This window comes from Amblyomma maculatum, chromosome 7 (genome assembly GCF_055883805.1).
Source record: "Amblyomma maculatum isolate TAMU_Amacu chromosome 7, ASM5588380v1, whole genome shotgun sequence".
NCBI lineage: Eukaryota > Metazoa > Arthropoda > Arachnida > Ixodida > Ixodidae > Amblyomma > Amblyomma maculatum.
The window spans coordinates 91,664,455-91,736,543 of record NC_139350.1 but is presented as its reverse complement, the minus strand read 5'-3'; the positions used below and the strand labels follow the sequence as shown (position 1 = coordinate 91,736,543).

At 43.7% G+C, this 72,089-nt stretch overlaps 2 protein-coding genes across 2 annotated transcripts; one reads left to right on the top strand and one right to left on the bottom strand.

Annotated features, from left to right (window-relative positions):
* Positions 1-16,882: 16,882 nt before the first annotated feature.
* LOC146183948 (defensin-like) lies at positions 16,883-26,796 on the top strand. The gene is made up of 4 exons (XM_084609257.1): positions 16,883-16,963; positions 21,865-21,941; positions 24,906-24,965; positions 26,400-26,796. Exons 1-4 carry the CDS (start codon positions 16,920-16,922, stop codon positions 26,519-26,521), a joined length of 303 nt encoding a protein of 100 aa, XP_084465383.1. The 5' UTR covers positions 16,883-16,919; the 3' UTR covers positions 26,522-26,796.
* Positions 26,797-40,838: 14,042 nt separating this feature from the next.
* On the bottom strand, positions 40,839-48,069 carry LOC146183947 (uncharacterized). Its single transcript, XM_084608775.1, has 4 exons — positions 48,018-48,069; positions 43,973-44,083; positions 42,585-42,692; positions 40,839-40,945 (listed from the first exon to the last, which is right to left on the bottom strand). Exons 1-4 carry the CDS (start codon positions 48,031-48,033, stop codon positions 40,839-40,841), a joined length of 342 nt encoding a protein of 113 aa, XP_084464901.1. The 5' UTR covers positions 48,034-48,069.
* Between the last annotated feature and the right edge of the window lie 24,020 nt (positions 48,070-72,089).

The following is a 72,089-nucleotide window of genomic DNA, read 5'->3' as shown; positions in this document are numbered from 1 at the left end:
GGCGCACCGAAAGAATTGATCAGTGACCGCGGACGTGCGTTTCTTTCCGACACTGTCGAAGCCCTCCTCAAACAGTGCCAGATCATTCACCGGAGCACTACAGCGTATCACCCCCAAACGAACGGCATGACTGAGCGATTTAATCGCACTCTTAGTGACATGCTAGCCATGAACGTTGATAGCGCTCACTCTAATTGGGACCAAGTGCTGCCTTTCGTAACGTACGCCTACAATACGGCTACGCAGACTACGACTGGGTTCTCCCCCTTCTTTCTTTTATATGGTCGTGAACCCACGTCCACCATGGATACTATCCTGCCCTACCACCCCGACGCTTCAGAGACCACTCTACTGTCTGAAGCGCACACATTTGCCGAAGAATGCCGACAATTTGCGCGCTCCTTCACAACGGAGAACCAGGCTCAACAAAAGCATAACCGGGACCCTACAAATCCAGCGCCTTCATATCCCTCAGGTGCCCTCGTTTGGCTCTGGATGCCTTCCTCTGCACCCGGCCTCTCATCCAAACTCTTATCGCGCTATCATGGACCTTACCGCGTTCTCGAACAATCTTCTCCCGTCAATTACGTAGTAGAGCCCTTGAACCCGTCTCCAGATCATCGCCGCCGCGGCCGAGAAACTGTACATGTCGACAAGCCGTATTATGATCCCCCTACCCTTTCCTCACCATGAGTCGCCAGGATGGCTCCTTTTCCGCCGGGGGGTATTGTAGTAATCCCGATCGCCATCAGCTCGCGCACCAGCCCGAAGAGGAAGACGAAGTGAAGCCGGAGCCTTGTTGGCACTGCACTGTTGATTCGAACGCTACCCCCGCCGCTTTGATTTGCGGACGTTGTTTACGGTCTTGGTACCCCAATAAACACCTTACAAGAGAAACAAACAGATACACCTGCGCGGAACCACCAGATTGTAAAAAAAAAACATTACTTTTGAAGTTTTATCAGGGTATAAAAATTCCCACTCTGCAAGGGAGACAGAAGGCTGGCTGATGCACCTATCACGTTGTTTCAAATACAGTAGGCCTCCTTAACTTCTCGCGCTCTATAATGAAAAATAATTCTAGTTTGTGAGAACAGCTAGTAGCAGCATTGTCTATCTTTATTACCTTTTTCATTTTTATTTCGTTGCATTTCCTGCAATGCACAGCCACGTGTGAATGAGTGTCGGATGAAATAGCCCCAAAATGCTCCTTCAGTCGTACATTTATACATCGGCCCGCCTGGCCAACGTACACCTCACCGCAAAATAAAGGTAACTCCTACACAACCGCGCACACGCAGGGGACATACCATGAAAAAAAAAAATAAAGAAGGTAATAGAGATAGACAAAGCTGCTACCTGCTGTTCTCACAAACTAGAATTCTTTTCCATAATAGAGATAAACTAACGCGAGAAGTTAAGGAGGCCTACTGTATCATGGAACAAGGTGATAGGTGCATCAGCCAGCCCTCTGTCTCCCTTGTAGAGTGCGAATTTTTATACCTTGATAAAACTTGGAACGTAATGGTTTTTTTTTTTTGACAATATGGCGATTGCGCGCAGGTGCATCTGTTTGCTTCTCTGTATATATATCTCGTCTGTTTGTTCGAACAAACTTAGTTGTGATTTGCGCTGGTCCTGTGTTCTTTAAGTGTTTCTTCGTCGTCTTTTTAAGCGCAGTGCATTTTTTCAATCATGCCATCAGCCTACTGGCTGCAGAATTCGCTTATGAATCTCATTAGCTGCCCGAACTGAACAAAGCATTTATCTCAACTGATTGAAACCTGTGTGCGGCTGCGGCATGGCTGCCGCCGACCACAAGAAAGCAGTGAACGATAGATGAAGGTGGATGACGACGGCGATGATAATTTTAGCCGGTGAGGTACGGTAACTGCCCTTTTGAGGCAGGAAACAACTAGGATGGATGGACGGAGATAGTCCGCCTTAGGTAGTATTGTTTCTCGCATGCGCACGCATTTAGCCGCTGGCAAGCGGCGCTGCTTCGGCGGTTCACAAACTGTATCACACTGCACGAGAGATTGCTTCCGCCATATTATCGTTACTGGGGAGAATACAGTAAAACTAGTACAGAACAATGCCGATTGCGACCTGTAGAACTTGTTCGCGTGTCAATGAATGGCAGGATTCACTCTGCTAAAGGCATTTTGCAAGGCTCTGTTGCCCTGGTTTTCATTACTTGTCGATTTACCTTTCTTCGCCCTGCGCAAAGGCTCCTGAGTTCGTATCCAGGGCCGGAGAATGATTAGGCAACTTGACAGCCGTAATTGCTGCCGTCTAACTAGACATCAATTTGTCAGTAACATCACCAGCTGAGTTCTACGCAACTGATTGTTTGTAATTGCATTTTTGAGAAGTTTTGCAATCAATTGTTTAGTTTTCAACCAGTAAAGTTTCGGATAATTGAAATATTTTACGGTAATTGAGTACGACTTAGCAATTACATCTGTGCAGTAAACGCAACGGGGGCGAAGCGTCTGTAACGATGTGACTGCGTCATATTGTCGGCCTGCATGACAGTGCGCGCATGGCTGCCTGCATTTTGCGCTCTCCGCTGTCTTCTTTCTTGATGTAGCTTTTGCTGGCATCTGTTAGGATTCCCCGATTTAAGGCTATTGGGTATACAGTGAACGATGACATCAGGAGCTCCAACAGCTTTTTGCCGAAGCAAAGATGTTCGACGCTTCTTAGTGAACTTTAATGTTCTTTCAAAGGTTTAAGAAACTAAGTAGCAGACAATGCAGGCACCTGGCGCCGTGTCGCGTAGATTGGCAGCTACCAGCAGGTGCAAACCAATGGAAATCGAAAACATGCATAAGCAAAATTGCGCAAATAAATGGGGAAGCTTGGTTTAGAAGTCTACAGGGATAAAACCAAGAGGATTCTACTTAGGTTGAGGACAACGCAGAGGGCTACGGAAAGAAAAATGGTAGGGGTAACATTAAGACATAGGAAGCGTGCAGAGTGAGTGCGAGAAATAACTCGTTACTGACATTCTAGTGGAAATGAAGAAGAAATGGGCATGGGCAGGACATGTAGTGCGAAGAGAGGATAACCGATGTTTACTTAGGGTAACAAACTGGATTCCAAGGGAAGGAAACCGTAGCAGGGGCTGCAGAAAGTTAGGTGGGCGGATGAGGTTAGAAGTTCGCAGGGGTCAAGTGGATGCAGCTAGCACAGAATCGGGTTAATTAGAGAAATATGGGAGAGGCCTTCGCCCTGCAGTGGGTATAGTAAGGATGATGATGATGATGATGATGATGAAGGATATCGCGTAGATATTGGCTGAGAATAAGTCCAGATATGCTGCTACTGATGATAATTTAAGAAGTGACCGTAACGTCCCTTGAGTAATGAAAAACAGTACCCTTTCGTGATCTTATGAAGCAACGTTCAATGTAATGTTGGTGCAAGGAAAAAGTGAAAAATTCTTTGTTGTGAAAATTACCAAATTTGCCAGAATGGGGGCAGATGGCGACATAAAAAAAAAAAAAAATTACTCTTAGCTCTCGTTCAAGCGCAATATATTAGCTCCGTGTTTCACTTCACGGACGTTAACAGTATTTGCGGGAAGGTTTGCAAGTGTTGTTTGTCCGTGTAGAAAGCCGACATGGCACCATTTTATCGTTATGTTTGTGAAGCAGGATAAAATTACATTCACCTCGAAAGATTGCTGTTACACGCAACTACTTCTACGTTGTTAGAAATTATTATTGTGGCTTTTCATACAATATCTTGAAAGCAATTTCTCACATTTGAACTGAGGTCGGTCTAGAGCCGCGAGCATTCTCTTTTTCGACGACAGGACGTTCATTGCTATCGCCTCTACCGATTCGTTCTGTCTATCGAGATGTAAGTCAGCCCAATAAAGAGCTAGTGTCGTTATGAAGCATTTGTCTTTACGATTCCCGGGATGCGGTCACCACACTATATAATAGAGCATCAAAACAGTTCTTGTATTTTTCTTCCACGGCCTATTATTCGGCGTACCACACGTAGAGAAGAAGGGAAGAGAAGATAAGATAGAATACCAAGTGAATTTATCTGGAAAATCCAGCATTCAAGTGATAGATAACAATCCATGAGACAAGAAAACATACATACACACAGAACATGAAGCCACTGATATAGGACGGGTGTAATAATTTCACTTCAAAGTGCAGTATTATTTATTTATTTATTTTTTATTTATACATACTACGCTCTTGTTCAAGACCTTAGCGGGGTGGGTACATAAATATACATGCATAAAGACAAAACAATATGAGTAAATTATTTCAGGTGCTCTTCAAATAATTTTAATGACTTCTGCGTGACTGGGTCGTTAGTAAGGATATTCCAGTCAACTATGGTTCGTGGGAAGTAAGAATACTAAAAGGAATTAACTCTTGAGGTTAGAGGTGTTACTGTTTTGTCGTGACGCTGTCTTGTTTTGTAACCTGTCGAGAAAGTTAAAATACCAGATGTGTCAATATTGTAATGTCCTGTAATCAACTGAAAAAAGAACTTCAACCTACATATGCGATGCCTCTCACTAACTGATGAAAACTCACATCGTTGAAGCAATTGGGTAATCGAGCAATGGCGGTATTTATTTAAGATAAATTATTAGTGATCCAGAGACCGAGGTATTTGAAATGTATTACTTCTGAAAGAGTGATGTTGTTAGTGTGTTACAGGAATAAAAGGGGACTTTTCTTCTGAGTCATTCGCATGAATACAGTCTTTTCGAAGTTAATTGTCATCTGCCATTCTTCACACCATGCTATTACTTTTGCAATCTCGTTATTTAATCTTATTTGGTTCTGGACAGTGTTAATAGTGCTATAGAGCACACAGTCATCTGCATAAAATTTAACATGAACAGAAATATTATCAACAATGTCATTTATAAAGAGTAGAGACAGTAGAGGGCCTAGTACCGACCCCTGGGGAAAGCCAGAATCAACAGGTATGGTGTCCGAAGATGTGTTAATTAGAGAAACGAGCTGATGTCTTTTTTTTTTCAGAAATACGATATCCCAGCTAGTAGTTTCTTATTATTTATTATGTGCTCCAATTTGTGAATTAGTTTATTGTAGGACACTTTATCAAAAGCCTTTGAAAAATCCATGAAAATTGCGTCTGTCTGTTTCCCTTCATTTATCGTTTTTGCAAAGTCATGTATAGTTTTAACTAACTGAGTAGTTGTAGAGTAACCGCTTCTAAACCCGTGCTGTGCTTTGGAAATCACGTTGTCTTTTTCGAGAAAAAACAATTAAATGCTTATGAATTATGTGTTCGAGAATTTTGCAAGATGTTGAAGTGAGAGAAATCGGCCGGTAGTTGTGAACGCGTGATTTGTCGCCTTTTTTGTGTATTTGTTTTATTCGGGAAGTTCCCCAGTCGTGCGGTATAGAAGAATTATTCAGAGACTTATATAAAGTACACACAAATATTTAGAACACCATTCCGCGTGGCGCTTCAAATAGGCATTGGGTATATCTCCTCAGGCTCAGGGGATTTTTTCACGTCAGGGTTCAGTTACAGGTTACAAACACCAGCCTCAGTAATCACCAGATCAGGAATTGAAGGTAAGGACATATGAAACTCTGGAAGATAGCCATTGTCTCTGGTAAAAACAGTTTTAAAATGATTATTTTAAAACTCTCTTTTTGCGCTTACTTTCCCCGTTATTCGTGAGTTGAAGCTTAGATTATTTATTATTAAAGACTTAGCTTGGCAAATACGGCCACATCGGACAGAGATTGGAAATTGTCCAAATTATTATCAGCGTTGGAGGTAGGTGTGCGTTCACTTGACTAACACGTTTGGCTTTCTAATTACTTCGTTCACTCGCGTTATGGAAAATAGAGACGACAGCTGGAGACTCCTGCGAGAGTCATGAGACCAACATATCTTTCGGAACAGTTTGCTTAGAACCCTGAGATATGGTCACAAGTGCATAAAGGTCACTACCTCAGTACGAACTGAGTACCTCCGTCAACTATCCATCCATCACGACAATCTATGTCTGAGTCACTGAGTTACATTTCATTGATGGTAGGTAAAGTCGGCATTTGAAAGACACATGCCCTCTTCTAGAGGGACTGCCTACTGACAGAGATGAGTAAAAAAAAAAAAAGATGGTGTTATACTGCCTTACTCTATGGCAGAAAGAAATAATGCAACGATGGTATATTCATTTTAAGTTAGCCTTGAAAGTGAGGGCGCACCGAACGATGACGCTGCACTTTGTCTGTTTTCTACTGATATGACAGGTAGGCTGTGTTGCATGGAGTGAAAAGATTCGCTCTTGTGAATAGGACCGCGCACAATACACCGAGTTATTTCTGTGAAAACAAACTTCAAGGCCTAAAATATGTTCTCTTGCAATTAGCCATGCTGCCTTCTAGGCTTAGTGATACATTTGTGAAAATATGTTGTGAAAACGAAGCTTGCAGTCTGCTGAAAGTAGGAATACTATTGGAAGTGACGCGATTCAGGTAGAACTAGTTTTGAAATGTTCCTCAACTCCAGACAAATGCGTTCAGTGACGAGGCACTTCGCGGTGCAGCCGAGGTGCTGCTTCCTTCAAGGAAACTCACCGACACGTGCGAAGCGGAAGCAGTTCGCTTCCATCAAAATCCCGAAGCGCGAGATAAGCGCGCGCGAAGGAAACGTGCACATCCTGGAAGCACTGTTGAAATAAGGATGCAAAATCACGCGACAGCAGAGGAGATGCAGAGCTTGCATTCAAATCAGTTTCCGGCACTCTGGCTGGAAGTTAAGTGGCATGTTGAATGACAAAAGATAAAAACAAAATTTTGTACGGAATCTTTAACGCTCCATTGAGACAAGGGCTATGAAGGGTGGAGTACGGAGGGCTCAGGACAAATTTTCACCTCTTGGAATTCTTTAATATTAACTGATACCGCGCAGTACGCGGAGGCCTTGTGTTTTGTTGGAATCCCCCCCCCCCCCCCCCCCTCCATCGTAGCCTGAATCAGTCCTGTAATATCCAGCACACCACCAGAGCGCCCTCAAAACTTAGCCACCTTGAGGATGTGATGGAAAAATTCTTGTTAGCAGCAATATAAAATGGTAACATTGAGACTTTCTTCAAGTTTAGGGGTTCACATTTGCGAAAAAAAAAAATGAACTGATTTCTTCGCAGTTTTGGCTTAAGTCGGTAATGGCTAAAAATCTTTGCAACTTCTAACTAGAGTCTGGTGGAGTAATCAATATCATAATTGCATGACGTCTCATGCATCACTTCGACATATGAGTCACATCATTTTGAAGATTTTTGAAGTTAGGGTCGTTGATGCCTGGTAAGTACAATAGCAGCAGTTGAATGGGCGTGCACCGGCGCTCTCTCAGTTTCTCATAAAAACAGTATCCATCATTGATATAATGTTGGACATTTCTGTCGTATCCTACACGTATTATCAGGCCGTATAGCCTGAGGCCGTATTGACACCCTTATGTTTAGTCCAAAATCTCTCAGCTGTCTTTGAAAAGGGACTTGCTTTATGAGCGGAATGCGTGAGCGCTTATTATTTGAAGTCGATGTGCTGAACTTCACGTTCTAGCACATGGTGCTTAGTTCGATTACGCAAGGAGAGCAGATGAATTGCTGCTTTACTAGAGAGCGCAGAAGCACTGGGATAAAATTAATCTTTTCTGCGGAAACCAGTTAAGCGTTTTGGCTACCTTACCTAAAGGCCTCAAACGTTATCCTTGAGTGGACAAAGTTAAGCGAGCTGCGGTGAAAGTTCATGGTATGCATTTATCGCCAGCTGCAACGTGCATTCCGCTCAGCCAGCGCTTTTTAGGGCTCCGGTTAAAGGAGGATGGCAAACCAGCCCTGTCAGAGGAAAATCGTCTGAAAAAAAAAGGGAGAGTCTCCAAACTGTCGCACAATATTTATGCAACATTCATGCAGAAAGCAAAGAAATGTGATGCTTGGATTTGCATCATGCCTTTGTAGTGGACGGCGCCTAAAGCTACATTATTTTGGTGCTGAACCTGTGGGTTGGAGCCCACACTCGGCAACCAAGCCGGAGACAGTTGGCGTTGTGCACACGCAACGAGTTCACTCGACTTTTTTATGCTATCAACACGAATGCTTCAAAGGCGCCGGTCTCTAGAAAAGCGGGTGTTTTCGGCATTGTTGCCGTCGCATTCGAAGCAAGAAATAGCGATCATGGCTCCGACAGTTAGCTGCTGAGAGATAGAAGGCCGTGAACTGCTCGATCGACTGATTTTGTGACGTCACCAAGTGGTTGCGTGACGTCACCACAAATGAAAATGATTTTTTGACGTCACCAAATGGTAGCGTGACGTCACCAGAGATGGAAATAGAACCTGCCTGAGCCTCTAGGTCCTGAGTCAGTGACGCTGTACTCCTTGTCAGTGCTGGTAGGTTCGTAGGGCTCGGTTAAATAAATAAGGGGTTTGTATTTATGTCGGCTGTTCTTTAATATGATGGCGTACCTTGTGATTGCTTGCTAATTATCATTTTTGAGAAAACAGAGGCAGAAATTAAAGGATGAACGGTTAGGCAGGCACAAAAGCGCATGTAAGCGAACTCGAGTCTGCATGCGGAGCTGCAGAGGAGCTATTAACGACGCGTCTTACGCTTAAATGCGGAGCCTAAGTGTGTGTGTGCGTGTGTGTGTGTGTGTGTGTGTGTGTGTGTGTGTGTGTGTGTGTGTGTGTGTGTGTGTGTGTGTGTGTGTGTGTGTGTGTGTGTGTGTGTGTGTGTGTGTGTGTGTGTGTGTGTGTGTGTGTGTGTGTGTGTGTGTGTGTGTGTGTGTGTGTGTGTGTGTGTGTGTGTGTGTGTGTGTGTGTGTGTGTGTGTGTGTGTGTGTGTGTGTGTGTGTGTGTGTGTGTGTGTGTGTGTGTGTTTGTGTGTGTGTGTGTGTGTGTCCCTCAATTTTTATCTCGCGTTATTTCCCGCTTCTCACTTTCATAACGAAATTTAAGTTCTCTTTCCGAATGGCGCATCGCTAATTCTCTGAACGTTTTACACTGAACTGTGGACTTTTGTTATTGCCTCTCAGTGGAGAGCTAGATAATGCTAATTAATACAACTTCATCAAGAAGCTACCATCTTCTTAGTATTAGCATTTTCTACTTAAGCATAGACTCGTTAAAATGCAGTTTTTCCTCCAGAAACCGCGGGTTGCTGAAATTCGGTTTGTGTAACAGCCGCGCCCTTGTAAACAACTAGTTTTTCATCATCATCATCATCATCATCAGCCTGAATATACCCACTGCAGGGTGAAGGCCTCTCTCATATATCTCCACTTAACCCGGTTCTGTGCTAGATGCATCCACTTGACCCCTGCGAACTTAATCTCATCCGCCCACCTAACTTTCTGCCGCCCCCTGCTACGCTTTCCTTCCCTTGAAATCCAGTTTGTTACCCTAAGTGACCATCGGTTATCCTCTATTTGCCCTACATGTCGTGCGCATGCCCATTTCTTCTTAATTTCCACTAGAATGACAGTAACTTGAGTTATTTCTCTCACCCACTCTGCACGTTTCCTATTTCTTAATGTTACCCCTACCATTTTTCGTTCCATAGCCCTCTGGGTTGTCCTCAACTTAAGTAGAACTCTCTTGGTTAGCCTCCACGTTTCAGCCCCATAGGTAAGTACAGGTAAGATGCAACTGTTGTATACTTTCCTCTTGAGCGATACCGGTAAGCTGCTAGTTATAATCTGCGAATGCTTGCCAAATGCGCTCCACCCCAATCTTATTCTTGTTATTTCCTTTTCATGGTACGGGTCTGCGGTTACTACCTGTCCTAAGTAGACATAATCGCCTACCACTTCCAGTACTTTGCTACCTAATGTAAACTGCTGTTCCTTCCCGAGGCTGTTGAGCATTACCTTTGTCTTCTGCATATTGATTTTCGAGCCTACCTTTCTACTTTTCCTGTCTAGGTCATCAATCATTATTTGCAGTTCATCCCCCGAGTTGCTTAGCAAGGCAATGTCATCAGCAAATCGCAGATTACTGAGGTATTCTCTAACCCTTATCCCTAACTGCTCCCATTCCAAGTCTCTGAATACTTCCTCTAAGCAAGCTGTGAATAGTACTGGGGAGATTATGTCTCCTTGCCTAACACCTTTCTTTATGGGAATTTTGTTACTTTCTTTATGCAGAACTATGGTTGCTGTGCAGCCACTATATATATCTTCCAGCACTTTCACGTACGGCTCGTCTACCCCCTGATTTCGCAATACCTGCATCACCGTCGATGTTTTAACTGGGTCAAATGCTTTTTCGTAATCAATGAATGCTATGTATAAGGGCTGGTTATATTTCGAGCATTTTTCTATCACCTGATTGATGGTATGGATATGATCGATAGTAGAGTACCGTTTCCGAAAACCTGCTTGATCCTTTTCTTGATTGCAGTCTAAAGTTGTCCTGATTCGATTAGCGATTACCTTAGTAAATACCTTATACGTAACAGACAGTAAGCTGATTGGTCTGTAATTTTTAAGGTCCTTAGAGTCCCCTTTCTTACTTGTTTTTAGTGTGCTTAAGTGGGGGGGAGGGGTACTATGTAGCATGCGCCCGCGCTGTAGCGCGTGCTTTTTGTATCTTTTTGCTTTTTTAGCCATGGTAACAGGTTCCTTATTCTAAAGTACCCATTTCTGCTATTGTCATTTAGGTTTGAATCAACAAACAATTAAATTAAGATCTTCAAGCGAAAAGGCTATACACAAGGAGTTCGCGCGTTAGGTGCTCTTTTCGCAGCATGCAGTCGCAACTGGAGAGAGGACGTGGCAGTTGCGTTGCTGTGGGATGCGTGCCCATAGGCGTGGCTGGCGCTTTTCAGTCCTCGCGGCATCGCTTTCGCCCGCGTGGGGCCCAGAAAATCGTCGCGCTGGAGCCTGACGAGAGTGATATTTTCAAAATTCTACTGATGAGAAAATAACTACGGCTGGCTAGAAGGTTCTCAGTAAAGAGCAACTGATCTTTGAAAAGGTAATTATTGGTCATTAGATAACCGTCCTTTTATTTTGCGCCTCTTAGCTTCGTTCTGAGGCAGCATACGAGTGATCCGGATAGTTCCAAGGCGTCAAAGGAAGCCCTCTTCTAACTCAAATTGAATCTTTCTAAGTGTGGCGGACAATGCACGGGAAGCACCGCCTTGGACTTCACTCGTATCTCATATGCGTAATATGCAGGCGCCGTTTCTTTATTTTATGATGTAGAAGTTCAGAATTGTGGCAGTGATTGTTATTTATCTCCACAACAACTTCATTTTGTAAATATGGGATGCTGGAAAGCGTGCTCGACAAACGTTCAAAATCTCATTTTTATCGCTAGATCTTTCAGGGATAAAAAAAAAAAGCAATTTATTAACTGGGCTTAGTATTTCTATTCCGGTCCCTCAATTTTACAGTGTAGTATTACCTCTGCAACCAATGATATAGGCAAATACATGAGTTAATTGTAGGCTGTGAGCTTGGGCAACCATGTACGTGATATTTGCTTGCTATACGATCTCCCTTCGCAGGTCGCATCGGCATACGTCTTCAAGACTTCAAAAAAAAAAAATATATATATATATATATATATATATATATATATATATATATATATATATATATATATATATATATATATATATATATATATATATTAGTGAGAGAAATATAGTAAACAGTTATGAAAACCACTGCAATTTTCACAAGGTAATCACTCTTTCCAAGCAATGGTGCACGATGAAGTAGTCTGTTAGGGACAGCAATCAATCGATTAGATGAAGACGCGAAGGTCCGTTATTCCAGAATGAAAGTAGGCGCTGTTTTATCAGGTGTGTTTCTAGCTTTCGTGAGGTTGTTCAACTTGACACTGTTTACTTTGTGTTTAATAATAATAAAAACTTCGTGGAGCCCTGGATAGCTCACCTGAACTTAACGTTGAAATGTTGGATAAGAAAGCGCGTGTTGTTTATTGTGCCCTTCTGGTATATTGGTAGTTGCAGTATTATTTTCACCAATCAAAAAGCTCCAAAAGGGTTTACCTCCAGTCGTCGAGGGTTATGGTGTTAATGTTAGTTGTTTATGTGTTCATAGTTCTTTTCGTGTTCATGGGGACAGCAATCAGACAAATGTACACAAAATTGAAATTGGAAGGCTATGCGGTTTCCACGCTATTTTTAGAACTTTTTAATGCAATCCCTTAAGATGTTGCAGCAATGTTTTTTATTTAGATTTTAGGGCGAAAAATAGCAATTGCCCTGCAAACTTGCTCAAGCCAATGGTGTTCACAGACAACAGTGTGAAAATCTATGGAGAGACGTCAATGTCTTAGGCTATGAGACACTTTTTAATTGCAGTGGTTACGGCGCTCGACTACTGTGCCCAAAGATGCGGGATCCAATCCCGGCCGCGGCGGCCGCTTTTCGATGGAGGCTAAAAGCAAGGCACCCGTGTGCTGCGCGATGTCAGTGCATGTTAAAGGACTCGAGATGGTCGGAATTTCCGGAGCCCTCAACTACGAAGTCTTTCATAGCCTGAGTTGCTTTGGGACGTTAGCCCCCCCCCCCCCCCCCCCCCCTCTCTTTCCCGAAATTGTGAGGCAAATGTGAAAATATATAATGTACTGATATGCACCTGCGGATGAAAACGGTCGAAGCGCCCGATGCAGCGCGAAAATGTTTAATTTTTGCCCGTTCGCGCCGAGTAGTTAAATTTACAATAGGAAACCTCTGAGCTGAGTCTAGAAATAAATTCTGAGGAAACTTCGTTCAGTTTTTGTTTCTTAAAGGCCCTCATTTAGAGGGTGTTTTATTACACCCCATGAAATGGAGGCCTAATTTTTTAGATGATTTTAATATTGGTATTTTCGTAAATGTGCAACAATTATGACGCGCATGGAAATTTTGCTTTAGGAGTTCGTGCTGTGCTCACAATGCATAAATAATTTTCCATAGAACTTCAGTAAGTTGCATTTTACAGCAAATGTGTGAAACCTGTGGCATATTCTAAGCTACTTTTATGAACTTATTGGCTGAAAAGGTCCAGGCTTCCGAAGCCCACTAAAATTCTGGATGTGAAGTCCGTCCTGCTCTAAAACGAAAAAAAAAGGTCACACAGCCATCGAATACCAGTGAGGTGCGCTCTCAAAAATTAATAGAAAAAATTTGAATCCTGCCGGGGGAATAGCTGCAGATGCTGTGATCTTATTGTGATCTTTATTGTGATCTTAACATTATATGAGAAAAAGTACGTTGAATACTTTAAAACGACCAAATTTCTGAGTGAAAAATTGAGACATTATAGCCAAGGCGAAATTATAACTGTGGATACGCCATGAATCAGGGTGGACAAAAGCCAAATAAATGGTTGAGGACAACAGCCAGATAATACAAAGCACTTTCTAAGTTCCGTTTCTTCTTGTGTGCGTTCTTGCGGTGCTGCAAACATATAGATCTGTAACAACTCGCCCATATATATCCACCCTTGCGTTGACATCTGAGAGAAGCTACTTGAAATGCCAAGTCAACGCTCATATTCTTAGAGAGTTTTATTTATAGCAGTCTAGAAACTCCAGATCTGCAACCTTTTAAAAATGGATAAAATTGAGGTTTAAATCTCAGTTTAACCTGGGAAAGGACGAGGATAAAATCTCCAATAGAGGCTTCAGAGTTCTGTCGAGCCCCAGAGTCCAAGGCTGCAGATGGAAAAACTGAGAAATAAAGACGCGATGCACCAAAAATATTATCAGAAAAGAAGTAATTAAAAATGCACTACCTACAGAGAAAGCAATTTTGAGATGGTTTGCTCAGAGTTTTAGCAACCTTCACGTCAAATTTGTTTAATGTTCAAGAAATAAGTCTATGTGCTTCAAATACTCTGTGCTCTCATAGAGCACATGTTTCAAGTATATTTCATGATGCCTCCTGCGTAATGAAAAATTAGTAAGTGTAATTGTGATAATTTAATTAATGACGAAGGTTGCTGTTGTTTATGAGACGTATTATTTCCGATTTAGCCAAGCAGCTTTAGGTAGTAAATTTGAGCAAAGTCAACGATTCTACACTGGTCGAAAACCTCAGCTGTGTGTACGATGTAACTGTGCTCACATGCAGCACGCAAAGTTTTTCGCGAGTCTTATAAATCCTGTGTTTATTAAATGCAACGGCTGTTCCCTTTCCCAAATCGTCTCAAGAGGTAAAGGAAGGTAGACTTATAAAGAAGCAGTAGTTTACACGGATGTCGGCGCATAATCCGAACTTGTAATGCCTGTTTGGGAGGAAAGCTTTGTAATTACGCGATGTCATAGCCTATTCAACCGAAAAACCACTGGCCTAACCCAAATTGAGAAAAGTGATGCCGGAGAAAACACGCAGGTGATTAGTGTCTACATTGTAATGGAATCGTACTGTATGTATTATTCAGGATGACGTCATACCATTTAGCTTCCCATTTAGCATCCATATTGTCGTTAATTTGGAGGTAAATTTCCGTCAGCTCAATCTGCAGTGGACGTGTGCACTCGTTAGATGTGCATATATTGTTGGAACCAACTATATATGCACATCTGACGAGTGTAGACGTCCATTTCAGATTGAGATATTGCGCTTTCCTTTTCCCCAAAACAAGCTTCAAAAAAAAAAAATTCAGCAAAACACACCTGCCGCACCACGGTGGTGCAGCGGTAAGACGCCCGACTGCCGGAGTACCCGGGCTCGATCCCGAACGCCGGCAGCTGGGTTTCGATGGGGGAGAAACGAAAAGGCGTCCGTGTGCTGTGCACAACACAGAGATATGAGCTAGTTGGTTCTTCTTTGATATTTTATAGGCGCTGCGATAGGGGATGAGGAACAAGAAGAGACGACCGAGCGCTTGTCTTGTTCTTGTTCCTCGTCCCCTGTCGCAGCGCCGGTAAAATATCGAAGTGTGCTGTGCGATGTCGGTGCACGTTGAAGAATACCACGTGGTCGAAATTACTCCGTAGCCCCCAACTACGGCTCCTCTTTCTCTCATTCAAATTTCACTGCGTACGTCCTCCCTTCACTTACAGCGCGGTTCAGGTACCCACAAAACAAGTGTGACCGATACTGCGCCTTTTCTTTCCAGTGTATTATTTATTATTATTATTAACAAAAAAATACAGAAGTGTTTGCCTGCTGAGAAGGCAGTGTTAAAGGCTCTTCGCACCTACATTTAAAGCGAAGCTTGAGCTCCCGCCCTATTTTTTATCGTTTCGTTTATAGGTTCGTCTCAATTCAATTAATCATTAGAATATGCCCGAGCACACCAATCATTCCTTCGAAATTCCCCACTTTCTCAGCCGAAATTCAGTCTGGCACCCCATTAAACATTTTTCAGGCAAAAATCGTATTTTTTTAGTGACGTTATTATTAATTTCATTAGGTGACCAAATTTGCAATTTCGGTTAAAGAAATATTTGCGTTGTTAGTAATTTAATGCGCTTAACATGCACTAAAAAAAATCTTGTTATAAATTTGTGCAGATTTTTCGAAGTGGCTATAAAATTCGCGCGTCCCTGCAGCGTTTCATGAAGACCTAAGTGCAGACAATCAGCGCTCTTCTCCATCTGCGTCATTAAGTGTCAGATATCGAGAAAACATCTTGACCAGCGCAAGGGAGCAAAATTAACAACCAGAGGAGATGAATACGCAGGGCTCCTTGTGTCCTGGCCACTTAGAAAAGGAAGCCTATAATGTCTCCGTTAATTGCATGATTAACAATATCATAACGGGTATATTGGATGCGCACTTCAAAATAAATGCGCTTCATTGAGCGACGCTTTGCTTTGGATGGTAGTTTTACAGCGAGAAGCTGTGTAAAGACGTCAGCCGCGGTAACATTCAGAGTTTCGCTTTATCAATAGAAGAGCAAAGAGGAGCGGGGAGGTCACATTACGATATACCTTTGGATTCAAAACTGGCGCTCGTGCGTATTATTGAAGAAAAGGCGAGAAGCAACTTGAATACACTATCAGTATATGCATTACTCTCTCCACAGTCGAAGCCCAGCCGCCATGGCTGAGTGATCAGGGAAGCCGTCTGCTTATCCCAGGAAGGAGAGATCGATTCCGGCCACCGTGGCCGTTTTTAGATTCAGACGAAAAGCACGCTACTCGTACGATATCAGTGCACGTTAAAGAGCTTCAGGTGGTCGAAATTTCGGCGTCCTTTACTGTGGTTTCCGACATAGCCCGAGTCGCTTTTGGGACACGGTAAATCACCTCGGTATATCAAGGCTTATCAACCATCCATAATTAAGCAAACAGAAAGCAGGTATCTGTAAAAAAAATATCACTGAATTAACTACCCTTGGCCAGCGGCTGGTTGATATTTTGTTGTCTTGCGTTCTTGCGGTGCTCTTCAGAACAAGTGAAACTAGGACGCCCTCTTTCGAGCCAATGGTTCGCGCTTTGTGCGAATGGCAGCGGGTGCTGCTGACCGCGAATAGGCCTTTCGCAGTCTGATTTACCGAGGCTAATCAGCCATCTTTGATTGCGTTTCGTGATTCAGGTCATTTGTAATTCCAATGGCTTTCCGTTGTTCTAAATGACGCTTTTGTATTATTTTCCGCGTTCTATGCTGGACGTTGTCTGAAGGGAAGACTCAAATTTTAGCTCGACGTTCTACTTGCTTCTGCGGTTCACATTTGTTCCGACATCTTGACATCATTAGTGATTGGTTGGATAATGTTTACATCCGCGTAACGTGACACTGAAAGGCGGTTGAGCGTACGTTATTTCGAAATGTTTGCGGAAGCATTTCCAGGATGTCAAACTTCCCGGCGTCCATGCCTGCATCTGCGTCGGAGATTTCACCGCCAAGGTTTTCCGTTCGCTTACGTAACATAAAGATAGCCTCGTCTTTAAAAGCGGCCACCGCTGGCCAGACATTCATGAGAACTGCTCGTGAGGCAGAGAGAGGGAGCACATTTCACTGGTGAGTTTCCTCAACAGCGTGCAGGACGTTTTCATGCCAACTGTTTTGGTATATTATAATGACTGATCGGAAGATGAAACTGCCGCATTGCTCAGGAAACTAAACTTGTTCTTCAAATCTGCATCGACTGAACCTAAAACATTTGAGCATTGTAATGTTAAGATTTTATTTTTTTTACTACAAGTTGCAGGGCTTGTCATTGTTGTTTGGCTTATTTTCTGTAAAATTGATCATATTTCCCCTAGAGTTTACACATTTTTACGTTGAATAGTGATATAAAGGGAGGAGGATGGTCAAGAACAAAACGAAGACGTTGGCGTAGAAAGTCGAACTGAAGGCAATGCAATCACCCCATCACCGACGGAGATATCATTTGAAGAATCAACTGGTTGGCGAGCTGGTGCTTGATTTCGTGAATTTGAAGCGCATGAACTCATGTTCGTGTGCTTGAAATTGCATAAAATTACAGTAACCACCCGGGTCTGTTATGCAGCCGTCGTTGTTTTGATTTCTGCGCTTCAAATACTAGAAAATAATATTCGCATGATTAGTGAGTGTTTTGAACAACACGTGCCACCTACCTAAGTGCGATCTCAGCGTGTATAGGAAAATAACGGCCTCGTGACCGGCTTGAGGGTCGGTGCTCAAGAGCGTGACTTTCTCGCGATTGAGGCATTTCTTGGTATCGTGTGCTTTCAATGAAGAATTGTTGGTGCTTTGCTTGTGAGAAAGATAGGAAGCTCTTCCAGCTTCACCGGCGGCTCGCCTTCTTGTCAACATGCTCCCACGTGAACGGCATACAGTTTAAATAAAAAGACAAGCAGAGCGAGATACTTTCACATTCTGTGGTGCAGCAGGACGTTTCCTGAATAATGCAACAAAGTTACGAGTCCGAGGGCTTTCTTCAGAAGACGTGTGGCATGTCTCCCTTGGGGCACATGTGGAAGTTCTAACATTATTAAGGGATGACAACCAAAATTCCCCTCACCTTCAAGAGTTATCCGGCGCTGACGATGCATAACAAAGCTATAAGGTTCACCTTGAAGATACGTATTTGCCAGTACACTTTTGATAAAGGATGTCCGTGCAATAGTCTTCTTTTAGTCATTGCGGTTTGAAATCTACCAGCTGATCCTTTCTTTATGCACTTGCAATTCAAATCATCGACAGTTATCTCGGTTCTTTTGATGTAACTGCATGGGGTGTACAGCCGGGCAGGCATTATTAAGACACAAAATATGTTTAGGCATTGTATTAGCGAAACTTATCTAATGAACCTTTTTTATATTAAGGGGAATATCATATTTAAATATTGAAGGTAGTTCCGATCAAAGCTGCGACCCCCTTTTCTTTTTTTTTTTTTAAATTTTAAATATGCAATGTGGTTCAATATAGCGAACGTCAAAAATGCGGGCGTGAAACCTTTTAAGTTGGCATTTGCGCAATGCACAATTTTGAAATGTAGCAGTTTGCCATATTTTTATCACCAAATACACACGTCCTTAGTGCATTTAATGATGTCGAAGAATTTATGCATGATCTTGGCGAGAACGCCGTGCGCAAAGACAAACTTTCATAAATAGGCAATGCATGGAAAGCTCCCCCCCCCCCCCCCCTCCCTCCCTCAACTAGCTTTAAGATCCTTATTTTGGCCGTCGGATATTTTTAACCATACTGCTGTAGAAAACAATTTGAAAAGAGGACGCAGTTGTGATGTTGATGGTCATCAATTTTTCATTACAAATTAGCTTTTGAAACAAAGAAAACTGCTGATCAGTACTATTGTTATTAATCATCTAATCTTTAAGCTATAAGGGATACATAATATCTGCCTTGCTGTATACAAACTGTCTGCACACAGCTCTCCGTGATATCGCTCATGGCTTTTAAGCTACAAATCTTCAGACCCTAAAAAGAAATTGTTGACCCAGAAAATAAATTTTCCACTATCAATAGGATACTTGCAAGGCTATTGAATGAATTGTTTCGAGTTGTCGAGAGAATATTGAAGCTATCTGATATTTTCAGAATAAGAATTGTATATTGACTATTTTCTATTTTGCAACTGGCGTTATTCGAATTTCGAACTCCCTGCTTGCTTATATCTATTGAAGTGTTGCCATTTCTTTTATGTGCCTATAAGAGAATATTTAGTGAGCCCTCGCAGATAGATAATTAACCTCATGCAATCAACCGCGAACAATCGAGGGGCATTCCTTGTGGATCTGCCTGTAAAATGCAAGAGTAAAGTTGCAGCCCCATTTACTCCGGTGTGCTCATGCATGTGTCCAGGGACAGAAACATGCAATAAATCTGTTCAAATTCTACCCTCGTTTTCGCCCTCCGTCTTTGGTCGGACAGCTACCGCGCCCTTCTTAGGCTTGATTAACCAGTGAAATCAGTGACTTGTGGTGTTACAATCAAGCGATAATAATGTTTATAATAGCAGAGCATAGGTAGAAAAAAAAGCGTAGTTTCTTTTTGTGTGCCTACTATAACACTATTTCGAAGCATTTTACCCCTAAATAGGACAAAGCCATCGCGGAAGCTCTGAGTTTGTGGAGCGTTCTACATCTGAATCCAAGGACGCGGGATCGGATCAAGGCTGCTGTTGATGCTTTTCTATAGGGGCGAATGGCAAGGCCCCAATGTGCTGTGCAATGTCAGTGCACGTTATAAAGAACCCGCAGGTGGTCGAAATTTCGAGAAGCCCTCCACTACGGCGTCTCTGAGTCGCTTTGGGACGTACAAACCAAGACAAGCCTTTATAGGACAGTGGTACATATGTAGACCACTGGTTAACCGGACTTCAAGCGCCGACAACCCTAGGACTACGCACATTTGTATGATAGTTGTACGTGTCGCCATAAACTAATCTATATATGAAAGAAACTGAAATTGTTTTGCGTTTTGCAAGCGTGTATGTTGTCCTCTTTGGAGAAAAAAAGTAAATATTTGAGCAATCTAACTTTTAGCCCCTTAGCATTCTCTGAAACGGCGGCCATATGGACAGAAAGAATATCTTCAGAGATATAGGAAAAAGCTTCGAAAGTGAAGAATTCGCACTGGACTGGGGATTGAACGCGCAAGACCACCTGTATTTGGGGTAGTCGCCCTACAAGCTAAGCTAATCAGCATGTTTGCAGCCTTATACCGCCATTCATCGTCTGATAACAACTCTGTAATGTATTTTTCGCAAGGTTCAAGTTTTTCTTATGTCAACAGGATGCCACTAAATCTACGGAGAACATTGCACTTCCTGTAACAAAATCAGTCGTATAAGCCTGCACGACATTTTTTTAACTGATGATGATATCCTCTTCTCAAGTTGAGTTCTTAAGTTCTACTTAAGTTGAGGACAACTCAGAGGGCTATGGAACGAAAAATGGTAGGGGTAACATTAAGAGATAGGAAGCGTGCAGAGTGGGTCAGAGAAATAACTCAAGTTACCGACATGCTAGTGGAAATTAAGAAAAAGAAATGGGCATGGGCAGGACATGTAGGGCGAAGAGAGGATAACAGATGGTCGCTTAGGGTAACAAACTGGATTCCAAGGGAAGGAAAGCGTAGGAGGGGGTGGCAGAAAGTTAGGTGGGCGGATGTGGTTAAGAAGTTCGCAAGAGTCAAGTGGATGCTACTAGCACAGAACCGGGTTAATTGGAGAAATATGGGAGAGGCCTGCGCCCTGCAGTGGGTATAGTCAGGCTGATGAAGATGATGATGATGATGATATCCACGCTAGCAAAGGTTGAAGTGTCGGCCCAATGTAAAGAGAGGCAGTGAGGAAACATGCAGACGGCAAAACCTAGCAATTCTTACTTGCGGTAAATTTCTGCTCCAATGTAGCACAAATGACAACCACCTTGTCGATCCAGGAAAAACAGTATATCTGAGACGCTATGGGGAACTCAAGTTTATGAACCGAATTTCAGTAGCGACGCTGTTGCCAGATGGTTTCAACGTATCCAGGTGCTCATTTGTTTAACTCGCCCTGAACAGTTCCCATCTAAGGGCTTCCTCTTGTTTTAATTTTACGTTGGTCTTGAAAGGAAAAAGAAGCGAGCACCTTCTGCTGCGAGGTTTCGTAGAGTATGTGCAGTGCTTAGTATGCTTCTCTTGGAACGCTCGAGTAGAGCGCTGTGAAGCAAGTGACACGAAATATGTCGAGTATCTGCTCTGTTAGGGGCAGAATACTTGCGTCTGCACGGGTTGTGTGTCGGTCTTGCAAATAAGTTGTCTGGCTCTCGGTCTGACCAATAATTTAACAACATGCAGCCAGCAACCATTTTATTAATGCGTGATCATTGTATGGCTATGTTTGCGATTTCGTGTCATCACGAGCTTGTCTGGACGATTAAGTTTGAACAGATGAGTTCATAAGGAAAATAATGATTGTATAAAATAAAACACCAAAACTATCGTATGGGAAATCGGGAGCTCACCACGGAGCAACAAGCGGCTTGCACTGAACCGCCGCGTCGACCAGCAAATTTATTAGGCAGCAGATAATTTTTCACAAAGCATCAACAATATTTGAAAGCCGTGTAAAACCTGGCTTTAATGAAATAATGTTCTCCACTAAAACACCCGACCACTGAAGTGATCTCATTCAACGGTAACGATATTTTAGTAACTTCTAGGTGAAATCGCGGGATTCACTACCCGAAGAACCTTTTGAAAAAAAAAAAAATAGAACACTGTGTCGTCGAATTAATGTTTCAAACTTTTCTGAACATTATAAATAGCCTCTATCTTGGCTATGAGAGGTAGTCTGCCGCAATTCTATTTGTGTTTTGGAATGCCTAAAGCAGTTTGACCAAGTATCATGATTAAATCTCCTATTTTCGACGTCACAGATGGGATAACACTAACGTAGGGAGTTTTCGCTTCTTTATTTGCAGCTGCTTGCTTCAAGGCTACGGGAAACTTTTTACAATGAGGGTTCTTGTCCTGTCCCTGGTCATAATCCTTGTGTGCGGTAAGTGCGACTACTACGCTGAGATGCTCTAAAAAAAAAAAAAAGAATGGAAGTTGCGTTAAATAATTTGGAAGGCTGTAGTCACTCAGTTCGCGAGCACCTGTGATTACTACAGTGTCTTTGGTGCCTACTCATCCCTGCAAACTTTTTTTCCTTCAGGATAGGTGCATTTCTACCGTCTTTGATCTCTGATAAATACCACGGCAAGCTTTGATGGGGGAGAAACGAAAAATACCCCAAATTTGATATGGCGGGTCATCCTCTCCGTCCTATATTCGGAAAACTGTTCAAGTATAAAATATCAGCCACGTTTACCCAAACCATTTTTTCAAACTAATTACGACCTTGAAATATTCTTAAAGCAACTGAATTAAATGGACAGTTTTTTTTTTTTTTTTATAACTCACAAGAGCACTGTTTTCGATTACCATATAAAATACAGGTCATTAATTTGGAGTTTATTGTTCATAAGCGTTAGCATGTCGTATTTGACTACTTTGCTATACGAGGTGTTGAAATTATTCACTAGAGAGAATTTTTTTTTTTTTTTTTTGTACAGACGAGAGATGCGCGGGTATGCCGTGCGCAGGTCAAATGTGGGGCATGTTGATCACTACTTGAGCTTCTTAGTGCTAAAAAAAGAGGATAAATAATTGAGTTACGTGTTTAGGTATCAATATTTGATTCTTGAGCACAATATTACATTGAGACGTTGAAGCCCTTCAACATCAAAGGGGAGTTCTGTTTATTAAATTTATGAAAAACATTTTGGCTGACAATATGCAACGTGTAAAATTCTCTTTTTAGAGCTCGCTACGTGTGCTCTGCCGCAATGCACAGTATTAAATTGGCATCCTGGCATACGTATTTTCCTGTAAATAACCTAAATGGTTTCTACGTTGCAAATGACGTAAACAGAGTCTGTATTTTATTCAAACGGAGCCACTATATTTATAACGTGGGGAGCCAACTGCACGACCCTGGGGAACTATTTTTCTTTTCGTTCAGCACCGCGAACCACGAGGGCTGTTCCTAAGTTTTAAGGACTGGCTCGCCTTTTACTTTGACATCTCTACACTTCAGAACTCTTTCATGTGCCTTAAAACCAGAGATAAAAAAGTTGATTCCACAGCCTTAAGTAATTGTCTTTCTGCTGTGCTGCGTCACGTATGGTATATAGTGTACCGAAAAATCAGCTTGCAAAGACTGCACTGAAGTCTCCCTCAGTGCTTTGGAAAACAAATCTACGCTTAATAATGTCAAACGCCCGGTAAATATGTCAGCGTAAACAATAGGCAACATATTTTGGTGGAGTTGGGTTCATTTGACTTTTGGCTTAACCTGATTTTGCATGTCTGATTTCTCAAAGCAGAAAAATACAGCCGAAAACTGATTAAACAATGCAATCTATATGAATCCGTGAATTCATGATCTGGAGACGATCAGGGATAATCCTCAGAAAAGTTCCTAGTAAATTTAATATTCGCCGTCAATAAAAAAAAAAAAATGGTTTTTAAGCGGTCATTTACTGACTTGTGTTTCAAATAGAAAAAAACGCGGTAGCCTAAGTCAGTGTGTTAGTTTCTCATTTCAGCACTCGAAAGTATAATAACTGTAGTAGTCTTTAAAAGTTATTAGTTCCTAAAGATCACTAATGTTTATTTGAAGAAGGCTGCTGCTGCTGTTGCAAAAAAAAAAAAAAAAAAGAGCATGGACTATACCTGAGTAGTTTCTTTCCGCGATGAAGAAGTCTTTAAGTGTACAACAGGATCTATTTGCCAATTTGTGTCATCATCTCGCCTAAAAACATGCGTACGAATGGCGTGTACTGGATCGTCGTTAGGCTTCTATGAGTGCAAAAAAAAACAAACAAAAAAAATGCCGTTTTATGCGATATGACGATGTTTTTAAATATACTTCGATTTAAAAGAAGCGGAATAAAAGAAAATGCCCGGAATTTCTGGACAAGACTGCTTTGGAGGTAGAAGTTGTTTATCAGCTCAATTTTTATACCGTAAGATTGTGCCATAAAAATTAATTTATCCGAAGGTCTTGCCTCGGTAAGCTAGTGTTCTAGCCTAAATATTGCTGAAGACTCATTTCATTGACGGTGCGAGCACAGGACAAAGCTTAAAAGTAAGGTTTTCATATGAATTTGAAAAGACCGTTCCCATCTATATTTTCACATCGCTATATTTCCTTATTACTCAATTAATGATAGGAGCCAACAGTCTGCGAGTTCAAGGCGAACGTAGGCGATATATTTTTTTTTTATACTTCTGTAGTTGATATTCACCAGAGTCAGTTCTGGAATGAGTTTAGAGAAAAACATAATTAAATACAAAGTAGAAAGAAAATTATATTTCTCCCTAAAATCATTACAGGACTAATTCTGGTCACTATCAACTACAAAAGTACAAACAAAAAGCATATCCCCGACGTTTACCTAGCACTCGAAGACAGTTGGCTTCTTTTATTGTATTATGATGAGCCCCTCATTCGCTCTTCGCTTTTCTGATTTATATTACCGAGTTGAATCATAAGTAAAAGTGACTCCAAAGAAACTCGACGAGTTCTCCACTTTCTAAACTATTTTCCAGCGAACAAAGTTTTAAAACTGTGTCATTTTATAGGGCTAGTGTCTCATTAAGAAGACCAGTAAATACCCGGAACACCGCATAGGGCACAGTGTGAGTTATGCGTAGGATTCGTATCTATTGTCACATGTCGCGGAAAGAAGAACCGTCACCAATAACATTAGCGGTTACAGGCACCTGAAAAATTACAACAGAGAGAATTGCAGGCAACCAGACGCCAAGGATCGCCGGTATAGGATGAAAATATGTTCAATATACTGATTGGTTTCGCAGGCATATAGATGGAGTGTAGGACAAAGCAATCATCACGGACGTTTTCTCACTCGAATGTTTATATATTTTCCAAAAAATTGCCTTTTTTTGGCAGGCCTCGTAGCCAGCACTGCTGCCACCCCAGTCGAAAGCGAGGAAGCCCACCTGAGAGTTCGTGAGTAGCTCACTCCTACTTTTGTTAAAGGGAGTGTTTATACTTTTTCGAAGAAAAAAACGTGTTCCTTAGTTTCATTTTTTTTTCATTGTGGAGGAAGCGCTGCGCTTTCGCATCCCAATAAGTGGATTCAAGCTGGCTAAAATTAATGAACAGAACACTTGCTCAATATGGTTTATTCTTCGCTGTCAAGTGCATCATGAATGCGATGCGGAGACGCGTCAAAAAGAACGTATGTGAAATAAGTTGGATTGAAAAGTACGGCATGGTTTGCAATTCGGCACTAGAGCTGCGGCTTCAGACCATTCATTCTGGCAAAGACTATGACATCAATACGTGGTGCCATGACAGTACTTTAAGGCACTATTCAGCCCGGGTTCTTTTATTTGCTCACTAGTAAGAGCGTAAAGATTAGCGTCGTTTATTGCACGTCGCAAGACTACAATAAATAGTTTGCGCTCAGAGCCAGCAGTGCGGAAAGTTGTGAAGAAGCTTTATCAATCCCGTAATACATACATGCGCTTTAACTGGCCACTTTCGTGTTATTCTTAAACCCACTTTTTGCCACTGACGCCGGCACTGGTACCTGATACGCACCTGTTGCACTCAACCCTGAACTGCGTTTAGACTTCCACAAAGCAGCTGCGAGACAAGATGAATCGCTCATTTTAGCCATGAGGCGTTATTCATGCTGCTAGGTTTTGATAAATGGCTTCGGTAAGCAAACGAAACCATTTAGGAACCGTCGCCGCCAGCGATTCGCGCCCCACTAATCATGCCTATGAAAATGCCTGCCATGGTAGATGAAAACACAGGAGCTACCTTTTCACGGTGTGAGCTTTAAGAACCTTGACCATATCGAGCTTTGGTCAGGAAAACATTGCCCCGTGATGGTTCTCATCAGATCAAGAACGAATTGCCTTTTACTCGATGACGTGAAGTCCCCGTGTGGTAGAAAAGGCGGGGCCGTCGCCACCTCCGGAGCATGATTCGTTCGTCTTTGAGTGATACCAAGATGCGCCGGTCCGAACGGTGGTATCTGAGTTGACGGCGTGGGGTGCGATGTGACGTGACACGTGATCTTTGCATGTTCGCAGAGGGTGAGGCGGCATTCGGCAGATGCGATCGGCTGCTTACAAATGTAGCAGTCTTTTCGCGGACAAACAGCAAGGGTGTAGCACGCTATGGAAAGCACGCGCTCCAGTAACAGCCGCACAGAGGCGCTATATGCATGCCGTGCGGCCTTTTGCATGATTGCGAAAGACAGAACAGTGTCCGAGTCTACGTGGACAAGTGGAACCGCTTGACCTAACAACTAAAGCTGTAGCATCCCACCGTTAAAGACGAAGCATAAGTGTCCTCATATTTTACCTGAAACGCTCGAGTGAGTGCATGGAAGGGAAGCGTCAACATGGTGTTGCCGTCATTTTGCAGGTCGCGGCTTTGGGTGTCCGTTCAACCAAGGCGCGTGTCATAACCACTGCCGCAGCATCAGGCGCCGCGGCGGATACTGCGCCGGCGTCATCAAGCAGACCTGCACCTGCTATCGAAACTGATGTATTCAAGACGCCTACAGCGCTTCTTCCGCCATCCAAGAAAATGAAGTTACTGTAGCTTTTGCTGAAGTCTTTGGTAGAAATGCATGAGTAATATTTTGAACTCTGCTGCTTGATTTAGTAACGTCCCCTGAAGGCATTATTATGGGAAATATGCTGCAAAATTGATTTCATACATCGTTAAATTTGCATGAGAGAATTGCAACATTTGATACTTTTCTGTGAGCTTTTGTATTCGTACATGCTTTTGCGAAATATATTGCTTTCACAATGAAGTATGTTGTCCTCAATTTAGCTACCTTTATACTCTCACCAGCCTCCCACAACTTTATGGTGTTCTGTGCTCGCATTGCATTCAATTGCCCTGGTATTAGCCACGCCCTATTTCGTAATCGTTTGCTTGGACTCCTTGCTGGTAAATTTCTCGCGCTAAGGGTTGCGTGATGGCTGAGTACAGGAGCAAGAATGAACGCACATGGTTCGCCTGCACATTTATGTTCACTTAGAAACAACGACAAATAAACTTTATTTCACCATGAGCAGATTCGGACGTAGCTGAGGAAGTGGCTGTAGGTCTAGCCTGCGCCTAGATGAAGGCGCGTTTCGTGGTCTGCGACAGCAAAACTGCCATACGAAATTACAGCGGAGGGTTGATGCCCTCCCCCCCCCCCCCCCCCCCCCCCCCCACACACACACACACACAGGCGAATCGAGTTTTACACCAATCTCCAATCTCGCACACTGTACAGCTGATTTGAACTCTGGCTCACACTGCCGTTCCCGGCAACGAATCTGTCCATGGCCCGACTCGAGGGCTCTATCACCGAGCCAGCGGCAGAGAGTGGGGCTTGGAGCGGGGAGCGTAGAGTGGGTCAAATTTTACAGAGGAATTCTAGAGCACTATCGACTGAATAGGCAGGTGGCTGCTGCGCCAGCCCCTACTCTAAACAGCATGCAGGCCGTCGCCTGGCGCCGCCTCCAGCCTGAGACATTCCCACATCCACTTGTGGTGAGCCATATGCTCCCAGGAGAAAGCTCAGAATTTTTTATAAGCTGGGACTCGAGATGGGCCCTCGAACACATCACCTGGGACTGCCCCTTTTCTTCCAGGAGGGACCTGAATTTGACTCTGCTCGGAGAGTAGCCTCCAGCTAACCGCCGTTCAGCTGGCCTGGGACACCGCCGGCAGCCCGTCTCAAGCGACGGAAGGCCGCAGCTCCTTCATCCGCTGGTGTAAACAAAACGTTCAACTCTCTCTCTCTCTCGACGGGGCAGCGTTTCCTGGAACACTGTTATTGTCTTAGCTGACAGGTAGAGCAGGAAAAAATTTAGACGGGGGAGCGCTCCAAAATTTGTGATTATTTAGAAAGCGCGTGATACTTTAGTCTTCACTCAATTTTACGACCGTAGTGCGGATTAAGTTTTGTTGAGTAATGGCGTCAAATTCATTGTATGGCCAAGTCGAAATTGCTGACATGTGCGGGATTGTGGACATCTTTTATTTTGGAATAATATAAGATACGATTTTGGACATGTTGGGAAATGGTTCTTCTGATAAGTGGGAAAGGCTTGCATTTGAAGTTTTTTTTTTTTCTTTTTGAGAGTAATTCGAAAAGTAATGGACTGAATTTTCAAACACAATTGCGATGCAACTTTGTCAGTATATTGATATAAAGCGACTAAGCTCCTGATATGCAGTGAAATTTTGCTTCTGAAGTTTGTCTCCCGCTCAAATCAAGTAATTAAGGCTTTCCACAAAAGCCAGTAAGGTGCGTTTGTAAATAATTTTAAGCCGAATGGGGAACTTATAAGATACCTTAGTGAAATGATAACAGAAATGGGCCAAGGCTTGGATGCGTGTCAAAAATTTCATTTATCAGTTTGTGCCTTCACCCCCCACCCCTTCCTTCCTCCCGTCATGAAAACAGCAAAAAAAAAAAAAAAACTAGAGGCCTCCCGAGAGGAGATCTGAAGATATATCAATTCTTGTCCGGATTTTGTAGAATGTGTAAGAAATTTCCGCTCAAAAACGTTTTCAATGCAAATGTTCAAAATTTTTGCTTATGCTTGTGTTGCTCGTGATGAGTTCGTTTGGTTTGGTTTACACGGTTTAATTTCCCAGAGCACCTCAGACTCTCAGGGACGCCGTAGTGGAGGGCTCCGGAGTAATTTCGACCACCTGGGGTTCTTTAACGTGCACTGACACCGCACAGCACACGGGCGCCTTGCTTTTCGCCTCCATCGAAAAGCGGCCGGGTTTTGATACCGCGTTCTTGGGTTCCGCTGTTCAGCACCGTGACCGCTGAGCCATTGCGGCGGATGGGATGTGATGGCGATTGAGTGGCCCCTGACTCACTCGGGACGTGTGGCCTGGCGTAGCTATACTGTCGAGAGCTTAGTATCACTTGCCATCTGACTTCGCAGCTGTTTAGAGGGGAGAGAGAGGCTGTGCGCTCCCAATGATGCTGCTTGAGCGCGCGAAGAATCTGGAAGTTAAGCCTCATGCAGGCTTCATCTGCATCCGGCATTGTTATTGACGGCAAACTAACGAAGGGCCAACGATACGTTGTTTACGGTCTGCTTAGAAAATATGGAGGCATGAAAGCTGCCAGCTTTAGATTAAAACCAACAGATGACAACTACACATAAGCCTTTGAAGGACAGTTGGCTGCGACCTGGTAGCTTATCTAGATAATGAACTTTCGAAGCCTGCTCAGCCTCTATGTTCAATCCTGTCGCGTAGAAATGAGCGGCTGCTCTTCATTTGCCGTAGTTGTGTTTTGACGCAGATTTAACATCACTTGATAGCCTATTGGGCTAGTTCGGGCGAAGAGCCATAGCCAAATCTTAGAATTGAGATATCGCGCCAAAAATGCGTTGAGAAACGTGTCGCCAGAACTATACACGTGAATGCACCAAACGTGTGACGAAGCCATTATTTGCGCAGCATTCAGCGTAGTGTCGTGCCATTGCGCTTCTTAGTTAGCATTTCTCTGCTATATTAGTCATGTTGAAAGCTAGGTTTCCGAGCCGATGAGATATGGGCGCCTCGGTTCAAATCCCTGTCGTGAAATAACGGTTATTGTAAGTTTAGGTGTCCACCAAGACGTCACATCTGATACTGAGCCTTCATTTTCCCTAAAAACCAACTTTAAAAATTATAAACAAAAGTACCGTATACTAAAAAGGTGGTGCTCAAAGTCGCTATTGCGCCTGTTCTTAACTTGAAGCTTGAGCGTATCGCTATTTTTAATGAATTGTCAAACAACGAGCTTTAAGTAGAGGCGCATCTCAAGAGTGACACAGCATTGAGTCAGTTAACTGGGTATTTTGCACGCTAGTGTGTAGCCACTAGGAGCTCTAAAACGCTCGACGGTGCTGTGAAGGAAGCCTAGCTTCTAGGACATGCGATGTTATTGCCCCTTAAGAGTTAGTTTCAGGGCAAAACTGATCTCCAGAAATTTGCGGGCAGCAAGTTAAGCTAGCCGAGCAAGCTGATGGAAAGCTATTGGCCACAGAGATACTAAAACACTGCAAAGAAACCTCAGCCAGATGTGACTTGATTTTGTCGCAATCTTGGCAATGATATTGTTACGAGGCACACTCCGACGTGTTCGTAAGAGTTCAGAGTCAGCGACACACTCGTAGGACCAACAGAACCTAGCTTCAGCGTCGTCCTTCTCCACAACACCAGAACATCGTCGTCGTCTCAGAGACTGCGTACCGCAGCTATATAGATTTATTTCGGTGTCAGGAACATGACATGGACGGTAGAAGGCTCACAAAGGAATGCGCGTCCAGGTCACGTTTATTTAAAATTTTAGGTTTATAATGAAGTGGAGTCATTGAAAGCCGAGCATTAAAGGGTTTCAGATACGCTGACAGCTCAAGAAAAAGGAAAAAAGGAAAAACGAAGAAAAGAAAATAGCATGGAGCAAATTCAACAAAGCAGATTCAGTATATGTTCTTCAAATTTCGGCTATATGACATGCGGAATACACTTCTGTAAAAGCATCACACTGAACGATAGCATGCTCCTAAAAATATTTTTTTGCAGTTAAACCATGGTACCAGGTTGGAAAAGGCGTGTACCGAGTTCCACGACCTACAAGATGAACTTGAGTCTACTAGCCACTGGTCTTTCTATCGTCGGCACGTTAATTGGTAGCAGCCGTTAATGAAGATAGCGAATTTAGTCCGCTCTAGAAACCAGCTCCAAAACGGGCTGCTTTTGTTCAAACCAGGTCCAGTTTCTAGGATAAGTTTTCACATAAATTTTATGGCCTGCACATGCATATTCTAGCTTCAATCTGATCTGGATATTGTACAAGAACATAAAAACATTTTATCTTTAATTCATAATAAACAATATAGGCCGACACTTAAGCAACGACGTTAAAGGTATGGCGCGACAGCATTACACACAGGGAGGATGTTTTTCACATCATAATTTTTGTTTCATTTTATTTTATTTTTTTTGTCCAAATGTTTCTTTTCTACATTTTAATTTTTTCCTCCTTTTTATGTTCTTTTTATTGTCTATTTTGTTTTTCTTTATAATTGCTTTTATTTTATTTTTATGAATTCTTAGCACCAGAAAAGATTGCCTGTCGGTTCTGAGCAATTTTACACCGCCCAATTAATGATTTCAAATACTTATATGATCAATTACAGGCTCTAAAATTCCTTAATTAGCAAGATCTAGCATTTGCTTTTCGTTGTGTACCTTTTGAAATCTAGGAATTTTTTTTCCTAATGCTTGATTTTTTCATTTCTGTATTGACGAATTAATTACAATAATTTCATTAACTCATCATCGCCTATCACACAACATTCAATTGTAGATCAGTAAAAGCAAAAACTACCACGATACAATTTTTTTTTTTTTTTTTTTTTTTTTGCGTAGTACCGGATTACTTCCGACAAGGGTGGTCAGTCGCTCACCGAAGCGGCTCCCGAGCGGAGGCTAGTAACCACGCCCGGGACCTACAAGAACTTCAAATCATCTACTAGATCATCAAGGCTGGAGGTCCCTCCAACCAACTTAAATATACAATAAGAAAAGGGAAGGGGAAGCAATAGGGGGCAACAACACTAACGGGGGATGGCCGGGGGCGGGGGATGGGCTTCTGCGATCTCGTTTTTCTCTCCTCGTGTTGGGGGCGCGGAGAGTGTGACTACCAATTACAGCAAAAATACCTATTTAAACTACCAGCCAAGATAACACCTTAACTTCATTCAAAATTATCAATCCATTTTCTTAATCCACTGCCCCTACAACGACCCAACCTCATCACCTCCCTCAATTTTCTTCCCACTCCTCTCCTGCTTTCCTCAAGAAAAGAGAGGAGAGACGAAAGGAGAGGAAGGGAAAAAATTATTTCTTTTTCCCTCTTTTCCTTCCTCGTTTTCTGTCCTACATCTCTTTTTCCTCCCATTCTCTCCAACTTTAATTCCCTTTCTACATTCCAGAAATCTTCAACCTGGGGTCCCATACCATCACGCCGGCCCTCACCTCGCCTCGGCGCCAATATCATCTCCATTTCAGCCAGTCTTCCCCCGGAACCCCGGGGCTCAGAATCGCCAATCAACCACACTACAAAAACGAAGCGCCAATCACAAAATGCAAACATACTAAGGTGGGGCGGTGACAGGGGGGACGGGGGCAGGGGGACAGGAAAGAAGGGAAAAAAAGGGGACAAACAGTCACAACCGGAAGCAAAACCAGGGGGTGAGAGGGAATCTAACTTTCAATAAGAATTCACAGATTCCCAGACCAACAGCTGACCAACCACCCCCCCCCCCCCCCCTCCCAAGGAATCAATATCTAAACAATTTCAAGCCCGGAACCTCCAGCCTCATACAACCGACATAAGCCCGGCCCCTTCACCCGCCCCTGTCTCCGACCAGGAAAACAAACGATTAACGAAAATGTTAGCATCAAGAATAACGTAAAGCACACGACACCAATTCGAGATGAAAATAACCACAAAAACCAAAGAAATCAATCCGCTGTGAGCTGGCCCGTTTCCGTGGCGGCTGTTGGGCTGGATAGCAGAACTTATTGAATTAATTAATTTTTTTCTTTCCCTTCCCCCCCCCCCTTTTTTTTTCTTCTTTATTTCTCTTCAATGCGGAATTTTTTTATTCGAGCAGTCCCTATTCACATTTCTTGCTTTCGGTTTAAGCCCGTTATACCCAGTGGCATGGGAAGATGCATATTATTCTCTATTACTTTTGGGTACCCTCACCATAATATATGTCCATTAATGCTATGTAATCATGACACCTAGGTAATCTCTAATACCGGAGCCCGCATATTTGTAGCATTAAGGAGGACTGACTATTCATTACGTAATTTTAATTGATTAATTCTTACGCCATGGTGAAATGGCAATAATGTGATCGTCCAGAAACACTTATTTATCGACAAAGCGAATTCTCTGAATATGACGCCTGCAGTCTCAGGCTCTTGGGTGTGACGTCAATTAAAGTAACAATATTAGTTATGTGTTTAAAAAAGGAAATGCAAACACGAGACAACGAGAGGAATGAACAAAACAGGCGCTGACTTACAAATCAAGTTTATCCGAAACACAGACATTAAGTAGAATCGTGGCAAGTGGTTAGCTTAATCAACGTCAGGAATGGTGTAATTAAAGCGATAAAATAAATATCTTAAAAGCTATAAAAGTTTCAACAAGGGACATGCCTGTGGGAAGAGTGACATAAGAAAATAAAAGCAATAAGATGGAGGGTTAAGAATGGTTAATCGGCGTGCGTTTGGGTAGTTATTTTCCACTATCGTGTTGCTTTTTATTTATAATACGCGAGGAAGCGAGTCAATGCTTAAGGAGTATTTTCCTCGCCAAATAGACGTGAAGTGTTCTTAAAGGAATAGTGTGCATTAAAGCTCTTAACTTAGTAGACAATGAGTCACCAGAGCCTTTCCAGCGCTCTGAGATCGGCAAAGATGCCGGCGCACAAATGTGTTAATTATACACTCACCATTATTTTCACCATTCCGTTACACTCAGAATTTAAATACATGGATCGGAGCAGAAGGTGTTGACCGGAATTTTCTCAACGAATATTGCTTGATTGTATTTGCCACCATTGACACAATATTGACGAATGGTGCGGGAAGTTTCTACATATTTGGTGCAAGGCTAGAACAGCGATAAACTGACTAGTGACGTTGCTCACCGTGCGTGTTGAAAAAGCAGCAAATGCGCTTTGATGCTAGACCTTGAATATGTCTGGTCCCATCTCCAAGACTATTGGCGCTTGTTTCTGCTTAAATTTAATTAGATAGTCGAGTTCGCGTCGTGAGAGACTGTTATAAGCCATTAAAATCTCGATTTCTGCAAAACGTGTTGCAGTGTCCCTTTAAAGAACTGTAACTATAGCGGCAGAGAACAATTTAGTAACAGTGAGTGTGCGGCCTCTTTGCAGCTCTGACTGACTTGTGTGCTCTCGGTAAACTTGAGAAGCAAGGCGGCAGTTGTCTTCCATGTGTTGACCACTTCTGCTGCAAATCTGTCAGCGCTTGCAAGCGTGGATGCGAAATCTAGAACTAGCGCACCAAATATAAGCCTAGCACGAAAGATGCGGTTGTATCCGGCCGCTTAAGGCTGTCACCGCTTCGTTAAATGCGGCTAGACACTCTAAAAATGCGGTTAGCTTATATCCACGACTTAAACAATGCCCCAGGAAGCATGTCTGAGCCGCAAAAACTAAATACTTTATTCTATAGTTAATGAAGGTCTAAGACGAAAACTGCAAAACATATAATGCGCGGGCATATGTGACATTGGTCAGGGCGAAAAAGTGAAGGAATCCGTACACAGTGGGCAACAAGTCGCACTACTTGGAAGAAAAAGCGTGCAGCTACCTATTGCAACCAGCATCAACTCAATGATGATGATGAATGATGTAAAGGGCCCCTGCGAAATGTGTGGAAAAATATTAAAGCATAAAAAAATATGATTACTACAAAGAAATGGGAAGTAAATATATTATTCACACGCAGAAATAATGCACTTTGCATTTCCTGCCTAAGGAAAAACCCCGCCGGGGTGGCGCAGTGGTTACGGCGCTCGACTACTGTTCCCAAGGATGCGGGATCGAATCCCGGCCTCGGCGCCCGCTTTTCGATGCAGGCGAAAAGCAAGGCGCCCGTGTGCTGTGCTATGTCAGTGCACGTTAAAGAACCCTAGGTGGTAGAAATTTCCGGAGTCCTCCACTACGGCGTCTCTCATAGCCTGAGTTGCTTGGGACGTTAAACCCCACAAACCAAGCCAAGCCTAAGGACCCCCCCCCCCCCCCCCCCCATGTCACATTTTTAATAATATTTGAACTTGTTTTCACCGACCGCTCTCGGCCATTTAGTATCCGCAGCGCAGTTTCCCAAGCTCAGATATGGCTGAGACCGAACCTTTTTCACCCGCGGTGTGGGTACGTCATCGGCCCTGGTTCAACTTTCAACGTTGCGTGCTGCATGCAAAGTGGGTTTATCTGTGTCTATCTGTCAGTGCTTCGTTCTACTGGTTGTGGTAACCAGGCGAAGACTGTGTGTGCTCGATGAGAAACTGATTTCCGCTGCATGTGCGCATTTCCGGATGACGATACAATGCTGCGTCACAGCTCGGCGCGGCCAGCTCAGCCTCCCAGGCACGTCGAAAAAGTGGCGGCCTGTTTTACGGATACACGTCTTCATTAGCGGCGTCTCGCTGCATCTAGTTTAATTGAACGGTGAAGGTGAGATTTTATTGCCCCCCGAGACACATGTCGTACTGCGCAAAGCCGTCCGTTCTGCTCCCTTTGCTGCGTGTTTTGCTTACGCGTCGCATTACCGCACCAATGTTCTCTTAATGTGCTTTACCTAGAATAACAGGGATGTTCTTATTGTCAGTGGGATATTTCTAACGGTTATGTTAGATGCTGAAGTTGTAAATTTGTGATCTTGCATTGACTCCTCTCAGCGAAAAAGGAAGCGCGAGTGAAAGAATGGAATCTTGAACAGGGCGAGATTTTGGTTGTTAGGAGGGTAGCTGTATCGCAGTTATTTTCTCTTCTCAGACGCATTATAACTTCCAAATAGTAACAATCCCCATTTGAATTTCTTACCTAAGCTCTTACAGCTGGGTGACAGACGAATAAACAGACGAATGACGAATGACAGACGAATAAACGGTGGTCGCTTTCCTACACTTAATCTTTCATTGTCGTGAAGCGTCAATGTAAGTAATCGTGAATTAATAAAGCCTGGCTTTCTATGCAGCACAGCTTCACTCATTTATGCCCTTAGTGAAATCCCTAAAGCCACGGTGATTCTATCCTGTGCTTGACGAATTCACGTGAACGCCCTTTATGTTCAGAAACCTGCCCGAAGAAATAAGCTCCAGAATAAGTTTACATGACGTGCGACGAAAGACTAGGCTAACGACGGCGGAGCTGGAGCGATGCCATGGAAAGGTGGTTGTAGATGCCGTAACATTTCAGTTAACGTTAAACTTGACAGTAGAAATCCATGTCAAGTAAATATGTAAAGTTGGCTGAACAGTTATGATATTTATTCTTCCGCCTTATCCCAGCATCGTTCGGCCTCTGTCGTCATTGGCCTTGTTTTCCGTCCAAAAATAAAAACAAAACAATCCGCGCCAATGGTACGTCACTGTGCCGTCAAGAGCTTTTGTGACATCTTTATGTTTATTTGTGGGGCGTGTGAATGCCCTTTTAAGACTTTTATTGTGATACGTGTGTCTCGAGAAGATATCGGTCAAGCTCTTTCTGTGTTCCATCCTTCATGAAAAAGTAGAACATTCTTAGAAGTGTGTAGTGGTGCTGTATATGATGAAACGTTTTCCTTCTTCACACGAGTTGGGCTTCATTGGTTTGCGAGGCAAAGAAATACGAAATTTTGTTACGTGGCTGCTCATGCGAAGGCAGCAAAAAGCCTAAGTACTTTAGTCTATTCAGACGTCCGACGTTTTATTGCAGTTGTTAGTGAAGGGCTGTTTTGGTGGCATGCATATATTTCAGTTGCGTAATATTTGGATTGATGGGAATATGTGTGCAAGCTGACTGCTTTTTGCAAACAGATTATTCCCCCAAATACAATAATTTTTTCATGCAGTAGTGTATCTGTGCAGGGTGCTGTCGTTAATGGTTGTGGATGCTCCCGCACGTTCGTTTCCACGGACTCTCCTTCACTTGTATCGCCTAATTCTGTGGGAACATAGCTGTGCACAATTTATCTTGTAAATAACTATACACACGAAAACAATGTGCGTTAACAGTACCCGCTTTGTTAGGTGTCTTTTTCATCAACCTTTGCCGTACTGCTGATGCGACATACTACTTTGTGTTATTATTGGAGCTGCATATATTCAATCTTGTTTTAAGGCCGTCTGATTCATTTACTCCACCATGTTGCCGTTTGATCACGTCCGAGAGCTGACATTAAACTGCTGTTGCTTCTTCGACGCTTTATTCTGCCTTTGTGTTTTTCGTGATGTGCAAGCGCTACGGCTCCTTTGTCACTCATCCGGCTAGTGCATGACTGAAGAATGAATGTGGCTGTATTAGCGGCGTTAAGTTTCACGCTTTTACATTACTCGCACAGAAAGGAAAGACCAACGATGATGAATACAGGACGATGCTTGAACAAGTCGGCTAAGAATAGACCCTCTTCAACAGCAAGAGTTGCCTTAAATTGGCTGTCAAACTTTCTGCAAACTAGAGAGCGAGAAACTAGAATAGAAATGCAGGGAGGTTAATCAGGCGATGCTCAGTAGGCTACGCCACTCGTGCGGAGGGGAACCAAGGGAGAAAAAGGAAAGAACCAAGGAAAGGAGTCTATAATATGTCCAGATATCTATAGTGAAAAGGGGTAAAGAAGGTTCAGTTAGTCTTGCACTCAACTCCGAGTCATTTAGAAACTCAAGGAGCGCCTTCACTGATTTCCTTTATGATGAAGGAATGATGCAAGGGCCCAGGGTCTTAGCTTCAATAACAGCGCGAGAGTCCAAGTGGCGCAGTGTAGCAGCCAGGAAGGCACTCTTACGCTCAAACTGAGGGCAGCCACAATGTATGTGCGCAATAGTTTCAACGCACCCGCACTAATTTCAACAACAGTTCCTGGGTCAATGTTTTTGCCCACTTGGCCAAGCATCGTTCAGTCTTCGTCATCGCTAGCCTTGTCTTTCGTGTCTACGAGAAAAAAAAAATATTCGAAATCCGCGCCAAACATGCGTCACTGTGACATCATTCTTTTTTGTTTGTTTTTTATTAGCACTAGTATTTAGAACCATTCTCAGGGGGCGTGGCAGTGCAAAGAAACTCGTGCCTCACTCAGTCGGTCCCTATGGGGTCAATGCAAGTTTCGCTACCATGGGGAGCACTCTCGAGCCACGAGCCAGAGCACTGACAGGTGAACTCGCGTAAAAACAGCCATGCTAGCGGTCGGCTCCGCGTATTCCGATCCCGCTGGCATTCAGCGTTTTTCCAACGAGCATTTCGCCGCCTTATTTTCGGCGCAGAGCCTCGATCAGGAGGAGGGATTTCAGGAAGCGGTCGGTTCGTTCTGCGCTCCCCTTCCTAAGCTGCCCACAGAAAATCCGCGTCACTTATGGAGCAAGCAACCTTAGAGGAGGTATAGATTTCCTTGGTCTCCATGAGTCAGTCGACCGCGCCATGACCGACGGGCTTGTGGCTGGCTTTTGTTTCACCTTTTTCGGCGTCTTTGGTCCTGTATTTCTGGGGCTAGTTAATCCCTTCCTCGAAAGCGGAACCAGACCACCCTCGTTCAGTGTCGACCGTATCGTTTTAATTCCAAACGAGAGCATGGCACTATCGAGACCCTTGTCGTGGTGATCGATCCCCCTCCTTAACACCAGTTATAAACTCGTTGCCACGTTGCTGGTCCAGAGGTTACGGGTTTGCCTGTAGGAAATAGTTAGCCCCTGTAGAAATAGTTAGCCCATGTCTAACCATCGCACAGCTGCGTGCTGTTTATCGGGCTGATTAAGTGTCACCGTTTTAGTGTGTACAGACCCTCTTGTTGGATTATTTGTATTGAAGTGTGTGTTTGTCATATGCATTCGTTATATTTGTTCAATAAATTGTTTTTGTAAAACCAGGAAAATGCGCAATCCAGTTAGTTCTCAATCATTTCATATTATTTCTTTTCATTGCATTCAATTCTGCATAAGCATATTCGAAGCGTCAAGTATAACTAGGAGTTGGTGCTCTTTTCTCCTCTACACTTCTGTTTGCGGTGGCATAACGGCACTTGCGAAGAATTCTGAAGAGCAGAATGTGTATTCTACAAAACTAGTCTGTATACTGGTATTAGATCCAGGCTTTCACCCTGTATTTCATGGTGCTGAAAGCAGCTCAGAACGCTCTTTCCTTGATTAGATACCATACTTACTGGAATTTCATTTGCACATCGTTCGGGTCTGCATTGATCAAAACAACTTTTTCTGAAACCTATACATGAAAGGGCGCTTAATTTTAGGCAAAAAGCGTCTTCAAACAACAGCTGCTGATACAGTGATATCCGATTTGCAGAAACAAATGAAGAAAATCGAAAATATACAATTTTTTCCTACAGCTCTCTGAAAGCGCTTAAAGAACAAGAATATTGCACTCGCCGCACATCAGAAAGAATCAGAGAATAATGATGTGTAGTAATATATTAAGGTTCGAGTTTTTTATTTTCATTCCAATTCTCAATCACTCACTCAAGGCGTTGTCATAAATTCTAAAAGAGTGGCACAATCGTAAATCACTTTTATTGTGAGTAAACAGAACCGCGACATGTATTTTGGCTCCAACAATTTCTCTTCGATTCCTTTCTTTCTGCAACATGGTAAGATGGCTCAAAATTTGTCCTACGAGGGAGAGGAAAAGTTGACATTATTACTTGCCCGCCCTATATTGGGCACTTTTTCATTTTTTTTTTTCGAAAACACAAAAAGCTGGGAAATGCAAATCTTCTTGCGAATGCCGGCACAGAATTTTAAATAGACAACACGAGTAATATAAATAGCGGAAATTTTCGCTTAATGCAGTTGAAGGTGTTTTCATGAATATTCACTGGCATTAATAAGTACTTACGGTCGAAAATGACCGCCAAATTAAATCGCAGCCACAAATTTTCTGTTCTCTGCAAATTGCTACACATTTACCAGAAATGTACTGAGTATTGCCTATTGAATTAGCAATTAGCTACAGTCGATCTCGGATATACTGAACTATTACATTATTCAAACTGGCCTTGAATATTCTACGCAAAAGTGTAAGACTGATGTTTCAGTTTATCGAACTACCGATCAGCGGAAGATTCAATATATCAAACTGGAAGCCATGCCCTGTAAGGGGCGCTTCTCCTTATCGAATCTCGCGAACATTTTTCCCTCGCGGAACTGGGTGAGCTGCTGAGCTGCTCAGCTCTCGGCTCCTGATGGCAGCGCTAACGCTGTAAAACCTCTGGATGAAACGAACGTCGGGTATGTTTGAAAACGGCCTTCGGTCTGGCATTCTTTCCTTCTACAACATGACACTGCTATCATGCAAAAAACCCAGTGTTCGGTGGAATACATATTGTTCAGCGAAGCTACTTTTGGTTACCTACTGCTAGATGTCGCCCTCACGTGGCCTGCTTCGCTGCTCAGGGAGACGGGGAAATCAACTGCACCGGATATCAACTGATTTATTTCTCATTTATGTTGTTTCAGTTACAGAATTAGACCCTTTGTTGTTAGCAACAGCTTTTCCCATTGCGTGATGTGAGGTCCGAGGTGCGCGAGCTCCGACGGTCTGATCTTTCCCACTAAATATTGGATCACGCGCTTCCGTCCACAGTGGCACGTGGAGGTGAGAGCAGTACACCCCTCTTTTTGATTTCTGGCGCGAGGGAACGCTCAGCGAGGTGTTCCGCTCGCAGGTGAGTCAGGTGAGCGCACATGCGCCTCCCGGGCCTCCACACCCGCGGCCGGCAGGCAGCACATTGCTCTAGCAACCGCGCCATTAGCTTTGGCAACCCTTAACCGCGCTCCTGGCTTGCAGAGGAGCACATCTGTTGGTGGGCTTTATATAACGAATGATTGATATATTGAAGTATTTCGCGATCCCTTTTGGTTTCGATATATCCGGGGTCGACCGTTGTCAGGAAAGAACGTGCTACGGACACACACAAGCACCTCCGTTTCTTCGCGCTCGTCCCTCTGGCGCAGTGTTTGCTGCAGCGAGGCATTCTTGAACCAGTTTTCCTATTTGTTCTACGCTTACGTTTTCTCGGTGGTTGTGGTCAGTTCCACCTGCAACTGCAGTCCTCGCCCACGCAGAGGCCCCTCACGCCTTCTTTTCCTTTGTGGTCCCTGAGGCACAATTGTTCGCAGCTGGACGTTTCGCAGTCTGGGAGGAAAAAAAAAAAAACACAAGCCTTTAGTATCCTTTCCATTGCATAATATACTCCATGGTGCAACTTTGCTAGTTTTCGTTAGGGAAGTGGCAAGCACTGGCCGTCTACGAAAGAAACTAGACTCTTGGTTAAGGCATGTAGTCGCAGAGCGAGCAGACGTGCTTTAATGATGTCACGCTGCTTAGAGTCATCATTTAGAGCCTGGTGATTCGTTGTTAATAATTCGTCATCATCTTGTTCAGAACGCCTAATGCACGCATAGAAAGGTCCACCATTTACAGGTAAAGCCGAAAAGATCTGGATGTTGCTTTCTGTTTCTTTCCGCTTGTCTTCGCTTTCTGTAGCTCCTTACAGCCCATATACAAACCTTGAATAGCTTTTAATGAACACTGAACCGTAAGCCTGGCAGTGACAAATTTCGATGAGCGGGCTGTAGCACTGTGATCTCATCCAGAATAGGTATGTCTTCTCGTCACCCTCAATGAATGCCAACTCAGCTACGGATGACTGGAGGCTAGAATAGTTACGAAAGAAAAGTAGATAGTTATATCGCCGAAAGATGCAGGAAAGTAATGAATAGACCGAATGAACCAGCGAATTCAGTTGCTGCAACTAATGCTTGATCTCGGTTTGCGTCTACGGGCGCTTCAAAACTTTCTACCTTCTAGCAGAGTGGATGCCCAAGGGCTAACTGTTGATTTCCTTACACCTTGCTCTGGTGCGCGCCTTTTGTATAAAAAAAAAAAAAACTTACGGGTTTAAGCATGGCTTCAACCTAGTGATTGAGCGAAAACTGTGAGTGTTACAGAGATCGCCTCTGTAACACCGTCTTTTCAATCAACGTTTTATTTTTTTCTCATAATTTCTCTTCAAGTCAGATTTTGGGAAAAGGAAGGTGCCTTATACTTTTCGGTAGACACCACAGAATGGTGGACACCTACACCTAACTAGATCAAGTTCATGTTTTCGTACTTTTCCTATAAATTTTTGTGTACGAAAGGAAAGGCCCAGTATCCATCAAAGATCACTTGAAGGTCGAATTATGAGACGAGCGAAACGCGGCTCTACCTAGCGCAGTGAAGCTTTCGCTCTAAAACAATGCCAAAATGGCTTACTGTTCAACCTCGTAAAACACGTGTAACGACAGAATCTTGGTTTCGAACAGTCGATATTAATAAAAGGCAGTTAAAAGCCTATGTGCTGGATGGGGGATTTAAGCGCATAGCCGGAAGTAAGACTCGTTGAAAGCAAGAACATCTCAGAGAAAATAGTTTCAAGATAGTGTCGATCATTGCACCAAAATAGTTTAATAATGAATTCAGATGGAACACATGTCTAGATAAAGTAGAAGAAAAGGCTGCATTTCACTGATAGCATAGGAAATCATTGTTTCCGCATGCCTTCATCAACTAATCTACGAAAGCAGTTTTCTCAACTTCTATTTTCAAGCGTATATGTCTCTCTGATAGCTTACCCCCGAGACCACTTATCAGTCCGTATTCCTAACGTAGTGGTGGTAGAGGAAAGCCCTGTGACCGCTAAACCAACATAGAGCGTGAAATGGAGATGACAGAATCTGTATGACAGCCTACTTCTTCTACGACGCTGATTTAGGCAGGGTTGCGAACTCACGGTTGTCCCATTTGCAGAAGCACTCGTGTCGGATGCAGTTCGCCTTGAGGTTCAACTTGCCACGCTTCGTTCTCAGGCAGTTCTCGTAGCATGACATCTGTCTGCACGCTGCAGGTAAAAACCAATTATCAAGTGAACAATTTAAAAAGCTTACTCGACAATTCGCTGTGTCTGGCGCTGCGCGCTTATCCCATGGCCATAGTATGCGCAGCTGAAGACCTACAATATATCTTCTCCTTCATAGCTCGTTTAACAATACTTTATCTCTTAGGTACATATTGCGATGCGCAGCAGTTATAAACTATATCCAGCCTCTGCCAAAAGTTTAGAGGCTAGGGGGCTTGCGTCTCAGCCTAACAATGCGGCTCAAACATAAACACAATCCCCAGAGTTCCAAATCTCCAGAAGGCAAGATGATGTTCCGTTCTTTCCCTTCTGAAAAGTTGGACATCAAAAGAGTGCTCACTAGCCCCACTAGACAGCTTAGAAGGAAACTCCGTAGATATGAATGTTTTACAAAGGGCGTACTGGAATTGTGTAAATGACTATTGCGCCAAATATATCCGTTTGCCTACTACCAGGACCACTTAATATTGCAACATTGCATACGAGAAAACGCCTTTTGTAAAACGTATCTCGATCCAAACTTTGGCTGCCGCTAAGAGCAAGCTTGAGTTGAGGCTAACCAACATATAGTATATTGATTAGTAAAGACTACGAAGTGGGGGGAAATTCGCGGAACTCTTAAGCTCCGCCTTGAGCGTACGACGCGATATCTTTATGGGTTGCTTCTGCGGTACGGTGTCCCCTTCGCACATCACGTTTGAGTGTTTTAGGTTTTCTGTTATTTTTATTACCAGAATAGACACGGGCTGCCTTTCAAAAAATCGAATGAACGTGCCTTGATGGCCTTGTGATGGCATGTCACTCGCGACCAAACATTTCCAGGTTCGTTTCCCATCCAGTTGCCCTAATATTATATCCACCGCAATTAATTTACCTTACCACGTGTCCTAACGACATTCGAGTAATATCGAGATCTGGTAATCACAAGTAATTTCATATTTTAATCATTTTCAATTCCATGGAATATCAGAGCCTTCAAAGACAATCTAAATCTTATTGACACGTTGCACTACGCCGCCGGCCCTTCCGATGTACGGAGCCTGAACGCTGTTGTGTTAAAAAAGCGCACTAGGGCACAGCAAGAATGCTATCATTGAATTAGTATGTCACACCTGACATTTTTTTTTTCTTTTTTTGATCACATGGTACCGGTGCCACCAGCGCATACAGTTTTACAAAATTCCCTAGCCCCATTAATGAGCATCACCCAAGAGGCGAACAGCTCCTCATCGAAAGCTTCCATCAGATAAAAGCGCCCTTACGTTCACGGTACTCGCAGTTGCAACCGTCACCATCGCAGCGCCCCGTCACGTCGAGCTTATCAGCTCCGTAATGCTCCTCGCAGATCTGCTGGCATCGGTCAAGGCTGCAGTCTGCGTGCACATAACAAAAAGCCACTCATTACACCATGCAAAGCTATCGACACTTTTGTTGTTGTTCTTTTCAGGCACTGTGTTCAGGAGCATAAACGCCATATAATCCTAAATATATGCTCGTACATGAGGGTAACGTCTTCCTTTGAATAGCACTCCCTCAATAGTTCACACTTACTTTCAAGTATGTGGTCACATCTCTCGTAAACACGGGGAAACGCATTTGAAAAAGAGAAAGCGTGAGATTAGACGTCTTAAATTTTCATGGAGGAACGAAAAAGTGGATTTTATTTTTACGCGCTGTCTTTCCAGCTGGTCGTATAAGGCATAATTTAACATGCAACACATATGTACATCAGCTGCCAGGGACAATGAAAAACTGCGAGATGTCTCTGGCGGTGATTTTTCTGAGGGCGGCCTCTGTTGGTAAGACAAGGTACTGCCAAAATGGCTTCAACTGTTGTGGCTATAGAGGTGAAGCTGATAAACGCAGAAAGGTGCTGTAAAAATACAAAACCTCACTTTGACACTAAAAGCACTACAATCAGCATCCAATAAAAGTTCATGCGCTAAGGCAACAAGAAAGATTATTTTGTTGTTATTCTTATACTCGTTTTAAAGAAAGAAAACAAAGGGCAGTGTCGGACATTCTCGCAATCGCATTTCATATGTAACAAACGTATGTTCGAATCCCCTGGATTGGCAGGAGAAAATGCCATAAAAAGCGCATCAGATTTGCTCGCTTTTCAAGCTGATATTACTAATAACTGTTCCCCTCTAATAAATCTCCTGCGAAGTGCATCTGACCGGGGAGCAGAAGACAACAGCTGGTTCTAAATACTCCCTATAAAGCTCATCCACTGGTGATAAAGCAATGCATTAAGAGGGGGGGGGGGGGGGGGGGCAGGCTGAGAGGGGCAGTCCATCGCCTCACCACGTGTTTCCGTGTGCCGCACAATCCGCAAAGATGCCAGACTGGAATCTGTGCATCAAGATTGTATTTGGTACAGGAAACGTGGCATCGCTTCTTATGTTTCCTAATTTCACAAGCCGCGCACGAATATATATAAGGACTCTGTAATATCCTCCGCTTTTCCGAGTAGCCTTTCGGAAATCCTGTTTGGTCCTTTGGATGGCTGAATTTTGAATTTTTTCACGATTCTATAAGCGATTACCTTACTAAACACCTTGTATAGCCGATATGTATGTATCTTTATTTTCACCTACTTGACGTCCCCTTTCTTATGGATTGAAGTACTGTCACGCAGTGATAGCTCAGATGTTAGGGCACTTGACTATTGAGCCGGGGACCCAGGTTCAATGCCCGCCTTGGCGGCTGAGTTTCGACAGCAGCGAAATGCGGACGTGACATTCAACCACTGGAATATGTTATTTCAGGCTGCTCTCGGAAATATATGTCTATAAATTACAAGTGCCAGATACCCATCAAAGTATGCAGTCTAAGGTGTAGTTAAAAGCACGGCCAATGACAACATATACATTAGGATTTATATCAGAAGCCGCCGAGATGGTGCAATAGTTTTTTCAGTCATAACCAAAGAACAAGGAACAAGTCGAGCAATTAGCACCTTGAATGTAGGCTTCATACAGAGACAAGAAAGAATAACTCAAAAATAGTAATTTAACATTTTTAAACAGCTTAGATAATAGTTTTGATAAACTTCAACCACAGGTTGTTCAACGACGCATAATATTCACTGCAGATAAAAATTTCAAGAGGCGTTCATTTGAACTGCAATACACTTTAGTGGGACGAATATCGCCTAAGGGAACTTTCAAGTTTAAAATAATTATCTGATACAAACATGAGCCGCTGATCAGGTCGGCCATTAGGAAGTGCCCCGCCGTGGAGGTGCAGTGGTCAGGGCACTCGATTAGTGCGGCCAAAGATGGGGGATCGAATCCCGGCCGCGGCGGCCGCTTTTCGATGGAGGTCAAAAGCAAGGCGCCCCTGTGCTGTGCGGCGGAAGTACACATTAAAGAACCCCACGTGGTCGAAATTGCCAGAGCCCTTCACTACGGCGTCACTCATAGCTTGAGTCACTTTGGGACTTTAAACCCTAAAACCCAAACCAAACCATTAGGAAGTGTACAATTCAGCCCACTTTCATAGTCCTCCTGAGTTGCTCGTGTTCATTTCACTTTGTTTAGGCGGAAGCCTTGCTAGGCTCATAGGTGTGCGCAGGAAGTGTGCGTCCGCCTGAGATGTCTACCTCTTCTAGAGTTTGAACAAATAGCAATAGGAAAAAAAGATTGATTGTATGAGATAGAGGAGAAACAAAATGAACCTGGAGTCAACTTTGTCGACTATAGATTAATTATTTATTTAATTAGAGCCACAAATGTCAAATTTGCGCTGAAATAGGGCCGGACATCAGGGAACTTGAAAACAGCTCGGACGTCGAAATAGTAAAAGGGCTAAAATTAGATTAGACGCGCCGGATTTGCGTCTATTTAAATTAAGAATAGGTAATTAGGAGTATTAAGTAATATTTAAGATCACCGGACCTGTTATTGGGTCAAAAAACGAAGAAACTTAAATGATGGTGTCGCATCCGGCGGAAAGACGTCGAGACATCGTGAGACCTCACAAAATGAATAAAATGAATTAGACAACAAACATCTAAAAGAAAAAAATGATCGCAAATGAAAATAACACAAATAGAAAGGAAAAAAAAAGAGTGCAATGCAAACAGATGTGACAAATGAGTTCAAACACGGGAAATGAGAGCAAAGAGTCGCATAAGGGCTTCTACGTCACCGGAATTAAGAAATATCTTAGCGCCTGTAACGAATTTTGTTTCTCTTTATTGCTTTCCGCTCTTTGCGCTGACTGCTTAACTTTTTGCTTGGCAATCCACAAATGTTTAACCCACATTTCACACCGTTTTTTTACTCTTGCATAAGCAGTCGCAGCCTTCTTAGTATAACTGGAGCTTTTGAAGACAAAGTGCGCCACCGTCTCTCCCTATATCCTCCTCGCCTGTTTAGCCCCGCTTTGGGCCATTGGAGCTGGAGTCATGGGTCTACTGTGAGTCCCAAAGCGATAACATCTGGTGTCAGAAAAAAAAAAAAAGACCAGACCTACTCTTGGAATATTGCTCACCGGAACGAGGCTTCCCCTTTTTCCTTTGATCGAGTTGGTACTATAAGAACTATTAGATTTTTTACACCATGAACAGCTCACTATTTCTCCTAAAAGAAGATGAGTAGAATGTATGTAACACGAATTATACAGCACTTTTCCGAACAATTGAATTTAAATAAAAATACTGCGTCCCAAAAGTTCAAACCTTAAAATTCTTCTCGTGTGTAATAGAATAGCACCTCGAGTACTGGTAATCGCAGACTGTTAATTGTGCTACACTCTACAGGATCGAATGGTCTCTAGAGAAGCACTGATCGACGCTTTCTCGATAGGAACGTTTACTGAAGAGTGCCCTAATTGCATTGCGAAGAACATGGTAAAACCAAATATATGTGATCCGCATGAAGAATCTAATACTTCTGAGTATTAACAATCAGAATGCTGAATTAAAATTTTACCGCTATCTCATAGACGGCAGCCAAACGTTGCCAGACGTATCTAGCGAGGAAATACGAGTTCATTGATATCGGCTTTATTCTAACATAATTTTTACTCTATTACCTCCCAACTTCTCTTGCCCTTTGCTTACCGTTTCGTGGTTCCTGGATGGGCTACTTTACAGTTACCCGGGGCTTTTAACCGCACACTTTTTTTTTCTATTTTTTTACCCAACCTTGCACCTTACACACAAGCTGTAGTGGCTGTTTCAGCGTAAATGCGTAAAATATTTCAGCATTATTTTTTTCTTATCTAAAGTTTATCATAATGAACTCTAGGGGACAATATTTGCTCACTGGCACTGGTTTAATGACGTCCAAGACTCACCAGAAACAGCAGCCATGTGCCATGTTCTTGTGATTGGGGGCAGCTTGATCTGTTGCTGTTGCTGCTGTTGTTGCCCACTGCAATGAAAAGGCCACAATACACGACTTGCGTAAAGGTGCCATTCTACAAATAGACACATCAGCCATTGAACGACTGTCAATCTGCACTCTTCATTGACCATATATTTGCCTCATCTATAAATTCCTCACTAAATTTAGCTCGGTGTTCCTCCCTGATTGCTCCTAATTTGACTCAGACTTCCACTATAAGCTGTTCACGACACGTAATGATAATCTCTTCCAGAGGAGAGGACAGCTTGTAGTGCGCCTAATATTTCCCCGATATCTTTCGTTACGTACACCTATAAACGTAGTCGCAAAAATAATCGTCAGATCCAATCCACTAACCAAGTTTAAACCAAGTTTCAAGCAAAACAAACTTTCACGCCATAAACCTTCGGTAGCCCCTTGTTCGCGGAGTAAATGCCTTTCCGCACATTTTTAAAAGCGTTGTTTATCCTAGGTCGAACGCATCATTTTGGTAGGCATGCAGCAATACTTTTCTGAAAAGCTTCAGGAATTGATATCTCAAACTGCGCAGCTTCAGAACTTTGGCGGCTAACCTCTGCGATACAATATCTACATTGTTCTACTGTGCTTACGCAGGTGACTTGAGACTTCAACTGCTGCTGAACGTATGGACTATATTCCTTGTCGCACTCTGAGTCTCAGCTAAAGATGTAGGAAGAATCTGTGTTCAAAGAAATTGCGTCAAACGCTTCTAGGAGAGATGTCTTCGAGGAATTAAGGAAGGTGTTTATACATATTTAGAAATGCCTTATACGCTCAACGGAACAATATAATTATTGCGTTATATCTTATGTGATAAACAAATAACGAATACGTTCTCTTTCTTGAACTGTAAAACGAACCCCTTCCGAACCGTTTCGGAAGCTTAATGCAGTTCGTGAAATACTTCTCCTGTGTATGTTTACTTTACCATAGGAAGTCATTTTCTTGATGATCCCTAAACTCTCAACCACTGCGGGGAACTTCCTTCTTCTCCTTCACTCTCTATATATATACGTATCTATTTTGCCTGCGTTAAGAAAGAGCCCTTGCCATTTCTATTCGTTTTCCTCATTTTATACTTTATTGTGGAGGCTTTATTGTATTGCATTTTCCAAAGTGCCTGTCATGTGGTTTTGTGAAATCTACTTTCATGATATTCCCAGCAAACGTCAAAAGTCAATGTCCTGGATGTAGTTACACCAAAACGGCCGTGTGGCGCCAGGAATAAGCTCAGTAAACTCTACAGACTGACACGCAACACAATTCCGAGGCACTTGTGCGCTGCCTTCAAGGGTACGACGCATAAGCGTTAATGGCTTCCGTCTACTCCTCCCTTGCGCGTCGTCGTTCGATAAAGTGCAGTCTGCTGTTCGCCTAACCACTAATATTTGTGTCTTGTACTGGTTATCAACAAGTCGTAAACTACGAGAATAGTTCTTAAAGACCGCCGGACAAAGATATAAATCCCTGCTCAACCAAGTCGTACAGGCGTGCGTGCGTTGCCTAGGGGTAGCTTTTCCTACAGAACAGCAAATCGTTCCGGAGGGTAGCATTTTCCTCACTCTTCTATGTTCACAGGAGAAGCCCGAGTCGCAAGTCTCTGCCAATGCCGCCATGTTATGTGTTCTCGCGACGTCACAGAGCTCACCGGCCAATCAGTGTCTGGCACATGTTAGACGCCAAGTACCAGCTGGGTGATTCCACGAGAGACAAAACTGCCTAATTATTTGGTATCTTTTTTTATTTACTTTTTGGATATATTGTACACATAATACTCAAAATGTCAACTGTGCAATTATTTCTTTTTTTCTAGCGTTAATATTACGGAAGAAAAGAATACGAACGATGGCAATACACAGGCAGAGTTTTGGCACACAACGCTGTGTCCGGATTTTGCAATGACGTGAACAAGTGGAGTCATTTAAGCCATTGTTAATATATTTTGTGCAGTCAAACTAAACGTGGCAAAGAGAAGGTTAAGTGCCTTTCCATCATTGTGAGGAACTTATTGCTTCCGATAAAAAAATAAAAATTGCACGTGTGAGAAATTAAGCCTTGTTTGCGAATTATTTTCTAAGCGACTAGACGCCGCATCTTCTTCAAATTTTCCGAATTAATAGACATGTGCACAGTAATCAAGCTCACTAAATTTCGTTCTTATAAATCAAGGAGACACATAAGAAAATATATGCAAAATACTGCATTTGCGACTTTATCAGCTATCTTCAAAAATAAATTTTTAAAAATCCCAATTCCTAATTTTGCTTAAAATTCTTGAAACAATATTCAAGACGCTGGAAAGAATGGTTACGAAAAGACATGTTGCATTATTTTGTTCGTTATCACCTTACCGGAGCTCAAACTTGTCACTTAATTATAACCACAATATCTATTTATCCTAGCTTGAATGACTCCACCTGTTTACGCCATTGTAAAATTCGAACACAGCGATGTGTGCGAAAAGTCTGCCTCTGGCGTACAATCGTTCATATTTTTCCCCCTTAACATTAAGGTTAGAAAACAAATAATTGCATTGTTGACAAGTTGAGTTTTACGTGCAAATACATCCAAAGATAAAAAAAGTCAAATAATTAGGCAGTTTGATCTCTCGTGGAATCGCCCATCTGCTAGTAACATAAGCGTGGTTTCTGCATGGTTAACGCGGAGCACTATATTTATGTCGTGTGATTTTTCATATTATGTCGTATCTTACAGCTGTGTGCTAATGAGTATGCGTGAGATCATAGATGCAGAAATTAAGGGATTGGTTATTAAGGTAGTCAGACCACAAAGCACCAAGCTAGTCACATCGCGCTATTTCATGTTTTTCCGCTTTGCGCTGTCGCGCTGTCTATCTGTCAGAATGATTCGTTCTCGGCCACGTGAAAGGTTTCCTCTACCAGTTATGTTCCTCCTTTTTACCAGCCTTCACTCTGAAGTGCTCCTACCGCGAAGAACGACTTCGCTGAAAAGTATGGTGCCTAGTTTATCCCTTGAAACCGTATCTGCAGTAATGAAAACATTTTGAGACATAACTTTGGTTCAGTGAATACTGTAATCGTACAAGATCTACTACTACTGTTCGCCTTTCGCATTATCGAAAGCATCAAAATGCAAGGTCATGAGAACGTGTCCAGTACCTGCCTCAATTGCGTTCAGTGGCTTGACTCTTTCTGGAAGCCAGAAATACTTATTCTAGTAACATTATATAGATCACGAGAGAGCTAATTAAAAAGTAGCAAAATAACGCACTCACGACCACTACAACAATTCGCCGCGAAAAGCAGCCTGCATGTTTCATGATGTCCCCACACTCTCAGCAGCTACGAGCTCTCGTTATCAGAGCTGCGGCATTATCGTTATGCTATATATATTCTTTAATGGAAGTGCAAGATGATGTTCGTGGAAGTTGAGTGCGGTACATAAAAACTACTGCGGAATAAGAAGGCGCCACTGGAGGATTGCTGCTTATTTTTATTTTTTTTAAGCCGCTGCATTTGGGATAAAGTTGCAAGCTCAGGGCCTGCGTCACAAGATTTTCATTATGTGCTACGAATGTGAGCCGCGCATACGCAGGCAAAAGAGTTGCGTTCTCGAAATATGCCTGACGCCTTACGTAAATAACAGAAGTATAAAGGGACCGCAGGAAAAAGAAAAATAGCGAAACCCTTCTTTTTCACAGATGCTGAGTGTGTTCGCCGTTTAGTTCGCAAAATAATCAAGTTGAAGCAGCTGTAATTCAGAAGTTTTAACCAGAACTGGTCGTTAACGAATTCTAGAACGCGAAGGAAACCCTGAACTTCAACTCTCATTTTTATCCCCTAACTATAAGAGAACAGGGGCAGCCGCGGTGGCTGAGTAGTTAAGACGCTCGACTGCTATATTCAATCATGCGAGATCGAATCCCGGCTGCGGGGGCCACTTTTCGATGGAAGCTAAAAGCAAGGCGCTCGTGCGCTGTGCACTGTGTAGGTGGTCAACATTTCTGGAGCCCTCTACCGCGGCGTCTCTAGTAACCTGAGTCGCTTTGGGACGTAAATCCCACACAATGAACTAAATAAACCTTTTGGGGCACAGCCACTTCCGCGTTAAAAAAGATGCTACAGAATACCACACAACTTCGCCCACCACAACTTCGCCCACATTCGTCCACCACGATATCAGAACATTAACCAATCTCATCGCTGATCTAGTCCACTTACGCTGAAAACAAACATAGTAGGACGCTTCAGTTTCACCTTAAGTGTGAAGACGATATCGTGCGCACTCACTGCCTAACTTCTTGCTACTGTGATGCTACTTTGATCCCACCCGCTTGTTTGCCTATTATAAAACGACGTTGTCGTTTCTACTCGGAATCTTTGGCGTTACAGACCGACTCAGCTTCATCCCTATGTTTGCGACGGTCGGCAGCTCAAGTTCAAGCTCGGCTTCGTTCGCCCAATTACGGAGCTTCGTTTATGGTCATCGCGCCTTCGCTCCAGTTCAGTTTATTACCAACGACCCTTGCAGGGGTATTACACAAGGGGTGGATTATACAGAAAAAATTGGTACAATGGTTGCCATATGAGTTCAGCATATAGTATGGTCTGTTACTGCTTTGGAAAAGTTTCATCGGAAGGTGATAGCGGCAATGCTGTGGGAAAGGTCGTTCTAATCTAATGGTGTCCGAGGGAAGAAGGAGGCAGCGAATGTGGTCGTATGAGCCTGAGAATGGGAAACTTGAAAAATGTGGGATGATGAGATATCCGAGCTCGTGGTGTGATGTTGCCTACGTAGTTATGGGTGTTGTAGAAGAACTTATGAAACAGAGTTAGGCTGACCAAACGGCAAAGAAGCATGAAGGTTCATATGCCGGATTTCGCTTTTAGGAACGACACGTTGACTTCGTGGCTTCGTGTGAATAGGAATTGTGAACGGATCGAATGGCATGGTTCTGGAAGGATTCGAAGGTACTTATGGAGGTGTGTTTGATGTGGATTTCATAAAGGGGATGCATATTCTATCTTAGATCTGATTAGCGATTGGTAAGTCAGGAGTTTAACGTATTGGGGAGCAGCACGGCGTAAGTGACGTTTAAAAAAGTCTAGTGTTTTTTTCTTGCGGATAATATTGCATTTCAAATATATTTGCGCCAAGTTAGATCATGAGCTACTGTGACTCCTAAGTACCTAATTGAGTCAACTACTTCTATTGGGATGTCAGCTATATTGTACGAAAATTTAAACGGTTTACTGCGACGAGTGAAATATAATCTTGCATTTGCTGAGGTTCAAAATCATCAGCCACAGGGCGCTCCATTTCTGAACATTAGTCATAGTTATGTCAATCTGGAGGGCTTCTTGGCCGGAAGAGTTATTAATAGCACGAGAAATGACGCAGTCATCTGCGAACATACGAATGTGACATGATAAGTGGAGAGGCAAGTCATTAATATACGTAAAGAATAATAATAGTCCGAGCACTGACCTTGGGGCATGCCTCAATTTACTGGAAGGGAAGAAGTAATTTCATTATTAACTACGGCAAATTGGGTTCGACGTGTTAAAAGTTCCATAATCCAGTTTGTAACGCTACGGTGAATATTTATATAAGAGAGCTTAATTAGTAATGTCTGGTGTGGAACTTCATCAAAGGTTTTTTTTTTTTTTTTTGCAATCTGAAAAGACAGCTTCAACCTGTTGATTGCCATCAGTGCTTCTAGCTGCCTTATACCGAGCTTTCTCCGCTTTCTCGGCATTCATCTCTAGAATTATCCTTGGTAGTCGAACACCACCATTACAAGATAGACCCTCAAAAGAAGCCCCCCCCCCCCCCCCCCCCCACTATTGTACGCATCTGGTACACGGATATGTAGCCAATATTACCAGCCCCAGGTCATCATCCGTGTTTAAACTCTGCGACACACACATGAATTTATTTACCTACACCCCGCGGGTATCCTTCACTAATCATCAGTCACTACTCAGTAATCAATCAGTCAACTAGTCACATTATCAACTACCTCTAATCAATCAACTAGGAATATACTTCTTACATAACATAATGTTGTAACATGCATTCTGATACTCCACATCATGCAAAGCCTTTATCATATTTCCTACATCTCGTTCGACTCGACATTCAAGTAGACGCTCAGTTTGATGATAATACACTAGAACGCGTAGGCGCCATCTACATTGGAAAATGCGCATTAGGCCTTGAGATGTATTGGCCGCCGCATGACGGCGCCACTCAAACGTTTTCCCCGGCAAAAATATGACCTGTCCTTGAAAGGTCTCTCTCAAACCGAGGTGCAGCGAAAGCTTTTCGGTACAACAAGCCAAGTACACCTAGTCTAAAATGAGAACGTAGCGAATGTTCCCTGGCACCAAACACAAGTCGCACTTCCATAACAGCCGTTCTGGCCCGTAAGGCTCTTTATGCTTATCATCAGCCCCCATCACCATTGTGTCATATATAGCATGCGTAAAACCGGTGGTTGCCCCAAAGGTCACACCCAGCGCATGCGGTATTGTAATTTTATTAGTCCTTCTCGAATGGGCTGGACCGGAATAGGGATTCCTACATGAGCTATTTTGCGAAGCACAAGTAGGCGGTAACGTGTTTTTGAGCTACCTTTAAAAACATCCAAGCAGGCACGAGGAAAACTGCTTAATCTGAAAATAGAAAAAGCCTCAGAAAATTTGAGGAATTTTAAAATAATATTATAAATGAAGATTCTGCACGAAATACGTTAATACGTGCCAGAGTACTGCAATCAGTTTCTTTTGTTTGTGACCAATAACATGTGTTTCTTCGCACCTTTCCTGCAGTGTAGCCGTGTATTATTAGTCGTTGTTTTCAGTTTTATGGGATATCAGCTAAGTGCAAGAAAGGCTGGCAACGAAGTAAAAAAAAATGTCCTATCCTAATCTCTGCGTCATCTTTATCTACATAACTGCAGTCCCAACAAAAGAGTGGAACACGACAGAGTTAATGGCCCTCGTCGTCCGCTTTCCTATTTGTCATTCACTACCTCTTGCGGACACTGGCCTACCATTGGTCTGTACTCTTTCATTTCTTCTTTATTCCCAACTTCATTTGTATTAGGTGAAAACGTACCTTTTCAGGTAATTAGTTGCTCCTAATTAGCATACTAATATCAACAGCATCAGCATGTGCTCCACCGTGGTGGCGCAGAGGTTAGGGCGCTCAATTGCAGTGCCCAAGGATGCGGGATCGAATCCCGCCCGCGGCGGCTTTCTATGGAGGCGGAAAGCAGGGTGCCCATGGGCTGTGCCATGTCAATGCACGTTAAAGAACTCCAAGTGGTCGGAATTTCCGAAGTCCTCCACTATGGCCTCTCTCATAGCCCGAGTCGATTTGGGACGAAAAAACCCCCAAAACCAGTTCAGTTCTGTTCAATTTTATTGCCTTAAAGATCTCTTGCGGAGACATTATATAATGGTCATATATCCTTGAGCAAAAGACCACAACGCATTCGCGAGTGCTCCTTCTACACGCCTCAGCTAACCAGCCTTTTTAGTCTATGCTGCCGTGTGTCCGTCTCGCAACTTGAGGCCCTGGGTCCAACCTCGAATACCTGTCCTAATTAACCCCAATTTTTTCCTAAAAAAAATCTTTTTTCTTCTATTCTACAGGAACCTCGTCTTCAATTTTTTTTTGTTCATCTGAACCATTCCTTGTATTATGCTGACTATTCTTTAAGACTTCTCGGATTATTCACCCACGAGCGAAGCTTCCGCTGACGACGCCAACGACACCAGATTCTCTGAGACACGAGGTCATTAAAATGTTTCGTAATACTTCGATGAAAGAAGAGCTGGACATTGATAGCTGAATAGCGCTTGATAGGTCTCCTACCGCGCCTTGGCAAACTCCTGCCAAACGCCTCATGGAGCGCTCGTTTGATGATAACGACATGTACATTCATAAATATATTCTCTGCGGCACAAAGGTCGTTAGGATATGAAACCATGCGAAAAACTTTCTGCTGGGGTTAGATCATTCACGTTGGCTTATATTGCATCCGGAGTGACAGGTTTTTCTATCCGCCGGGTCGATATAATGAGGAGCTTGCGTAGGACGCACTGTGACCATAAATATCACTGCAAGTGCAGCCTTGAATAGTGGGGCAGCCGGAGACCGGCATACACTAAATAGTCTGCTGTCAAAACACGTGGACGCTTTGGTTCAAGTAAACGGCGTGATACCAACAAGAGCAGTGGCACATAATTCAAACGTCAAGATGCCAAATAAGCACGTATATCAATTTGCTAATGCTTGGTGATATCGAGAAATGGCGGTCTTTTGCATGTGATCCCATGTTGAGGCACTGCATAATCCAGCGCTGCACTTATCGCCTCCACCCAGCCCATACGGCAGTACTCATTTTGTAAAGCATAGATCCAATAGAAGCATGGAGCTTAAAAAAACACAAGGACAGCTGATGGCGAACTTTGGTATCCAAAAATAAATTATTACGACGGCCATCTTGCTGTCCGCGGGACCAACAGAATGCCCTTCAGCATATCTTATGATTACAGTGGCTTATATTTGTTGTCTATAGCTTACACGTTTATTGCCAGGCGCACACTACCCATTATTGTTAGATGCACTTTGCTGTAACCAAACTAAAATATAAAGGGACGACAACCGCTGATGGTTGTTAGCCAGAACTGCGTGGAATTCTATTTTCATTTGCGCACTTTTCAGTGCGACTTTATGCCGATTACGTAGACTTGGAAAGGTGCTTAGAAAGGGGTGTGGCTTGTTATAAAATTTACCGCACAATGACTGAAACTGCAGCTCACACTCATGTTCCAGATTTCGAATTCTGAAGTTTAAATACTTAAATAGCATACAACACGAGCTCAATTGTTAGCTTTCGCATTGCCAACCTGTTCTGATCCTATTTGTGTCGCTCTTCCATGAAACTCATAGAGATAAAAAATAACCTGATTCCGCGAGTAGCATCCGAGATGAATTACTGAAAGTAATAAACCCAGGTGGAGTGCCCGTATCTTGTTAGCATATCGTTCGTGGTTAGCATAACAAGTCAGTCCAGAACGTGCATAGAGGCTCGCGACGCACTGCAAGCGCTTTTCATCTGGAGCAGACAACAAGCAGAATTTCCACTTAGATCTCATGAGCAGGATTCTTGTCTTGAGACCAACTCCGTTTTTGCAGTAGCCGCTTAGTTGTGGAAGCAGCGGGGAGACAAGGTATCACATCGTGAAAAGAGCCGCCATCGACATAGGGGAAGACAGATACGCCAGGGACCCGTAACCTGAGGGTTTCAATTAAAGTTCTGCCTCAGCTAATTGCTGGCTGCACTCTTAAACCAACAATGTGCACACTCTTTCAAAGTTGTGCGCTAGAAATAAACCATAATCAGATTTTTTGTTAGCCTTTGCGAAGTTTTGAACAGTGTGGAAGTTCATCTGCGAAAGCGCGTGTTCGTCCAGCAGATGGTGTATCTACGTACCCGCCCTTCCTGTGGTGATCGAAGCCGCCAGCCAAGACGAGTGTTGTGCAAGAGAGGGCGAGAAGGACGCGAACCAATCCTGCTGTCATGCTTGCCAAAGAGCGGTGGGCGCTGGCTTAAGGGTTTGGGTGTCACGGCTGTGGGACGCACCAGTAGCCTCGCATATATATAGAGAGATACGTCGCCACTCCTCTCGCCCGTTCGTTGCGCAGCAGCTCGTAGAAAGCGTCGCCTTTGTTCATGCCCAATGGAGCAAGCACCACGAAGCATGAGAGATACCAGGCGAGAAGACGGGCAAGGGGGAGGAGTATTGCCGATCGAGAAACAGTCCCGTCTTTCGTGGGAACCGTGAGAACAAACTTGTTTAGCCCTTGTGAGGTTGCAGTATACGGCGCACTTGCGTCTCGCGCAGAGGATAGAAGCGCCGGTATTGGTTTCACGTTGTCGCTCTTGCTTCTTTCTATTCCTGCAGCCCCTCCTTGCCATTCTTGCTTTTTTTTTTCCAGACTTCTCTTAAGAGCACGCTTTAAAAAAAAACTTGTTGCTCCCTTTGGCCTTCCATAAATAATTTATGAGGCCTACTGAAGGGAAATTTCGGAGCTCTTCATACTTTCTGCCCTGTTTTTCTCTCGCCACCTTCGGCACCGTTGGAGTACACTTCAAGCATGCACCTTACGCTTTGTTCTCTTATGCACGGCTTCCGCCGTTGACAAGGGAAGCGTATCAAGGGAAAACGCAAGATATACAACGACAAAATACGAACGCTATCCTGCGCTGTATTTTTTTTCTCTCTTGCTATCATTTCCGCGCGCTGCCTAAGCAAGAGCGCTTCACCGTTGGCAGTCAGCATAAATCACTGTCAAAATACGAGCGCCCGCCTGAATGGGATAGTTCGTCGAGCCAGTATTGTTTCCAGACGTGGATGCGAGTTGTTCCACTTGGCTGATTCATAGTTCAAATCGTCCACCAGCTTGTCTCGGAGGTAAAGAGAGACATAGCGGCAGACAGTTTTGAATGCCGGCGCCGGCGCATTCAATTCGCAGCTGTTCGCGTACTCCTGCATTCTATTCCTCGATTTCTTTTTATGCCTCTGTTTGCGTTTTGTGTCGTTTGTTTCCAGTTTCCTTTTTTTTTTTTTTTTCCTATCCTGTTCACTCTCTATTCTCCGCGACCACAGTGCTCCGCAAAGACAGAAACCGGTGGCGAAATCTGTTCTCGCGGAGCAGGGAGTTCCACCTCAAATGTTTGCAAAGAAACGTCATTCTTTCCGCTTACTGCGCTCCTGTAATGAAAAGAAGCTCATAAAAAGACAAGCCCTGCCTCCTGCTACCACGGTTCGTCGCAGTTTTCGAAGTGACGATCAATATCCCAGCGGCTGGATCGAGAGGCTTCAAACTTCTGACACCTCGTGACCGAAAGCGTTTGGCGTTTAACGCTTTATTCCGAGAACAAACTGAAACAGCGCAGTTCTCCTTCACGGCGCGAATTCTTTCAGCTCTGTAAATACAGGATCTCTCAGAATGCTGATGCTTTGCCTGGAAGTGTTTAGAGTTACTGCTTCTTTATGCGATGAATTTTTTTAGTAGTTACTAAACGCCAAATAGGTCACTCGTTTCGGAGTAGGTTGCTTGAGCTCTTAACGTACGACGATCAGGCAGGAGGTCTGATCGTAGGCCCAGTCGTTACCCGGGCAAGCCGTTTCCTAGCGTTTTCAATGCTTAGAAAATAAAACGACACGGTGCAAATACGAATCAATACTTCATTAGCCAGATCAATGTTCGCTTAACGTTGCGGCCTTGACGCAAACTTTATGCTACAACATAGCTTATGCTAGACATAGGGGGAACAAAAAAAAAATAATAAACTCCTTGACGAATTATTTTCCAACACGAAAGGCAACCAAACGGGCTCAAATAAAATCAAGTAATGATGTGTGCCCTCTTGGTTAAATGACTGTGGTCACATGGCCTTCTTCAGAGCCGCATAATGCAGCTCTCAGGACACGCTTAAAACCAAAGCGCCCTGAGTGGCTGGGACCCGGCTTCCTCTCACCTTCCCTCTGCTCTCCTTCACAATTGAAAAGCAAACCTGAACACTTTTGGCGGCAAGTATACTCAAAGGAAAAAAAATAAATGTTTATGAAAGCGACTGGAAGGATATTTTGTTAGGACAGCCTAACACACAAAAGGGAATCCTAGCCCAATATGTAGAGTCCAGCGTGCTGACCCCTTATCAAATTATTCATCTGCTGTTCTCACATACGTTTTTATGAATGAAAGCTGGAATTCGTTTCAGTGGTAATGTTTTTCCTCCTGATATATAGATTATGCGTCGACGTATAGACTAAATTTCCCACAACCCTAATGCATGATGGCTAGAGGTAGAATTGACGGAAATAATTTGGTTCAAAAGGATAAAATAGTTTTGTCACCCGAAGACTGAAAGTAAATATGAAGTGCAGTTAGCAACTACAGCGAACCACGACCATTAGCGAGCCTGTGAACACACTCCTAATCCCTCCGAGGACTTAGCAGGAGGTGGTAGGAATTTATGAAAAGGGAATAGCCTCTTGGGAATCGGTTATAAGAGTCAGGACCGAATGGCGATAGCGCGGGAATTGTTCCAATGGCCAAATCGAGCCGAGCACCTTTTCAGGCCTATGCAGAAGGCGAGCACTTGATTTAGCTGGATGTGTGGCCCTCAGTTTCCAAGCGTATTCCCATCACCACTGCACGTTCGCTGCATTGCGGACCGCCTCAGACAGATCCCCTAACAGAACCGCTTTTGAGGTTCTCAGTCTTCCAAGCCTGGTTCCGACACTCTCACCGTGCATGAGGTTCCAGAGAGACGGATTTCGCCGTCGTGAGGCAGTCTTCGGGCCTACTCCATGTTAATAGGCTAAGCGTCCAGGATGACTGTGATACAAAGGTGGCTTCCTTTCACAGTTATCGTTCCAACATAGCAGTAAGAGGGTTACTTCCAATATGTATAATGTGTACCAGTGTCGGTAGATACATTCTCCATCTTTGTTATGTCTACAGTCACTCGCTGCAGTTATAGAAGTAGGCAAGAATCACCATTTATTTTGTGAGGTTATTTTTGCGCTTTGGTTGGGCTACTAACCGTTACTTGGATACTTTAGTGCCTAATACTACTACTAGCGCTTTCCCAAGATTCGGGATTACTGGTCACCTGATCTGGGTACTTTGCCGCCGACGCGTTTTGACTATTACGGGCCCAAGCTGACTTCCCCGGAACATGGGCTTGGTTCGCACCAGCCGCGAGGCCGCCGCGAGTACAATTTCTTCAGCATCGGAGACCACCGTGCATGTGGTTGGACGGTGCATTATTCACACCGAGGGGTGATCAGCTGTAAAGTCTTCTAGACTTTGATATTTTTACTGCTTTTTGAACAAGAATTGCGCGTGACCAGTCCGAACCACTCTGGACATGCCTTCGTTTAGAGCAGTGAGCTTCGTGAGCACCGGCACCTGGCAATGCAGCGGAAAGCACGCTGACAACTCCCTGGGTGCTCGCAACCCCAAAGTATGGTCTCCGGCATGCTCCTATACTGACCACTGGCTTTTGCAGTAAGGCTAAGCTTACCAGCCGAAACCGCTATGGCCCAACACAGCCAGGTGGGGCGGAAGGGGGGGGTAAGCGCTGACTGCAAGCACGTGCCATGTCCGATTTACCCCCCCCCCCCCCCCCCGTCCTCCCGTTATACAATGCCCAATGAAAAAAAAAATTGCCTATTAGTCAAGTCTAATAATTGCACACATCAGGCTGTAGTTTTCGAAGACGGCAATAATGACAGCGCCAGGAATTCGCCACTTCTTTGTCCCGAGGAAGGATCAGAAGAAAGCCATCGCGTGTAAAAAAAAAAATATTTTTTTATTTGTTCTGCAGCGCCGGTCATCTGTTATTTGTTTTATTCAATTTTACTACTCACTACACCTTACGTTGGTGACCGATTTACCGAAGGCATTCGTTTTCGTTTTTGTAACAGAATTATTATGAAGATTATAATAAGCGAATATTGCAACTAATGAGTAATCATAAGAAATAGCGTTTGAAAGCTTTCGCGAAATCCTTGCATACATTAGACAGTGTAGAATTCATTGTTAGTTACATATTGAAATTAGGCAGAATATTTGTTAATATGCCAGTGACACGCTGCCTTCTCTCTTGTGAAAGCTAGTAGTTACCAATTAAATTTCATGGTATGAAGCACAAAACGGCGTCGCCGGTTCATTTGCTTCAGCCATAAGTGCTCCTTAACCGAGTCAAATATATATTCTTTTGTTCATGCATGTGCTCCGCATTTGAGTTCGACCGAGGTTTGCTCGCGTGCGTACACATTTCAAACACAATTGAACCACCCGAACCTAGGCCTGGAGAACTAGCAACGGCTAGCGGTCGTGTAGACTACTTGAGGGTACGTGACGAATGTAAAGATCACTATGCAAAACGCCAGTCAAAATCGTCTCAGAGAATTTGCGGTGTGCCGCGCACACGCTTATTTAACCATCGTAGCACATTCTGGCGCTTCAGCGCGACTTCAACTTCCGGACCCAGTTGAGCATTACTTCTGCCGCATATTCCGCTGGTCGATCAAGGGTGATTAGGGGGATGAATGGGTTTAGACCACTCTTTTCCGATTCATGGTCCCAGCTCTAATCGACCAGTTGAAATATCCATTAGAGTGAATGGCAAACATAGGTTCTTGGTCAGGCTTAGGCAGAAGGGGGAAGACCTCGTATTTGGGGACGCCATGATGCGAAAGCTGTGAGCTCTATAGCTGTGTAACATGCCAGCTTGTGTAGCTGCGCATAACGTTGACGGTTGTGTAAACTGAAAGGGAAGGTTGTCGCTTTAACGAAAAAAGTATGAGAGCACTGCAGAGATCTGCAATAGAGAAATGCGAAAGCATGCGCGTTTGCCTCTTTTTAAGCTCTTGGAGTGCCATGACTCAGCACTTTTGCGCATCATGGCCCAGCGCTTTTAGAGTCATGACTAGACAGTAGCTATGGTGATGTCTGATTGATTTTAACCATGAAATTCATGGTTAAAAGGTTAAAATCAATCATAGCCATGGACTTCATAGTCATGCACATTGGATCTCCGATCTGACTGACTCATGACAAGTAAATATGACATGACTAAACTATAAGGAGTCACATTACAGGACTAGGCATGACATGGCAGTTATATAACACTTGTCATTACATAAATATTCATGAATACCAGTCTCACCTTCATGTGACGCCATATTACACGTTACATTTTGTTTCCATGTTTTGCGGACACCTTTTCACAAACATAGCCAAGTAAGGCTTTCGCGTTAATAACTTGAGTTTTATATTATGCTGAGTTCCTCCATTCTCTGGATGTCAGCGTCCTTCTGCGCTGAAGGACAGCTGTGGTGAGACTAATAACCACTCATGACCTCTGACTCGGTAAAGGTCAAATTATCAGGCACACGAAGCGCGGCTGTACTTAGTTTAGTGGAGCTTTCGGTTCACAAACCTTCGCTCACCTTTTTTTGATAAATCCCTTCCCCGCCGAGTGCTTGTCATCTCTAGTAAAATCCTTCTCAAATAATGAACATTCCCCGCCCTGATCTGTTTGGCTCGACTTCCAACCTTTGCAACACAAGAAGTTGGCGTCGGAAGTCTGAATGGAAAGTATTTCGTTCGCACGAGTGCTCGTCGGTGTCCCATTTCATGGTAGAGTGAGATTGTCTGCTGACCACTGCCCAGAGAAACAGCGACTTGGAAAACTGAAACCCAGCGCTGCACCGGGAAGCCAAAGCATATACATCGGCTGCCGGCGGCGACTGCAGCGGAAGCAACTGTTTTGCATTCTCAAGTTCAACAAGAACCTACAGCGAACGGGATTAGACCACACTAATCTAGAGCGCCAGAATGACCACGATGATATAGATCATCCTACTCGATGGCATAAAACATTATATACCCAGGAGGCGGTGCACGCAAAAAAGGCTAAAATTAGCCCCCTCTCTGACAGAAGAACTACGGGAATGTGAAGATGCCGCCTATTGGTGGATAGTTTGGGAAACAAAGAATATCAGTAATAAAATTAGCATTCATCAAGCAGTCAAGATGTTTCTTGGGGAGTTACAGACATTTAAAAAGGGCCGAAAGACTCAATTTATGTCTTATTCGCCACTGTTGGAAACACGATGCAAAATAAACCCTCTATCTCTTCTGCCTGTAACCGTACCTCCAATATGCCCAACATGCTGTGTTTTGGACAAGAAAACAAAAGCTCTTGAGATGCTTCAAAGTACAAACACTTGTTTATTCCCCCTCCTCCAATGTTGCTTCCTCCTGTACTGCCACTGTTTCAACTTTTTCCTCAAAACACAGTTTCTTGGCGCGAATGTGTAAAATGCCGGTCTCTCCTTGCATCGAACACTTTCTCTCTCTAAAAAAAATGCATGTTCCATCCACGGAAGCTAATAGCACTGTTCACGGAAGAGGTACTTTGCTGTTTTTATTCTTCGCTCGTCTCCCCTACCCCCTCTTCGAAGCCTCAAGAACGCTTGAACACTTTTCTTTTTAACAAGGCAAATACCGGTTTTTACATTCAGTCTTCCTACAGTGAAAGAGCATTATGTTTCCACACCATGCGGCACCCTGCGTCAATTGAAGATATTCGTGAACATTCATATTTTATTTCCTTTACTGTACTTCATCGAAAAGACACATCGTGAGCTTATTGCATAATTTTCATGAAAGAGCATAAGTAGACAAATTTATGCGCCAGGTGAAGGAAGTCTATGGCCACAGTGCATTTCCACAAAAGGGCTTTCAAACGTGCATATATGTACTTTTTGCGCTTTCTTAACTTTTGAAGCCATGGAAGTACACTTATAGCCCGAAATATGGCCGCCTGTGTGCATAAAATGCAATATTGCTGGTACACGCAAGTACCTTAGTCAACCGCACTATAGCATAGCTTGTGTAGGTCGATGCTTTTATTTATGACCATATGCCTCGACGAAAACTTTTCTTGATTATACAGCCGACGCCACGACATCAAGAAGGAAGTCTTGTCTCTCCGTGGCTCAGTTTGAAGCTTCCCACCCATATTGAAAATTTCGGATATCGGAGAAAATTCGGGATATTCAGGAAATTCAGAAAATTCGGGGGGAAAGGCTGGCTCTGCGAGCGGGAATCCGCCTTTTGCGCGACTTCTACGCGCATGCGCGAAGTCCCAGCGGCGACTGATGGAAACATATTGGACGGCGTCGACGGCGTTTCTCGTGGCCGCCAGTGCACGGAAGATGGCGGCACGGTGACCGTCGCAGGCTTGGCAAAGCCATGACAACCATATCTGCCGCGTACGGTTGCCACTCTCGAAGCGTTCGGGGGTGCAAGACGCGGTTTTTGCAGGTTCCCTTCTGCGAGCCGCGACCAACAACGACGTGAAGCTTGAATTAGGGCTACCAAGCGTCAAGATGTGAATGGGCGACCTCAGCAACCGACTGCGTACTCTCGACTGCGAAAAACACTTCGTTACAGATATGTATGCATTCAAAAGAAATTGGCATGATGAAAAGTACCTACTGAAGTTAGCACCAACCTGTAACCCAACAGTGATAGCCGCAATGAGGATTTGTTAGGTGCGTGTTTTGTTTATGAGCGACGGGGCCTGATTTCGATGTATTTTGTCATTTGTTTTCTTCATGTCCGAAGGGGCCAGGTAGCGCAAGGCGGCTATGTGCGCTAGACCGTAATATTTGGCATGTTTTATCATGACTGCCGCCTGACTAATAAGAAAAAAAAACTGCATTTGTTATGATGCACCACCGTTCGCGAGCCGAGTGGTATAGCTGGTCATGAGGCTCGCGATCGGCGGTGCATCACAACAAACGCCGTATTTTTTTCTTGTCAGTGAGGCGGCAGTCACGATAAAACATGCTAAATATAACGGTCTAGCGCACACAGCCGCCTGTGATACCTGCCCTATCTGGCCCTTTCGCACATAAAGAAAACAAACGACAAAATACATCGTCATCAGGCCCCGTCGCACATAAAGCAAACATGCACCGAACAAATCCTCATTGCAGCGACCACTGATGTGTTACAGGCTGGGTGCGAACTCCAGTAGGTACTTTTCACATGCATATTTCCTTTAGATGCATACATACCTTTAGTATCTGTGTTTTTGCCGCTCGGAGCATATGACGCACTTGACACTCTTGCACGACGCACAGTGTTATTTTTTTTTACCTTACAAGCTGGCCTTCGTTCTCGTCAAAGCATTCGGATTTGGTTCCTTCGGTGTACGCAATCATTTGTTAGGGAGCTTGAAAGTCGTCGTCCTCGTTTAAACGTCTGCAACAACACGGAAACCGCCGGGCCCAAATGAGTCTCCTGGAAGGTTTATGCTCGTTCACTTGCTGAGTGGATCGCTCTGGACGTAGAACAGCGTTGGTTCCTGACCGACATGCGCGTCCGATGTGTAGGAGATGCGCATGTGTCACCATGTGGTCGTTGATTCCGCAGATATCGCTGCGAAGGCAGACAGTTTGTGAATCCTTTCACGACAGAATGACCATTCTCTGTGCATCGAGAACCTTTTAACCACTGAGACCACTCTGGGGGCAGAAACCGGCTACAGCACTGAATCATCCATTGCCAGAAAAATGCCGCGAGTTTCCTGCAGGTGTGCATTCCGGCCGGGACAATGCCCTGCTCAGGGGATGTGGATAAGTGCCTCTCTGCCGAGCTTTGTTGATGAAATCCTATAGCTGCACGCTTGTAGATGACCCGAGGAGGAAGCGATGCCCATTGCACCATGCCGGCGCCGCGGTGACCGCATTGTGCTCTGTAACTCAAGACACCCCGCGCATATGCGCCGCTCGTAAACGACAGCTAGAAGACGATCCCACCTAGATCTGCAGCACCAACAAACCCCTGGCTGCTTTGCCCTTTGAAATCCCTTTCTCTCTGCCTCCGCGCTATGCTTTCGATTGTTTTTTTACAATAAATTTAAGTCGGTCGTGAATCTGCACGCTGAGAGAGTCTCATTCAGTCACGTCGAACATAGCCCGCGCCATGGCCCGCGCTACTCCCTCTACATTAGGAAGACAGTACATGCATGCGTTATGAGTGGATTGTGAAAACGCTGAAACATTTCCCCATACTGCGTGAACTTGATATAAAGCAATCACTGTTACTACTTTCTGTCCCAAAGGCAAAAAAAGGGGGGAGCTTTCGCTTTCTACCTGCGTTGGCGTGGCCATTTCGCATGGTGCGCTTTCGTGTCGTCTGCTTCACTGCCGTCCAATGTGTTTCCCACCGCTTCCCGCATGATGGCGCTACATCCTCCCGCAAAAGGCGGATTAACGTCCGAGTTGTGAGAGCGCTTCACATTACGCTGCGGCAGCTACTGCTGATTTCAGGTCGACTCGCCGATACCGCTGCCGGATGGCTTCATGGAGGACGTTCGTAGAGCATTCGCTCTAGGAAGGTTTGCGGTGAAGCACAAAAGCGTCCAACCGCGCTAAGTGCTCTCGTTCACTATATTATCGAAATAGCTTGGGTACAGTTTATCAATAGTGCGCTACAACTAGACAGCATTTAGTGCTACCGCCACTCTCTATCGGCGTAACACTCTTAATCAACATTAAAAGATTAACGCTGTGTAAATGTATTAAGGGATCACTAAGGTTCGTTATTCCTCTTCAAACTGACGCCGTCCGAACAAGTAGAAGGTCCTAGCGGCTTTTGGAAGCTGCAGCCCTTATGCAGCAGTCAGTAAGTGCCTTTCCATCATAAAGCTCACTAACTAAGACAGTGGTTTTGTTCATCGGCCTACGTGATACGCAGCGAAAAGAAGATTTCTCTACATTTCTTTTACAGGCTGCGAGGTCACGCTATATGCGCTATTATACCGCCGTGTGATTTTACACAAAGGGCATCAAAACGGAAGGTTAATGCTGCGCGAATAGGACAGGGACTAAAGAAAAAGAGGCGATTGCAACACCACCGACGATTACAGTCCGAAGATGAATGAACGCTGTGCCCGAGGAGTTGTATTTGTATATTCAGGAAAAAGCCTTCCACGGCTCATACTTTCGGCCACGATTCTGTCACAGACTTCCGTCACACTATAGCTGTCAATCATCCGGACTCAGCCACCCCGGGCACGTAAGAAACGTATCTTAATTCTCCTTGTTTAGCGTCATTCCAACGCGGTTGCCATGGAGACCACCGCCGGTTTTTACCTTCAAAAAGCTGTCAGTGAAGAACTTAAGTTTGTGGTAGATAGTGACCGATAATGATAATAGTAGTGAGTGGTGACAGTGATGATGACAGAGATGACTGTAACTATGCCGTCACCACATGTTGACGTCATCTGCCATGACGTCATGACCGGATCTGACGTCGTCATGACATCACATTCGGTGATGTCTAATAACCAGAACTGGTGTCATTCATAACGTCACCAGGCTATTCGCGCATATACAAAGCTGGTCCCGCCGGGCATCCGATCCGGGAGTCCGTGTGGCGCCTTTCAGCAGACGTAGTACAAAATATCAGCGGCGTTTCAAATTGGTTTACAGGAATGAAAAGGCTCTGTTCTGTCAAAATTCTTCGCAGACTCCTTAACCGAGTCGTAAAGGAAAGGAGGAAGGTGGGAGTGAAAGACAAAAGAGAGAAAGAGGTGCCATAGTGGATGACTATGGACCACCGTGCTATAAAGGCTTTCGCCTCATCGCACTTTAGAGGTCAAAAGTGTCCCTAGTGTTTTATTTTCGTTTTGTTCCCTTCCTATGCGGCCAGTTTAAACTTTGTTAAAACATTAGTTGTGGTTTAACTCTGGTTAACCCTAGTTGAATTGCGATAGCAACGGCGGAATCTTCGTTTGCCTGCTACATTGTTCCCCTATCACGCCCTATCAGAGTAGGTGCTACATTATTGAGGACACTTAAGCTCATTCTTTAAGAGTATGACGCGAGAGCCTAGGTTACCAGCTTTCTTCTTCTTCTTGTGCTCTTCCTCCTCCTCCTCGGCTGTTCAAGGGCAAGCGTGGCGTCCGCCGGGAATACGCGACGGCTCGAAACCTGGCGCAGTATTGCTATCGCAATAAAAAGCCAAACTAGTCTGCCTATTAACTAGTGATTTAAAACAAAAACCAGACCAGCTTTTAATGCTGACATTACAAGCGTCAGCCATAAACCTGCCAACGTGATCTTTGATCACCAGAATACAACTTTTCGTCCTCTTCAAATAACGAGCAATGAAGTTTTATGAATTCTAGATAGCTAAACCATTTTAGCTTTTACACGCCGCGGTGACATCGAGCTGAAACGTACGCGAGGCTTGCATTAGGCATTAGTATTTCGTGTAATGTTGGCGTTCATAGTAAGTCACTGCGCTAACACCTAGAAGGTCAAGAAGGTGTTAGCACGGTGAACCACTATGAATAACGAATTAGGCCCAATTCTCGCCATGTTGGCGTTAACCGAAGCTCTCAGTGAAATAATGAGTTCGATGTGTGCAACCATCGCTTGCAATAGTAGCGAAGAAAGAACTTACATTAAAACCCCGATGTAAAGCAGGATAAAGCAGGATTTGACACGGACGTTGCGCAAACGTCAAAAGCTCTTTGCCGTATGCCTGTTTTGTCATACGGCCTGTTTTGTCATGGCACCCTCAAATAAATGAACTAAATATCGAGCTGCGGCTTGGCACGCCGCCCGCTTCTTTGGTTTATCCGAGCCAAGTTGTGGCGATCATCACTTGCCCGTCAAATGATAGGCTTCACGGGAAGGGCTATCTAGTTGCTTTTTGTGTTGAGACGAGAAGAATAAAGTCACATGATCAGTTGAGCGGCGTTGACTTCGCGCAAAAATTGGACAGGGCGCAATCTAACTGGCGCAGTCTAACTGAACTTGGGCACAATCTAACTGAACTACAGGAGCTTAGTAATAACGTAAATTAATAACGTAAATAACGTATTAAATTAATAACGTAATAGCAGAGCTTCAACAACTTGCGACGGAAAGATAAAAAGGGCCCCTTGATAAGATCTAGGTCCCGAAAGGTTCTTCACGAGCAACCTTCTCATCAGGCCCTGAGTGACGAAAGAGAGATTGCTCTTGCGAAGGAAATATTGAAAATTCAGTATGGTGATTGAACATACAGCGATGCTCCTGGTGTTGTTGCTGCTTTCTTCTACTATTATCAAAAGCTGTTTTCCAGTTGTGAGGATCCAAATCGGGGTTCTGATTGCTATTCCTTACCCGACAACTTTCCACAACCTGTCGATGAGAAATGTGCTGTAGTGGAGGGACCCATCACTTTGGACAAAATTAAGTCAGCCATTTCTGGTCTTCAGAGCCATAAATCGCCTTGTCCAGATAGTATTACTAATTAATTCTATAGTTTTCCAAGCATCTTATGATGTGGGTTTCCTGCCTTCCACTTTCTATTCCGGGCACACAATATTAATTCCCAAAAGCAAAGATACTAATCGGGTGAAAACTGTTGAAAGATATCATTTAATTTCCCTCTGTAATGTTGATTACGAAATTTTAGTCAAGGTTTTTTTGTTGTGTCTGCAGCGGTCATTATGGACTTGATATGTTCGCATCAGGTCTGTGGTATCAGACGCCGCAGTTTTCCAACACATATCCATATTGCAAGTTCAGTATTGGAGACAGTATTGGATGAGACGGGCCAAGTAGCTCTGATTCAAATTTACCCGGCGAAGGCTTTTGATAAAGTTCGGCACGATTTCTTGTTCGCGTTCTTGGAGAATACAATTATTGGGGACATTTTGCTCAAGGGCATAAAGCCATGCTATAAGAACTCCTATACAAGGATAACTGTTAACCAGGAGCTAACGAAACCAATACCACTGGAATCATCTGCTCGTCAAGGATGTCCACTGTCCCCATTGTTGTTTTCCCTATATCTGGAGCCCCTCTGTCTCAGTATAATTAACAGCTCAGCTATCCGTGGTTTCTCTCCGGATCAATGTGAAGTTAAGGTCTTAACCTACGCTGATGATGTCGCCCTTTTTTGTTCTGACAAAAAGAGTGTACTTGAGGCTTTACACTTGACCAAACAGTTCTGCGATGTATCAGGCGCGGCTCTTAATTTAGACATCCAAACGCTTTTGGTTGGGTCGTTGGGGCGCTAGGCCAAGCCAGTTTGGTGGCATATGCTGGGACTGTAACGCTCTTCAGTATCTAGGGGCTCCGCTGCACCCAGTTCGCAATAGTGCAGCATACTGTGATTCACAAGTCGTGCCTATGCCGTGACAGACACAGGCTTGGATGGTCAGTGCGCCACGCCCAGGATCCTGAAACACACGTCATAATTCTCCTTGTCTACCATGAGCATTATGGTACTGGGATTCCGCGAGTAACAGATACTGCTCCTTTCCTTTCCTGTAAAACAATTATAAAACGCCGGTGAACTTTGATACGTTCGACGGAACGCTGGTTGTGTTCTACAAGGGGCGCGATGTACCGTGTGCACCAGCAACGCTTAGGCTTTCGCATTTCTGCAGTGTAGGTAGATTTCAGAGTGATCTCGGACTTTTTCTTACACCTTGAATGTTGTTATATATCCATCAACAAGTTCTTGATTTCAGCTAATATTTTTTTTTTTATTTTTACCTTCGTAATATTATGTCAATGTTCTCCTTTTCAGCCACCAACTTTCAATCGCTTTTTTTTCTAAAGCACCGTAGATTAATTCAACCGACCACAGGTGTCACTAAACTCTGGGGTCTCAGGAAGAGAGACTGCGCCTGCATCGACATCCGGGTGGATACCATCACATTCGAATATGATATGTTCAATTGTTTTTACGGATTTACCACACTGCACATGCGTCATTTTGATCAAATGTATTTTTAGCTACGTGTGGTAAGGCACCCTGATCCAGCTTCAAAAGACAGGGCACTGCCTAATGAGTCATGAAAGATTCCATCCGGATCTGTATTTTTCAGCTTCGATATAGTTCTACAAACGCCTTCTTTTCCAAATAATATGTTTCCATATAATATGCCTTCTGTGTTGTTTACTGGTGCGGTACGCCAATGTCACCTTTATGCGCATTGGGGTTTGTTGACAACGGCAACAACTACGACAACAAAAACGCTAGACGGGGTTTCGCGTAATGTGGCACGTGAAGCTGTAACGTTTTTCCGTCCTTAGACTGAATTTTTTAATTGTGTTGTTGTACTTTTATAACTTTTTTTTTGTCTACAACTTCTCCACCTGACGCCAATAAAAAGCGGTAACCGCATGAGGCGTCAACCCCTGGCCATGCGTCGCGCGACGACGACGCCTATCATTTGTCGCTTTTGCAAACCGCACGAAGCGACGGGACTTTGCGACAGAGAGGCGCGTTTTCAGCGCTGCTATGCTACCGCCGCCTCGTCGCTCGGTCAGTGGAAGTACAGCTACGCTAAATCCGGTTTATAGCACAAAACAGCATAAAGTATGATAAAACAGTG

Bases quoted from the DNA above. Each gene is read 5' to 3' on its own strand.
- LOC146183948 (XM_084609257.1), top strand. From the start codon at position 16,920: ATGAGAACTGCTCGTGAGGCAGAGAGAGGGAGCACATTTCACTG. The intron at 21,942-24,905 runs GTAAGTGCGACT...TTTTTTTGGCAG, and splicing joins GGTCATAATCCTTGTGTGCG to GCCTCGTAGCCAGCACTGCT. The intron at 24,966-26,399 runs GTGAGTAGCTCA...GTCATTTTGCAG, and splicing joins GGAAGCCCACCTGAGAGTTC to GTCGCGGCTTTGGGTGTCCG.
- LOC146183947 (XM_084608775.1), bottom strand. The intron at 42,693-43,972 runs GTAAGGGCGCTT...TTTTACCTGCAG, and splicing joins CAACTGCGAGTACCGTGAAC to CGTGCAGACAGATGTCATGC. The intron at 40,946-42,584 runs GTGAGTTCGCAA...TTTTCCTCCCAG, and splicing joins CTTCTGCAAATGGGACAACC to ACTGCGAAACGTCCAGCTGC.